This window comes from Brassica napus, unplaced genomic scaffold, assembly GCF_020379485.1.
Source record: "Brassica napus cultivar Da-Ae unplaced genomic scaffold, Da-Ae ScsIHWf_1302;HRSCAF=1859, whole genome shotgun sequence".
Taxonomy (NCBI): domain Eukaryota; kingdom Viridiplantae; phylum Streptophyta; class Magnoliopsida; order Brassicales; family Brassicaceae; genus Brassica; species Brassica napus.
Window position 1 is genome coordinate 14,107 of NW_026014717.1, and position 67,375 is coordinate 81,481.

The following is a 67,375-nucleotide window of genomic DNA, read 5'->3' on the forward strand; positions in this document are numbered from 1 at the left end:
AAATTATTTTTTTAAAAAATATACATAATTTATATATATAGATTAATCTTCCAAACTTAAACTATTATATTATATATGAATAATGTTTTTAAATAAAAATAATTTCTGATTTAAAAAAAATAAAAATAACAAATGGTTATTTTCAAATAATGGATTAATTTACATTATACTATCATTTAACAAGTATTAGATACGTTTTGATATATCATTATTTTTTATTTCCAGAAAAAAAAAATTGTTAAACATCAATATCATCTAGGTTAAGTATACTAACATCACAAATTCAAACATCACAAATTCAAACATCACAAAAAATATTTACATAAACATTATAATACAATAATTTAATCAAAAAAATACAATTCAAAAAAAAAATATTCAAAAGAATAGTTGTATACTTAATATTTGAAAATCAAAGATATATTTGCTAAAATTGTACTTACCCGGCCAAGGAGATCGACCATCTTTTTACGGATCGATCGATTGTTGAGCATGTGGTTGATCCGAAAATACTCTGCAATTTAATTAAATATCTAAAACATTTATTCCAACACTCAACAGATAGTTTTGCTAAATATAATAACTAGATAGCCAACAAAGTTACAAAAAAATATTTAAATAGTAAAAAATATGTTAATTTAACGTATTAAAATTTAAAAATAAATTTTAATTATGACATGCATCTTAACATTTATATAAATATATATCATAACCTAAATATAAATAATTTAACAACTTAAATTAGAAAAAATAAAAATCCCGGGCGTAACCCGGGTTAATCCCTAGTCTATACTATTAAAAGTGAGCTTTTGAGGCTCCATAAGACGTCCACATCAGCAGAAAAAACTTATTGTAAAAAATGACACGTGGCATTAACAAAAAATAAAAATAAAAATACATATAAAGAAAAATAAATAATAAGTAAATATATAATATAAGAAATAGAAATATCACATTAAACAATAATAGGTAATCTATACTAATAAAAAGAACCTTTTGAGGCTCCATAGAGCGTCCACATCAGCATAAAATCATTATTCGAAAAGAAGCCATGTGGCATCATTACTACTATTATTACCTTATTACATTAAATCACATTATTACCATTTAAATATATAAATATACAATATACGAAATATAAGTAAATATACATTTAAATATATAAATATATAATATGGGAAATATAAGTATATGTAAATTTAAATTTGTAAATATATAATATACAAAAAATAATAATAAGTAAGTACACAATTTAAAAAATGGAAATACTACATTAAACATTTATCTTAAAATGTAAAAATTAAATATATAATCTATACTAATAAAAGAGACCTTTTGAGGCTCCATAGAGCGTCCACATCAGCGAAAAAAAATTCTCCCGAAAAATGACACGTGGCATAAAATATAGTTTTACATTTTAATATTACTAATTTTTGAAAATTATAAATAATACGTAAACATACAGCATACAAAATAGATAAACTACATTAAACATATGTAAGATTACCTTTTTTCACTTAAAAAAAGACGGCTTATCTCTATAATGTAACATTACCTTTTTATAAAAAAAAAACAAAAAACATTATATAAAATTTCTAAAATAATATATATATGTAAACATACAACATAAAAAATAGAAATACTACACTAACCATATGTAAGATTACCATTTTATATTTTTTTTAAAAAAAAATAATATGTAAACAGACAACATAAAAAATGGAAAAACTACATTAAACATATGTAAGATTACCATTTTTCACTAAAAAAAGACGGCTTATCTCTATAATATAACATTACTATTTTGTAAAAAAAACATTATATATAATTTCGAAAATAATAAATAATATATAAACATACAACATAAAAAATAAAAATACTACATTAAACATATGTAAGATTACCATTTCACATTTAAAAATAACAATAATATGTAAACATACAACATGAAAAAAATGGAAAAACTACATTAAACATATGTAAAATTACCATTTTTCACTTAAAAAAAACGACGGCTTATCTCCACAATGTAACATTACCGTTTTATAAAAAAAAAAACAAAAAACATTATATATAATCTCGAAAATAATAAATATATGTAAACATACAACATAAAAAATAGAAATACTACATTAAACATATGAACAAAAAACATTATATATAATCTCGAAAATAATAAATATATGAAAACATACAACATAAAAAATGGAAATATTACACTAAACATATGTAAGATTACCATTTTACATTTTTATTTTTAAAAAATAATATGTAAACATACAACATGAAAAATGGAAAAACTACATTAAACATATGTAAGATTATCATTTTTCGATAAAAAAAAGACAGCATATTTCCATAATGTAACATTACTATTTTGTAAAAAAAAACATTATATATAATTTCGAAAATAATAAATAATATGTAAACATACAGCATAAAAAATGGAAATACTACATTAAAAATATGTAAGATTACCATTTTACATTTAAAATAACAATAATATGTAAACATACAACATAAAAAAATGGAAAAACTACATTAAACATACGTAAGATTACCATTTTTCACTAAAAACGGCTTATCTCCATAATGTAACATTACCATTTTATAAAAAAAGAAAAAAACATAAATATAACAATTTGACTATTTGTCCAAGTTCTTCTATTAAACATTGCCGTTTTACATTAAAAATGAAAAAAAACATTAAGATTTAAACATCTATCTTAAAATATAAAATATAGATATTAACTAAATATAAAGTATAAGAAAGAAAAATACTCAATATATAGAAAAATAAATAATAAGTAAATATTATAAATATATAAATACATGAATTATATATACAATAATAAGTAAATGCACAATTTTTAAAATATGGAAAGAGTACATTAAATATTAAACATCTATCTTAAAATGTAAAATATAGATATTAAGTAAATAAAAAGTATAAGAAAAAGAAAAAGAAATACACAACTTAAAAACAATGGAAAAAGTACGTTAATATTTAAACATCTATTTTAAAATGTAAAATATAGATATTACGCAAATAGAGAGTATAAGAAAAGGAAATACACAATTTAAAAAAAAATGGAAAAAGTACATTAGTATTTAAACAACTATATTAAAATGTAAATCTATCTTAAAATATAAAATTATTAGTAAATAGAAATTATAAGAAATAGAAATACACAATATAAAGAAAAATAAATAATACGTAAATATATAATATAAGTAAATACGCAATTTAAAAATAGAAAATTACATTAAGATTTAAAAATATATCTTAAAATTTAAAATATAGATATTACGTAAATAGAAAGTATAACAAATGGAAATATACAATTTAAAGAAAATGGAAAATGTCCATTAAGATTTAAACATCTATCTTAAAATGTAAAATAGAGATATTAAGTAAATAAAAAGTACAAGAAATGGAAATACATATACAGCAAAATAAATAATAAGTAAATAATGTAAATATATAATATATGAATTATATATATAATAATAAGTAAATACACAATTTTTTTTAAAGAATGGAAAAAGTTCATTAAGCATTAAACATCTATCTTAAAATGTAAACTATATAATATAAGTAAATACACAATTTAAAAAAAATGGAAAAAGTACATTAAGATTTAAATATCTATTTTAAAATATAAAATATAGATATTACGTAAATAAAAAATATAAGAAATGGATATAAACATTTTAAAAAATAGAAAAAGTACATTAAGATTTAAACATCTATCTTAACATGTACATCTATCTTAAAATGGTAGTAAATTATATAAAAATGGAAATACCACATTAAACAAAAAAAGTAAAAAAATATAGTTTTACATCAAGAAAGTCCATATAAAATTCATTATTCCATCACCATCAACCTCACACTATCAAGGAAAACTTCAAAGCACTCGAGCAAAAAAATGGTTCCACCATCAACTCTTGCCGTCCCAAAAACCTTTAATGACCTTGAAAGAGATTTTTTATAACAACGAACTTTTAGTTAGGTGGATTCATTGTTGGGAAACCCGCAACTTCCAAAAGCCAAACTTATTCATGGGAATTGAATTGCTTTTCATAGACTCAAAGATATTCTTACAAATTTAAATTAATCTAATCCATAATTTTATTGTTAATATTCATACTACCTCTTTCATGATCAAACCATTACAGTTAATAACCATTCAAGCGTTTATCCCGAAACATTTTTTTCCTCGCCGAATCAGGTATTAGTTCATGTTGGTTTACTATTATTTTTGGTTTATTAACCGGTTTAGGAAGGTCCTATTGTAAATATAATTTAAGTTGGTTTAGCATATATTATGCTTAAAATAACTTAAATTAAATAATAGTAATATTATGCTTAAAATATAATTTTAGAGAGTTTTCAAATATAGTTTACAGAACATTATAGGTGATAAATTTAATTTATTAAATTCGTTTATTACTTAAAGCTAAGTTTTTTTAAAAACATACTAAGTTATAAATATCAATGCTGGATTGGTGAGTATAACATGAAGACAAAAATATAAATATTTAATTTTCAAGATAAGAAATTCAGCTTTTATTCAGTTACTCAATATATAATATCTTAAATTATTTTTTTAAATATACATAATTTATATATATAGATTAATCTTCTAAACTTAAATTATTATATTATATATGAATAATGTTTTTAAATAAAAATAATTTCTGATTTAAAAAAAAATAAAAACAACAAATGGTTATTTTTAAATAATGGATGTAATTTACATTATACTATCATTTAACAAGTATTAGATACGTTTTGATATATCATTATTTTCTATTTCCAGAAAAAAATAAATTGTTAAACATCAATATCATCTAGGTTATGTATACTAACATCACAAATTTAAACATCACAAAACAATATTTACATAAACATTATAATACAATAATTTAATCAAAAAATACAATTCAAAAAAACAATATTCAAAATAATAGTTACATACTTAATATTTGAAAATCAAAGATATTTTTGCTAAAATTGTACTTACCTGGCCAAGGAGATCGGCCATCTTTTTACGGATCGATCGATTGTTGAGCATGTGGTCGATCCGAAAATACTTGGCAGTTTGATTAAATATCTAAAACATTTGTTCCAACACTCAACAGATAGTTTTGCTAAATATGATAACTAGATAGCCAACAAAATTACAAAAAAAAATTTAAATAGTAGAAAATATATTAATTTAACGTGTTAAAATTTAAAAATAAATTTTAATTATGACATGCATCTTAACATTTATATAAATATATATCATAACCTAAATATAAATAATTTAACAACTTAAATTAGAGAAAAATAAAAATCTCGGGCGTAGCCCGGGTTAATCCCTAGTCTATACTAATAAAAGGGACCTTTTGAGACTTCATAGAGCGTCCATATCAGCAAAAAAAATTCTTCCAAAATATGACATGTGGCATTATTATTTAAAAAATAGAAAACAAATCTATACTAATAAAAGGGACCTTTTGAGACTCAATAGAGCGTCCACATCAGCGAAAAAAATTCTCCCAAAATATGACATGTGGCATTATTATTTAAAAAATAGAAAATAAATCTATACTAATAAAAGGGATCTTTTGAGGCTCCGTAGAGCGTCCACATCAGCAAAAAAAACTTCTCTCGAAAGATGACACGTGGCATAAAATATAGTTTTTCATTTTAACATTACTAATTTTCGAAAATTATAAATAATATGTAAACATACAGCATAAAAAATGGAAAAACTATATCAAACATATGTAAAATTACCATTTTTTCACTTAAAAAAAAGACGGCTTATCTCCATAATGTAATATTACCGTTTTATAAAAAAAAAACAAAAAAACATTATATATAATTTCGAAAATAATAAATATATGTAAACATACAATATAAAAAATGGAAATACTACATTAAACATATGTAAGATTACCATTTTACATTTTTATTTTTTAAAAATAATATGTAAACATACAACATAAAAAATGGAAAAACTACATTAAACATATGTAAGATTACCATTTTTCACTAAAAAAAAAGACGGCTTATCTCCATAATGTAACATTACTATTTTGTAAAAAAAAAATTATATATAATTTCAAAAATAATAAATAATATGTAAACATACAACATAAAAACGGAAATACTACATTAAACATATGTAAGATTACCATTTTACATAAAAATAACAATAATATGTAAACATACAACATAAAAAAAATGGAAAAACTACATTAAACATATGTAAGATTATCATTTTTCACTAAAAAAACGGCTTATCTCCATAATGTAACATTACAATTTAAGATTACCATTTTTCACTAAAAAAATATATGTAAGATTACCATTTTTCACTAAAAAAACATTATATATAATTTCGAAAATAATAAATAAAATGCAAACATACAACATAAAAAATGGAAATACTACATTAAACATATGTAAGATTACCATTTTACATAAAAATAACAATAATATGTAAACATACAACATAAAAAATGGAAAAACTACATTAAACATATGTAAGATTACCATTTTTCACTAAAAAAGGGCTTATCTCCGTAATGTAACATTACAATTTTATAAAAAAAAAAAAAACATAAATATAACTATTTGACTATTTGTCCAGGTTCTTCTATTAAACATTGCCGTTTTACATTAAAAATGGAAAAAAAACATTAAGAGACCTTTAAATATAAACATTAAGTAAATACACAATATAAAAAATAGAAAAACTATACTAATAAAAAGAGACCTTTTGAGCCTCCATGGAGCGTCCACATCAGCTAAAAAAATTCTCTCAAATTATGACATGTGATATTATTATTTAAAAAATAAAAAATAAATAATAAGTAAATTTGCAATATAAGAAAAAAATATATAATAAGTAAATAAACAATATAAGAAATAGAAACATTGCATTAAACAATAATAAGTAAATATACAATATAAGAAAAAATAAATAATAAGTAAATATATAATATAATAAATAGAAATATTACATTAAACATCTATCATAATATTATCATTTGATATAAAAACCAAAAAAAATTAGAATAAGTAAATATACAATTGAGAAATGAAAAACTAAATTAAACATCTATAAAATAATAACTAAATACAAAATATAAGAAATCGAAATATTATACTAAACATTATCGTATTAAACATTATCTTATTAATAGAATAAGTAAATATAAAAGATAAGAAAAATAAATAATAAGTAAATATAGTATATAAGAAATAAAAATATAACATTAAATATATATCGTAATATTATCATTGATATAAAAATAAAAAATAAGAAAATATAAACATTAAGTAAATACACAATATAAAAAATAGAAAAACTATACTAATAAAAAGAGACCTTTTGAGCCTCCATAGAGCGTCCACATCAGCTAAAAAAATTCTCCCAAAATATGACATGTGGCATTATTATTTAAACAATAGAAAATAAATAATAAGTAAATTTGCAATATAAGAAAAAATATATAATAAGTAAATAAACAATATAAGAAATAGAAACATTGCATTAAACAATAATAAGTAAATATACAATACAATGAAAAATAAATAATAAGTAAATATAGAATATAATAAATAGAAATATTACATTAAACATCTATCATAATATTATCATTTGATATAAAAAAAAAAAAAATTAGAATAAGTAAATATACAATTGAGAAATGAAAAACTAAATTAAACATCTATAAAATAATAACTAAATACAAAATATAAGAAATCGAAATATTATACTAAACATTATCGTATTAAACATTATCTTATTAATAGAATAAGTAAATATAAAAGATAAAAAAAATAAATAATAAATAAATATAGTATATAAGAAATAAAAATATTACATTAAATATATATCTTAATATTATCATTGATATAAAAATAAAAAATAAGAAAAGATAAACATTAAGTAAATACACAATATAAAAAATGAAAAAACTAAATTAAACATATATCTGAAAAATGTAGAGTTAAATAAATAAATGTAAATTTACATTATAAAAATATTACACTAAACATCAATTATAATATTAAAATAAGTAAATATAAAATATAAGAAAAATAAATTATAAGTAAATATACTATATAAGAAATACAAGTATTATATTAAACATCTATCGTAATATTAGAATAAGTAAATATACAGTATAAGGAAAAATACAAAATAAGTAAATATACAATTTTAGAACTGGAAAAACTAAATTAAACCTCTATCTGGAAAATGTATAGTAAAATAAATAATTAGTAAATATAGACTATAAGACATAAAAAATATGGATCATCTTTTTTGGAGAGTTAATCCTAAAATGGAGGATCACCAATTTGCGTGGATATTATGGTATATTTGGAAAGGTCGAAACAACAAAGTTTTTAGCAATTTGGATGTTGATCCAAGAGATACGCTTAAACATATATCATAATATTATCATTTGATATAAAAGCAAGAAAATTAGAATAAGTAAATATACAATATATAAAATGGAAAAAGTAAATTAAACATATATATGAAAATGTATAGTTAAATAAATAATAAGTGAATATGCAATATAAAAATATTACACTAAACATTTATTATAATATTACAATAAGTAAATATAAAACATAAAAAATAATAAGTAAATATAAAATATAAGAAATAAAAAAAATACATTAAACATCTATCTGAAAAATATATTATAAAATAAATAACAAGTAAATATATAATATAAGAAATATAAATATTACTTTAAACATCTATCGTAATATTACAATTTGATATAAAAGAAAAATAATTAGATAAGTAAATATACAATATAAGAAATAGAAACACTACATTAAACATCTATCTGAAAAATGTATAGTTTTACATTTTTATTATTTCCAAATATTTTATAAGTAAATATACAATATAAGTAAAACAAGCATACAATATATGTAACAGAAACGTACAATATAAGAAATATAAATATCACATTAAACCTCTATCATAATACTATTATTTGGTATAAAAGGAAGAAAATTAAAATAAATAAATATACAATATAAAAAAAATAAAAAATAGGTAAAATATAATTAAAAAATTGAAAAACTAAATTAAACATCTCTCTGAAAAAAATGTTTAGTAAAATGAATAATAAGTAAATATACAATTTAACAAAAATATTATATTAAACATCTATAGTAATATTAGAATTAATAAATATACAATATAAGGAAAAATACACAATAAGTAAATATACAATATTATAACTGAAAAAAAACTAAATTAAAAATCAATCTGAAAAATGTATAGTAAAATAAATAATAATTAAGTATATTTATTTTGACAACATTAATTAAGTATAAGAAATAAAAATATTACATTAAGCATCTATCATAACATTAGAATAAAAAAAAGTAAATATATAATATAAGAAAAAATAAATACTAAGTAATTATACAATATAAGAAATAAAAACTAACATCAAACATCTATCTGAAAATGTATTTTTTTACATTTTTATTATTTACAAATACTTTTATAAGTAAATATATATACAATATATGAAGAAATAAATAGTAAGTAAATATGCAGTATAAGAGATAGAAATGTTACATATTATAATAAGTAAAAATATAAGAAAAAATAACTAATTAGTAAATATAGAATTGTGGGAACCGAAATTCGCACTGTCGATTTCCGTTTAAATAAGGAAACCAGGAAAAACCTAATTTCCCAGAGGTCCCGGATATCTGTTGATACCACACGCTATTATATCATCAGGGTAATGATCCATCAACCCGCTAGTTCGTTTTATGAGGCACAAACGGGAGAAGTTATCTTGGAAGCGGAAGAACTACTAAAACTTCGCGAAACCATCACAAGGGTTTATGTACAAAGAACGGGCAAACCTATATGGGTTGTATCCGAAGACATGGAAAAAATGAGCTAATCTAACAATAAAAATTAGATTAGCTCATTTAAAATAAAAAAAATATCAAAATATCTACATTGCAGAAATGAAAATAGTCTATTAAAGCTATCTTAACAATTCTAATAAGAAATTTACACAACTGTAATACGATTTTGGTTGAATACCATAATATCAAACAATTTCATTTTAAATTTTTTAAAAGAATTGTGGGAACCGAAATTCGCACTGTCGATTTCCGTTTAAATAAGGAAACCAGGAAAAACCTAATTTCCCAGAGGTTCCGGATATCTGCTAATACCACACGCCAAGCAATCAGAACACAATAATGCAACGATAAAGTATAAGAAATCGAAAAGAGAGCAAAGTAGATCTTATTCCGAATTCGCGTTTGAGCGTTACAACAAGGTAAGAGCCTGGGCTACGAGAGCTGTCGGCGAGATTCCTAGTTCTAAAACCCTAAGACGGCAATAACCTAGTTGAGCCGCAGCTCGAATAACAAAAACGAAAATATGCCTAATTGTTCCAAGTGCTAAGTTTGCTCTGAAAAAGTTCTCCCTTATGCCTCTCGCCTAGGACCCCTTATATACTGACTCCAAGGTCGGTTTACGCCTTTCCTCTTCTGCCCTTAAGCCACCATAGCATAAAAATGGAGATATTCCATTTTTTCCGATCTTCGTAATTATCTTCAAAATTTCGTATTTATCTGCGGAAACTTGACATTTATCTTCCCTTGTGGACCAAGCGTAAACCGACATGCGGTTTACGGGCTGTTGGTTAAGAAATCATAAGTTGGGCTTCGAGTCGTGTCTTAGGTCCCTTTGGGCCGTCTTTCGACTTGAAGCGTTTATTACGGTTTCTTTCGATAAAGAATGAACTTTCCGCCGGTTTTACGGTAAAGTTTGATTGATAACTTAAAAATGGCGGGGAACGTGAGATAGGTTCGCTACGGTATTCGGGAGATAGCATCGAAGGGTAGACGAGAATGCATGGACTGATGTCGTATCAACGTTTCGGAAGAGCTCGATCGCTATGTAGCGACCGAACTTTGGTTCGAACTCGGTCGCTACGTAGCGACCGAGCTCCGGCTCGAGCTCGGTCGCTATGTAGCGACCGAGCGGAATGGGCGTTTGGTCGTTATGTAGCGACTGAGCTTTGGCTCGAACTCGGTCGCTACGTAGCGACCGAGCGGAGCACGCGTTTGGTCGCTGCGTAACGATCTTTCTCGAGCTCTTGTTCGATGATTCGCGTTTCTTCCGCAAAGGTTTTTCGTAAAGAAGAATCTATTTCGAAAATATATTTGTCGAAGAATTTTTCTACGTTTTTTCTTCTTCGGGGATTTGGACGTTAACTTCGTCGTAACCGTTTTTGACCCCAACAAGAATAAAACATACGAATCCGGCGCGTAGCACCGGAATACCACTAGTATTAGTCTAATTCGAGAAATCTAACTTAGAGATATACTCATACATATCATTTCCCACCTTTTCCCTAAATCTTACTCTATTCACATTCAAATTCCGATTGCGGGTTTTATCTCCCACAATTTGGCTCTGTCTGTGGAGAAACAATAAAAAGCTACTCAAGAGTCTGTTCAAAGATCAGCCGGATTGAAATGGATCCCAAAACCAGTGAACCCAATTTGTTTGTTAATTACATAATTTGTTTGCTGATTAACTGATCTCATTTTTAAAAATATTTTAGGTCCAAAAATCACTTTTCGCATAAGAACCTAACATTTAGACCAAAGAATTTCAGGCCTATTATTTGGTTACAATGAAACTATGTCATCTCGGTTTTATATCATGATATAGCAATTTAAAAGTTAATTATGGTTATGAGAAGTTTACGTTCACGAGCCAATCCTATCTATCTTCAATATTTTTCTCATTTTCGTGTTGTTTTTTTCATTTTGGTTATTGCTCGATATAAATATTGAATTTTGAGTTTATTCTCATTTCGTTATTTTGTTTTGGCCTAAGATTTAGAAAATCTTTAAGATTTAAAATTATTAAAGAGATACATACCTAGGTTAAGATCCCCGCTATATGGAGAATAAATATTTTATATTTATTCTTTTTTTATGTTTTTGTATATTATGAAATAATAAAATAATAATTATATATTAAATAACTAAGAAATCAGTTACTATTATGTAACAAATTGGCGTGCACATATAAATCAAACGAACGCTTTTGTTTATTCACAATCATTTTAGGGTAAATAAATGAAAACAACACTACAAGAAATATGGGTTTTGATAGCAGTAAATGATAGCGTTTTTTGCCTTTCTGCTATGGTTGACATACCCCTTAGTTTTAGATAGCGTTTGTATATTTGGAAACGCTATGAAAAATGATATATTTGAAAACGCTATGATAGCATATTTTTAATAGCACAAAATTAAAAATGCTATGTTTGTCTGTTTAAATCCCTAAACCCTAAACATATTTTTAAACCCTAAAATCTAAACACTGACTTTAAACTCTAATATTCGAACATTAAATCTGAAATTTAACTTAAAATATTAAATATAAAATTAGAAGTTATTTCTTTTAAAAAAATTAATTGCAAATATCAATACCCTAAACCTTTAACCATAAACTCAACCTCTATTCTAAACTCATAACTTTACATCTAAACTCTAAATAAAAAAAATTAAACTTAAATCTAAATCTTAAAATAAATTCAAATTTTGTTTCAAACATTTAGCTTAAAATCTTAAATCAATACTCCAAACATTTAACCCTCAAATATATCATACTCCAAATTAATCATATACCCTGAACTCTAACAAAAATATTAAAACTCTAATATTTTATACTATTTAAATTTAAATTGCAAATTGCTTATAAAAGTAAAATCTAATCATCTTATTAATCACATTTATTTTGTCGATTTTGTTAATCTTATTTTTTTTTTACTTAAATTGCTTATAGAAAGTGAAATATAACCATTTTGTAATCTTATATCATTAGTTTTGTAAAATCAATATATAAATTTTAAATTTATATTTTTAAAAGTTTAGTCAGAAATATTAATCCCACAATTGTAATATTAACTAGATTATCAACCACAAAATAAAAATAACAATTAAATATACTAAACATTAAAGAAACATAGTACAACAAAGAAAAAAAACAAAGAGGAAAAACCTTGACCAATCGGAGGAGCCAATTCAGAATGGTGAGGATAACTAAAATATTAATCACAACCGTTGATATATCTTAAACTAACGGATATTATTATTCTTTTTCTCATTATCTCTTTATTCTTTTTGTTTCTCAAGACTCACCACCTTAGCGATTCCTCATAGATCTCAAACTAAATTATCAATCTTCTCACAATCCTCTGCAATCTCATCTCTTCATCTCTCATAACCTCTGGTCCTCTGCAATCTTCTTCTTTCTGGTGAAGCTCGTCACCTCCTCCTTTTGAAACCATCACTCGTTACCTCCTCCTTTTGAAACCATCACTCGTCACCATCACCACCACTGGTCACCACCACTGGTCACCACCAATGTCGTCTCGTCTGACACCACCACCACCACCAATGCTGATGTGCCGCAGTCCACGGATCATTACATGGAACCAGCTCAGCATGGAGTTCAGGAAGTTCTGAACATTTCAACCGAGGTTCATGTTTTTCACCATACCAGACTTGACTTGGATCATGCCAGACTTGAGAAAGATCATGCCAGACTTGAGAAAGATCATGCCAGACTTGACTTGGATCATGAGGTTTCACAAAATGATCGAGACTTCTCTCTTTTGGCTCGATTGCCTCATACTGCACGTACCCGCGACCGTACTGATGAACTGATCGACCCTTTTGATCAGTTCATGCACTTTTATCAGCCAAATCTCACTAAGGCAAGGATCTTTCACCTTTCTGAAGACATAGGACACACTTGGTCCAGTATGGTTCATGATCTGGACATGGTGGTTCATACGGACAGTCCCACATCCTTCGTTCTCCTTACCGCGGTTCATGCTTCAGGATACAACGAATCTGGACAGAAGCCAAACAGTCATCTTGTCTAGCCTTATCTCTTTATTTTCGTATAAAAGACTATATCTAGATCTAAATCTCCTTTTTCATTTAATTCCTAGATCTACAAAACACTATAAATATGTAGTCCATTTCATCAATAAAACCAGTTCAGTTTTGGTTGTTTATTTTGTTTCTTCTCTGAGTGAGAGAGAGAGTTCTTTAGCTAGTTCATTGGTGTGAACCGGCTTGTTGATTTGGTGGTCAACCAATTCATCTTTGTGTGTTGTTTGGTGGTTAGCCAACACATTCATTCTTTCTTTGGTGGTTAGCCTTAGATCGTGGGTATATCACGAGTCATTTCGCATCTCTTGACGATCCTTTCAATCTATCTCAGTTCCAGAAATGTCGTTTGCTTTCTCGGATCATATCCAACACCCAGCTAAAGTGATCCTCCAAAAGGGTTCTTCAGTTGGTATCAGAGCCACTTTGGCTGGTTTGTTTTCAATTCATCTTTTCATCTTCTCATCTCTCCACGATTTTATTTTCTTATTTCTTGTTGGATCCGGGCTGTTCATTTACTCCCTTGTGATCGCCAGTTATTAAAAAAAAAAGAGAGAAAAAAAAAATCTATCAAAAAAAAAAGAGTAAAAGTTTTGGCTTGAATCACTTCTGAAGAGAAATCCAGGGGAAGTGGTGGAAGAGAAACACTGCTGGCTGAAGAGAAACCCAACCTTAGGACAGTTAAGGCGGATCCATATCAAAATTCTCTTCATCTTTCTTTCTCTTTTCTTTTTCCCACAAAAGTTTGTTTTGAGTTTTGATTGCTGAATTTTGACTGCCTACCATCCTTTGAACCAGTGGAAAGAACTCTTAGTGATCACCTAAAAATCATGAGTTAAACACTTTGAGAGTGTGAGAATTTTTATTTGCTAACTCTTTTGTTAAGTGTTTTCAGGATGTTTGGACTTCTCAAGAAATCAAAACTACAACAAGACGTTTACTTTCTTTTTAAAACCGTGTTAGAAAAAGAGCAAATGATTTTTGGAAATAAGAATTTTTTTGCTTCCAATGGGTTTGATTTTGTGCAGTAACAAAGAAACCAAAGGAAGAGACAAAACAAGTTCGATGATGATGAGAAGTGGATCAGGAGTGGTGATTGTCCCTTCACCAAAGCCAAGAGAAGCAACCGTGATGTGTCTGATCAGAACGAGCTTCGGATTATGCCAGCTTGGAAAAGATGTTGCATAAGGCGATTCATGTTGTCCGGCAACTCAAAAAGAAGGGAAACACCAACACTTCTTCTGCACCAAAACAACAAAGTAATTCTTCTTCTCTTTCAAATTCTGATTTGAAAACTAATGTGTTGTCCTCTGATAAAAGCAAGGCTATGAAAACCACAAGCAAGACTCTTTCTACCAGGTGCTTCAAATGCCATAGGGTTGGTTATTATGCCAACAAGTGCCAAAAACAGAAATCGTTGGTGACTTTGGAGAAAATTGAAACCGAGCCAGAAAAGGAAGACCCTTTACCAATTTTCGATGACTATGCACATGAACCGAAGGAATGGTCAGGTGGAGAGCAAAACTGTGGTCATAAAGAAGGATCTTCTTCCATTCACAAACCGGACCGAACTCAAGGTGAGCAACGTTCTGATTATGGTTCTTTTGCTTATAATCGTTTTTCTTTTAATGTTTCAGATTTGAGGACAAATCTTTTTGAAGAGGAAGGGAATGATGTGCCGCAGTCCACAGATCATTACATGGAACCAGCTCAGCATGGAGTTCAGGACGTTCTGAACATTTCAACCGAGGTTCATGTTTTTCACCGTACCAGACTTGACTTGGATCATGCCAGACTTGAGAAAGATCATGCCAGACTTGAGAAAGATCAGGCCAGACTTGACTTGGATCATGAGGTTTCACAAAATGATTGAGACTTCTCTCTTTTGGCTCGATTGCCTCATACTGCACGTACCGGCGACCGTACTGATGGACTGATTGACCCTTTTGATCAGTTCATGCACTTTGATCATCCAAATCTCACTAAGGCAAGGATCTTTCACCTTTCTGAAGACATATGACACACTTGGTCCAATATGGTTCATGATCTGGACATGGTGGTTAATACGGACAGTCCCCCATCCGTCGTTCTCCTTACCGCGGTTCATGCTTCAGGATACAACGAATCTGGACATAAGCCGAACAGTCACCTTGTCTAGTCTTATCTCTTTATTTTCGTATTAAAGACTAGATCTAGATCTAGATCTACTTTTTCATTTAATTCCTAGATCTACAAAACACTATAAATATGTAGTCTATTTCATCAATAAAATCAGTTCAGTTTTGGTTGTTTATTTTGTTTCTTCTCTGAGTGAGAGAGAGAGTTCTTTAGCTAGTTCTTTAGCTAGTTCATTGGTGTGAACCGGCTTGTTGATTTGGTGGTCAGCCAATTCATCTTTGTGTGTTGTTTGGTGGTTAGCCAACACATTCATTCTTTCTTTGGTGGTTAGCCTTAGATCGTGGGTATATCAAGAGTCATTCCGCATCTCATGACGATCCTTTCAATCCATCTCAGTTCCAAAAAGTGCCGTTTGCCTTCTCGGATCATATCCAACACCCAGCTAAAGTGATCCTCCCTATCTTAGGGTTCTTCAAATGCCATCTGACACCTAGAGCTGGAAATTTTAGTTTTTACCCGCGGGTCCCGCTCCGTTTGACCCGCTGCGGGGTGGGTGCGGGTCGGCCATTTTGAAAAATTCAACATGCGGGTGCGGGTGCGGGTGCGGGTGCGGGTGCGGGTCGAGTCGATTCTACGCGGGGCGGATGCGGGTCGGTCGATTTTTAATCGCGGGTACCCGCTAACCCGCAAAAAAATAAAAAAAAATTCAAAAAATAATATATATTTTCGTAAAAAATATATAAAATACTATAAATTCAGAAAATAATATATAATTTAATTATTTTATTAGAAAAATAAGTATTATATAATTAAATTATAATTAAAATAATTATTTTATTATAATTTATATTATCTGCGGGTCCCGCGGGTTATCCCAAACTTGGGCTGGGCGGGTGCAGGTATTTGAATCTTTCTTTGCGGGTCATGCGGGTCGAAGTTTTGAGTGAAAAAAACGAGTAGATCCACGGGCGGGGTGGGCGGGGCGGGGCGGGCGGGGCGGGTTAACCCGCGAACCCAGCTCTACTGACACCACCACCACCACCACTCGTCACCACCATGGCCGTCCGACACCACCACCACCACCAATGCCTTCTGGCACCACCACCACCACCACTTTGATAACATTTCTAAACTAAGAAAGATTCTAACTTTATTGAAATGAAAGATAGCTCATTGAGCTTTATTGTGAAACTAGAGAAATGGAAAAGTTTTAGTTTTGTCACCAAGAACACAAGAAGTTAAATAGATATTTCATTAAGTGAAAGAGATGCTGCTACAATGACAGCTAAGGTTCCATTCATCAAAGCACATAACAACATATATATGAATCTAGAAACCCTAGTTACATGGATTACAAAAGCATCTAATGGATAATAAACTACGTTACCACCATCGCCGTCCGACACCATATACCTCTCTCTCTCTCTCTGATTTTGTTTTGATTTTTTGGTACAGGAAGGTGGGTCGTGAGCAGGGTTGGTGGTTGTCGTGAGCTTGAAGACAGGGGAAGTACGGCGTCGTAGTGTTGCTAGCTGCCTCTGCTCACCAGAGAGTGAAGACAAAGGAGATGACGAGACGTGATGCGCCAGATGATGATGACAAGACGTGATGCGGCGGTATGATGCTGGCGTGATGCGGCGGTTTAGATTTATATTTAGGTTTTTCTGCTTTGGTTTAGTTTAGATTTTTTTTTTTGCTTCGGTTTAGTGTAATACAACATTTTTGTGATTTATTAATAACATTATTATTATTATTTCTATTTCGTATAAAAGAATACTAAAAATAATTACGTTTATTTAATTGCAATTATAATATTAAAAATAATAATTAATATATGTATTTATAATTATTTAAATAATAACATAAATGAAATGTTATTAAAGAATATTTTATTGCATATAGAAAAACTCTATTGTATCTCGTAATACGATAGCAATGCGATAAACCGCTATCTAAAGTGTCTGATTTATTATAACGGGCGATAACATAGCGTTTGTTAAAACGCTATGGTATCTTTAGATAAATACACTAAGTTGATAATAATGAACAAAGTACACATTACTCCTATTCAACTTTCATGTAGGATAAATGTTACCCACTATGACAATTGTTTGTATAAAACAAATAAACTCATCACTATGAGATTGAAATAACTAAAATAAACATTGTGAGGCCAAATGTTTAACCATCTAATATATTAATTTAGAGTCCTATTTTTATCTACTTACAAATAGTCTAGGTTGGTCCATTACATTTAACTATCTTTCCTATTATTTCTATTTATACCTAATTTAATTATTATTAAATATATACACTAACCTAAAATTAAAGAACTAAATAACTAATCTATTTTTTAATAATGAATTGAATTTATGTTAACACTACTTTTAAGTAAATAATCAATTATATTTTATTTATTAATATAAAAGAATTATATATGCCTACTAATTCATATATACAGTTGTACTTTAATTCAAATGCAAAAAAACAAATTTTTTAAAACCCTCACCAAATACATAATAATATAATTTTTTATACATAAAGTATTAAAATTAGACATATACATATACATATATATATATATATATATATATATATATGTATTTGATAAAATAAATAGTGATAGTCGTTAATATTTAATGATATGTTGGAACATGTTATCATTGATATTTTTTATGAGTATAGTTTTACGGGTTATTCCAACACATATAAAATATTTATCAAATATAAAATTAATTGAATAAAACATAAAACATACTTAAAGTTATGCTTGAGCGTTCATGTACCCATTGCGATACGAATTGGGTTTTTGGAATTTTGATTCTAATTTATTTCACATCTTAGGTCTCATTCTGTTAAATTTGTAAGTACATAACAAGTTCAGATATAACACATAGGTTTTACTTCTAAATTGTATCACATCTAAAATCCATAAAGTAACAATATATTATTCCGATTTAGGTTATATGGGTTCGGATATTTCGAAGTTAAATCCAAAACTGAAAAGCAAAATGTAAGAAATAGGATTGGATATTTAAGGTACTCATTGAAGATTTAAATACTTATTTTTATATATAATTTCAAAATAAATATAGAATTGAATATTTGAAGTACATAGTTAAGTTTCATATATTTATATTTGCGATTGATTTAGAATTTTGGTCGGTTTTTGGGTTTTTTTTTTGGATTTTTTTGGTTTTTTGGGTTTTTCGTCCGAGTTCGGATATTTGATGTACCACACTATAAGACGTATTATGGGATTTCTTATATTTCGGATTGGGTAATGATCACGTTTTTTTGGGTTGAGTTTGGTTGGATTTTGGGTTACAGATTTTATGTCCAGACCTATTTTAAATGAAAAGAAAATGTGATTATATAAAAAATTTACCAAAAAAATATCCCGCGCTTTAGCGCGGGTTAAAATCTAGTAAATTTATTAAGGGGGGTGTATTGAACCAAAGGTTTTTTTGAACTTTGTATTGAACCAAAGGTTTTAGAAGCTTTTAGGGTGTTTTAATTTTTATGGGATTTAGGTGAGTTTTGAAGTTATTTGGGTGATTTTGATGAAATTTTAAAAAATACAATAAAAAATCTTAGGTGATTTGATAAGATATCTTGTATAGATTTTAATTTTGTTTAGGTGATTTGAAATAGTAAATACTAGTTTTGGTCAATATATTTTTCTTCTTACGGGTTTATCTACCTAATAACACTATGAATTATGCATAATGAAATCAAACTTGGCCATTAACCTTTGTCAAATTTCTTAAGCTAATGGATAGTATATACTCGTACAGATAGATGCATAGACAGACAAGGATTCATAAGAAAAAAAAACAATTTAGAAAAAAAAGTAAAATAAAATGACTGACACTGCACCGAGAGTTGAGAAGCACTTCCTCTGCTTCTTCTTATGCCCAAGTCTGCCTACATAGTTTCTGCTTTATTAGCTCTCCAATTATTAGTATTCACTCCACGAGCCCAACTAATCATCGAGTTCCACATTAATCGTGACATGTGCGCATGTTTCCGCATTCTCAATGTCTGAAAAGTTATGTTCGTTTTTACCAAACTAACTTGAGTACATGAGACTCCTCTGATCAAGGAGATGATGCTCAGGTTGTGGGATGACTTGTTGGTGTGAAGCACTTCCTCTGCTTCTTCTTATGCCCAAGTCTGTGTTAAATCATTCAACACACTGTAGGCAGAATGTGTTGACTTAATACAAGTACATCTCTCACCATTCTCAGCGACTCCTGAGTGTAAAGCATCAAACATTGGACCCAAAGACCTCTGATATTGCATGTTGTTGATCCTCAAATACCATATGAGTTGAAGCATTCTCCAATAGCTAGATTTCAGGATGTGAAGTGGTACCAGAGGTTGTGTTATTAAATTTTCCTCATCAACAACTCCAGAGGTTATACCATTTGTGAATCACTTGCTTCTTGCCTGTGCTCCTCCTGGATCGAGCCTTCCCTTGGAGAGATACCAGAGACAACTCATCCCCATGATCAATCAGTAGAACTGTTTCCTTCAGTAGTTTCTGAGTTCTCTCAGTCTTGTTGCTTGTCATAGCCAAAGGCAAGCTCGAAAATCATTTTATAGTCATCCACAAAGTAAACATCAAGACCTTCTGTCACATTATCCGCCAGCTCTTCAAAGTCTCTCCGGTTTCCCTCTAGAAATATTATAGTCTTCATTTGACTCCGTCTGGTCGCTATGTTTTTCTCCTTCACCTGAAATACAGTTTAAGAAACTTTCAGCAAGTTCTGTAATATGTCCAAAAAGCATTAACAGACTAGTTAGAGTAACTAACTTATCCCACCAATAGGAAGAATAAAGTTCATCAATTTATCACTAATTCAACTTATCTAAACCCCGTCAATATTTACATTGGGAGGAAAAAAAGAGAGAGACGCGAGGGAAAGATAAAGAACAAACTCACAAGACCTGGTTTTTGTCTATGAGCTTATGAGTTGAGAAGAAAGCATCTCAAAGTGATTCATTGCGTGGCAGCTCGAACCGATCAACAGTTCTACAACAAAAACGGTGGTGAAAGCTTCCTGAGAAGTGATAATACCGAGATCCATGAACTCGTTCTCACTCTCTTTGTCCCGTTCTCTACGAAGTGATGAAATCATCGTGCAGGTTTCACAGAATTTAGGTTAGAGAAACCTGTTACAGCAAGAGTCAGAGGTTTTTTTCTACGGCAAGGCAATATTTTTTTTTCTCTTTCAGTTCTCTCAAATAACATCTATAGAGATGTTATTCTATTGGGGTTGTTTTTAACTAAAAAATGAGGTAATGTATTCTCAAATCCTCTTTACAAAATTTATTTTCAAATACTGTTTATCTTTGGATAACACTAGATTTGATATAGTTTTTATAAATTGTCAATTGAATAACATGGAATTTTAAGTGATATTTAATAACTTTGTACAAACTCCACATTGAATAACAGGAGATTTGGAAAAAGAAAATTAAATCACTACTTGAATAACATGGGATTTTAATCAAATCTCACACTCTCCTAAAACTATTGGTTCAATAGACCCCCCTAAGAATCACTTTATATAAGAATAAATCTCAACCATTTTGCAAAATAAATACCCCACGCAAAACAATGACAAACAACTGAGCACAAAAAACAATTATTCAACGAATTATGGGTTCCAAACTTAAACGATCAACAACACAAAGATCCTTGAATGCCCGCAGAGTTTTTGGAATATATTAGCCGAACATTTCTTCTCCAATTCAAATTGTTCATACAAATCAATTTTACAGCATTATGTACTATAAATCAGTTTCAGAAGCATACAAATTAAACTCACTCATATCACATTTAATTGCTCCTCCAAATGACCTCATGCAATACTTTCTGGCCACAACATTTTTAAAAGGCAAACATCAATTCCAAATGAAAACCTAATGCACCAGCTTAAATTTTAGAAATTCAAATAACAAATAAGGTATGATCTTTGAAAACAAATTATAAGAATTGTTCAACGTTAAATGTTAACAAATAAATTTACAATATTATCTTAGAAAACAGATTACATTATTATATTCAATCTGAATTAAGTTTTAAATGTTTTATAAAATTAAAATACATTTTAATATGTCGACAAAAAATACATTTTAATATAAAATTTTATAGTAAACTTACCCGCCCGTAGGGCGGACCAACCCTTAGTAACAATATAAAATAAAGAAATTGAATCCACACAGCAAAAGTCACATTAAAGTTTACAAGAATAAGCTAAAGCTATAATAAAATTATTCATTTATTTGTTGTTAAGCAATAAGAAAATAAGTAATGAAATTAAGAAAAATATGTTAATATGCATTAATAGGCATAAGAAAATTAGAAGTCATGAATCCAATTGAATAATTTAAATCAGATTTTACTGAAGATGTTCTCAGACACGATTACGTAGACTTTAACAATAGTTATCGTTTTCTTAAGTTACTAGGTTAAGACTTGTGTCTTACGCGGGATAATTTTACGCGGGATAATTTTATATAATATATTTTTCTACATATTATTAAATAATAAATATATATATAATAATTAAAAGTTAGTAACTATTGCATTAAACTGGTGCGAACTTATAAATAAAATTTATTAATCCAAACAATATTTCTTTTATATGATAAGATATTTAATTAAATTTAAATGATATTAACATATATAGTATTTTTAATATTAATTTCTACTAAATGATTCTTTCTACTCGTATAGTATTTTTGATCAAACTTTATATTTCATTATGGGATTAACAGTTTTAGTAATTTATAAATTTTTAACAAAATTAAGCTGTTAATATGTGTTCAAAGCTTTTATCAAATAAATTTTTTTCAAAGTAAATTTCGAAATTAAATTATTTATATATTTTATATGGTGTATAGTATAATTTAAAATGATATATATATTAATCTTAATAATTATTAAATGAGACTTTTTACTTATACGATTTGTAATCATTTGTATCTTGTTATTAAAAAAATTTAAACTTTGGATCACGAAATTTGAATATAAGACTTTTAACAGTTTTAGTAATTTATAGTTGTCTTTAAAAATTCAAAATATAACATATACAGAAAAATCTAAATTTTTATTATACAGTTAATGTAGTTGTTTACTTTATTTTAATAGTTTAAAATTAAACAAATATGATAGAAGATAAACTATTTTTTATCAAATCTTTATTATACAAAATCATTAATTGTGATATATTATTTTAGCCTTATTTGGCAATTCTGTAACTTTTACTTAAGAAAATAATTAAGAACATTAATAATGAATTTATGTTTAGTTAAATATTATATATTTAGATGGGTCAACCTGTTTTTCAAAAGATTCTTATAATCGTTCTAGTGATGACATGTGGGTACAAAAAAATGTTATAATGCTTTTCAATTAATATACAAGGGATATATCGAGTACAATAGTATTCGGACTTTATATTATGCAAACAACAACAATATTTACTTAACATTGTATCCTTCATGTTAAGCAAACAAACAAAGGGCTTTGGGCTAATTTTAACAATTGAATAGTTTAAATCGTTGGAATTCATACCGGTTTATAATAATTTATAAATCAACCTATGAATTTAGTTTGACTAGAATCTCATGTCAATACTGAAACAAATCTAGATCTTAAGGTTTCGTATATACCTGGTTATTCGCAGCGGAAGATAAATAAATCAAGTCGAGATTACTAGCACTCCAAGCGTCGTGCCTCTACCGGTATCCACACGCACACAAACTAGATCGAAACGAGATGCTAGTACCGTCGAGATCAAATCTAAAAAAACCTTGACAAACTCCTTTGTCTCTCTTTTTGTTTATGTTTAGGGTTTTACGTTTCAAGCGGCTTGAACTCATTATTTAATTATGAGAGATCATTATCATTATATAATGACCTAGCTTTATTTTACGTGAAGGAGGTAATGTGGGCTGAGCCCATTAACACATCTATTCTCTTCTTAAGAGATGCACGTGTAATTCTCACATATATAATTATATCACATGTAATGTATATAGTAATCCCTTAAGAACATAACATATTATTAATCTAGTTTGCATAGGTGTGTGACCCTATAGGATCATATAATATTAGTAATGAATTCTCAATTCATAGATTATAAGCGGTTTTTAGCAAAACATTATAACCACCTAATATTATACGATCGTCAATCTCGACACTACGACTTTAACAAGAGTAAGTACAAATGATTTTAGGACAAATGATTTTAGGACATTCCCAACAATCTCCCACTTGTACTAGAATCATCTATTCTCATAATCCATTTGTCTCTATATCTCGATCTCAACATAAGGCAATAACTAGTGTCATCCTTATTAAGCTAGATCACGTTTATCGAACTCTGATTTATACTGATAAGACAAACGACTGACAATCACCTCGTTTGAGCACGACCATGCATTTTTCAGTATCAAATCTTCGATAGGCCCAATGATATATATCTCCCGTTATATGGGAGGGACAAATCCCATCTTGTTCCATCCATGTTCCTTAACAAACTTCATAAAACACCTAATCAATGCCTTTATAATCACCAGTTACGGCTGACGTTTGACAAGGTCAAAGTGAACTAATCCATAAATAAAGAATCATGACGAACTCAAGTCTAAGGATTATACTCTATAGTCGTAATGAGAAACTCTCATGACACTCATATAACAATCTTGTAGAGTTCTCATAGCGGGTCAGTCCGATCATGTGTTCTCTAACACATATCCATGTGATTGATTTCAATACCACATATTGAATGACTACATGAAACTTAGTCATCAATCACCTCACATACTAGCCATTCATGGTTATTAATGTCCCACGTTAACAACCTTGACTAGGGACCTCAACAATTTATAGCATCTTTCACTTATAGAGTTTCATGATCAAGTCACATATTTGATGACCTATAAGAATGATATAAATTATTTTGGGACATTTATTTAATTATCCAATAATCAAATAAATCTGAAACAATTTCATTTGTTTGAATACATAACTAAATGTATGTCAATATGAACATCATATCATAAACATAAAGCCTCCCACTAAAATCAACATCACATCTTAAGATACTTAAACTCATGGCTGCAGTATGACTCTCATACTTAGGCCATGGAAGAGGCTTGGTCAATGGATCAACAACATTTGCATCCATTGAGACTATACTATAGTGCGTTGCTTGGAACTCTTCCAACCCACCATTCACCATTAAGACAAAAGATGAAACCAACTCGTGATCGAAAATCTACTTTGTCATTTTTGAAAAATTGGCAACGCTGTAACCACTTACAACAAGCTCATAAATTCCTCCATAGACCAAGAACGTATCCTTAGTATTTCTCAAATACTTGAGGATATTCTTGACTGTTGTCCACTGACTTTCACCTGGATCAGATTGGTATCGACTCATCATGCTCAAAGCACATGCAACATCTGGACGAGTACAGATCATGGCATACATGATAGATCCTTTAGCAGAAGCATATGGGATTTTACTCATGCGCTCTCGCTCATCCTGTGTTGAAAGACACTGAGTCTTACTAAGAGTTATGCCGTGAGACATTGGCAAAAAGCCTTTCTTGGAATCATGCATCTTGAATCTATGTAAGACCTTATCGATATAAGTATCTTGACATAATCCAATAGTCTTATTTAATCTATCTCTATAGATTCTTATTCCAAGGATATATGTAGCTTTTTCCATGTCTTTCATTAGGAAACAACCTCAAAGTATGTCATCTACATACAACACCAAGGAAAACTGCGCTCCCACTAGTCTTCTTGTAAACGCAAGGTTCTTCTTTATCTCTAATGAAATCAAACTCTTTGATTGCCTCATTAAAACGAAGATTCCAAATCCGATATGCTTGCTTCAAGCAATATATTGGAGTCAGGGCTCATCATAGCATCCTCAAAGGACGTAGGTTCATCACTCTCTATTATCAATAGATCATGATGATCCGTCACCCAAACCTCATATCTATCAGGTTCGTGACGTGTACTTCGGACCTATGCACTTCAGGTTTCACAGGTATAGATTCTACGACTCTTCGTAAATCTAATTGATCATCTTCCTAAGATGATGAAACCATCTCATGTGTTTCTCGAACTTCTTCGAGTTGTACTTTACTCCCACTGTTCTTCTTAGAAAGAAATTCTCTCTAAAGAAAAACACCACTATGAGCAACAAACACTTTGTTCTCGGTGGGGTAGTAAAAGTAATAACTTTTGGTTTCTTTAGGACAACCAATGAAGTAGCATTCATCAGATTTAGGTCCAAGCTTATCAGTAAACATATGTTTGACATAAGCATTAGAACCTTAAATTTTCAGAAAAGACATATTTGGAACATTTCCAGTCCACATCTCATATGGTGTCTTCTCAACTGATTTTTATGGACATCTATTTAGCGTAAACGCAAATGTTTCTAGAGCGTATCTCCAAAAATATGGTGGAAGATCTGTATGACTCATCATAGACCGAACAATATCCAATAAAGTTCAGATTTCTCCTTTCGGACACACCATTCCACTGTGGTGTTCCTGGAGGAGTGAGTTGTGAAACAATTCCGCATTCTCTCAGATGATCATTAAATGCTTAACTCAAATATTCTCCACCTCGATCAAATCGAAGAGTTTTTATTTTCTTGTCAAGCTGATTTTGTACTTCATTCTGAAATTCTTTGAACTTTTTAAAAGATTCAGACTTATGTTTCATTAGATACACATAACCGTATCTACTGAAGTCGTCAGTAAATGTAATAAAGTACTGATAGTTTCCTCTAGCATTATATTCATTGGGCCGCATACATCAGTATGTACAAGTTCCAATAAGTCTTTGGCTCTTTCACTATGTCCAGTAAAATGAACCTTAGCCATTTTACCCAATAAATAAGATTCACATTTTCATATGATTCATAATCAAATGAGCTCAAAAGTCCATCACTATGAAGCTTTTGAATGCGTTTCTTATTTATTTGGCCCAAACGACAATGCCAAAGAAAATTTTGATTCGTGTCGTTAGACTTGAATCTTTTGGTACTGATATTATAGACAGGCACGCTTTGGTCTAAAATATAAAGTCCTTTCTCCAATGGACCGCTACCATAAAAGATATCATTACGATCAAAAGAACAACACTTGTTTTTTTTTATCGAAAACTGAAATCCTTCCAAATCCAAACAAGGAATGGAAATAATATTCCTACTTATAGCAGGTACATAGTAGCAATTCTTAAGTTCTAAAACCAAGCCTGAAGGTAAAGACAAGTGAAATGTTCTCACGGCTAATGCATCAACTCTTGCTCCATTTCCCACACGTAGGTCCACTTGTCCTTTCTTCAAAATTCTACTGTTGCGTAGGCCATTCATATTCGTACAAATAAGAGCACCACGGCCGGTATCCAATACCCATGAAGTTGAACCAGAAGTAGTAACATTTACTCCTATAACATAAATACCCTAGACAATGTTTCAAAAGTCTTTTTCTTTTTCAGATCTTCAAAGTAGGGTTTAAACTCTTGTTTGAGAACAATTCTCAAGTTTCGATACCATTGGAGGAAATTTGATCCATTGAATTTGTCCTTCTTAAGGACATATTACAATGAAAATGGGTTGTGAGGAGTTAACATTGCTTGAATAGAAGAATAGCGAATATTAATATGATGTTCATGAATTAGAGAAATCTCAACAGATAAGAAAACTCATATTATATTCAAAACAATTTCCTCAAATAAATATAATAATCCAAGATCCATGTTTCACTAAAATTCGAATGAGCTTTGGCTCATCGCCCAAATGTTTAGCTATTTAGGTAAGCAATACTTTGCTAATTATATCAAATATAATTCTTGGTTGTCAGACAACATCTTATGTCTTATCAAACCTATGTCTCTAAGCCCAAAACCGTTTTGATAGCCTAGTCAATTAAACCAGTCTTATATTCATATGGTAACCGTTACCATCTACCTCACTTATGTAATTGCACACACCTTGCTTTGGCAAGCCCATCTTACAACGAAACAAACTTTGATAGTTGATAAGATTGGGTAGACATCAAAAGTACTTGAAATTAATTGAGGAACAAATTTTAATTCAATTTGAACTTATATTTAAAATTATATCTAATATAAATATAAATCTAACTAATACATATCTTATATGTATTTTAATTGAATTATAAATAATTATATTAATTTAATCTAATTAAAATAATTAATTATTTATATATTTGATTTTAGAATTTAATCTTATTAAAATCTAATCAAACGACCAAACCAATTGGACCAAACGAATTGTATTAAACCAATCAAGCCAAACACTTGATTCAATCGGTTTCACATGCAAATTAATTATAGAACTAGATCTTGACCCGCACGACCGTGCGGGATTATTTATCAAGTTATTAATAATTTTTAAATTTTAAAATAACTAATTCTATTATTCATAATTTAACAAACATTTTCTTTATATTTATTTGCATAAATTTTATGAATAATTTAATGCATGGTGATATATGGAAATAAATTAATTATGTTTTGTGATTTATTTATATAATCTATCTTTCTTACTTAAAATTAAAGGAATTATTGTTTATTTTTCATTTGATTAATTATTTCGACCTAATTTAAAGATGTTTGGTATTAATTAATATTGTTAATAGCATTGATCTGTTTGGACTAATTATTTTAGTAAAATGGCAGTGTATAGTATTTAGTAGGCTAAATTAAAATTATTTCAATATGATAATTGGGCCACTTCTAATATCTACATTTTATTATTTTGTGTTTCTACTACACACGCAAGCCCACGTAAAAAAAATCTAAATACTAACAAACATATTTATAATGAACAACAAAACATCATTTAATTAAATATAAGTATTGCCTATTTTAAACTCGGACCCGCTTAATGATTCCGGCAGAAAGCAAAGTATAACTTATGAATTTAAGTGGGTCTAAATTTATAAGAGGAGGTGTATTAAATTTAAAAACTTACGAAACAATAGTTAGGTCCAATGTAATGTTTCTGTTTTAATAATATAGATCACTTTATGTATTACAATAATACACGATTACCTTATATTATACGATTCACATTGAATGAATATGCATATTATACTATTCAAAAATCAACGACCAAATATTACTATAATATATGTTGACTTTTAAATCAAATATGCAATCACCTTATGAACATATGCATGCGTAATCACTATTACACATATTCAAACTACACTACGAATCACATGCGTATGTAATTATTATTATATGCATGCGGTTAACGTATACGTTGGTATGTGGTAATCGTAATATACAATATCCAAATTAAGATATGGACCTTTCTAAAATACATGTATATCTAATATACCCTTATCTTTATTTTAGAAATTGATGAACATCTTCATCAACTTACGATTATCACAGGCTCGGTTGATTAACAATTTAAACAAGATCGAACAAAATTATTTATCTATATCAATATATAAATTAAATAAGATTCAATTTCAGTATTAAATAAGTAGGCTCTGATACCACTGTTGGAATTCATACCGGTTTATAACAATTTATAAATCAACCTATGAATTTAGTTTGCCTAGAATCTCATGTCAATACTGAAACAAATCTAGATCTTAAGGTTTCGTATATACCTGATTATTCACAGCAGAAGATAAATAAACCAAGTCGAGATTACTAGCACTCCAAGCGTCGTACCTCTACCGATATCCACACGAACACAAAATAGATCGAAATGGGATGCTAGTGCCGTCGAGATCAAATCTCAAAAAACCTTGACAAACTCCTTTGTCTCTCTTTTTGTTTATGTTTAGGGTTTTAAGTTTCAAGCGGCTTGAACTCATTATTTAATTATGAGAGATCATTATCATTATATAATGACCTAGCTTTACTTTACGTTAAGGAGGTAATGTGGGCTGAACCCATTAACACATCTAATCTCTTCGTAAGAGATGCACGTGTAATTCTCCATATTACATATATAATTATATCACATATAATGTATATTGTAATCCCTTAAGAACATAACATATTATTAATCTAGTTTGCTTAAGTGTGTGATCCTATATTAATAATATTAATAATGAATTCTCAATTCATAGATTATAAGCGGTTTCTAGCAAAACATTATAACCACCTAATATTATACGATTGTCAATCTCGACACAACGACTTTAACAAAAGTAAGTACAAATGATTTTAGGACATTCCCAACATAAATATCTTATTACACTACAAGAAAACAGCGGTATTCTGACGGACATTTCGACGGAAAATGAAATCCTCGGAATATACCGAGGAATTTCCGAGGAAATTCCGAGGAAACACAAAATTGGGGTTCCTCGGAATTTCCTCGGAATATACCGACGGAATTCCGAGGAAACCTCAGTCCGTCGGAATATTCCGAGGAAATTCCGAGGAACAATGTGTTCCTCGGAAAAAATCGATGAATTCCGAGGAAATATTATAGCCGTTGGAGAGCCGTTGGGGGATTTTACAAAATTCCGAGGAAATTCCGACGAAGTAGCCTTTTCCGTCGGAATTCCGTCGGAATTTCCTCGGTCTGTCGGCAGGATTTAAACTATAAATACAAGCACTCCTCTACCTCTTCATTCACTCCATATCTTCATCCTCTCTTACTCTATTTACACACGAATTTGATTCATAAAAAATATGTCTTCTTCAAATTATTTTCGTTCTTGGATCGATCGACCTCATTTGGATCAGAACACGAGATTGCTTACGGAAGAATACCAACGAGGTTATTAAAGAGTGGGTTGTTTGGACTCATCTATATTTGAGTGGGTTAGTTCACCGACTCATCTATATTTGAGTGGGTTAGTTCACCGAGATTGCTCATGGGGTTAGTTCACCGACAACCGGAAGAAAAAACAGGTATGTTAAGATGTCCTTGCTCTAATTGTAAAAATAGAAAGGTTATTAAAGAGTGGGTTGTTTGGACTCATCTATATTTGAGTGGGTTTACACGAAGTTACAAAATTTGGTGTCATCATGGGGAAACTGATTATGAACATGGTAGTACTAGCGAACCTCAGCCAGCGGTTAGATTAGAAGAACCAATTAGAACGGATGTAGATTATGGTGTAGGTACTGAGCAGATGGTAAATGATCATTTTAGAGGGGAAGATTTACCCAATGTAGAAGCTAGGAGATTTTATGATATGTTGGATGCTGGAAAGCAACCATTGTACGAAGGTTGCAGAGATGGTCATTCAGCTTTATCATCTGCTACAAGATTGATGGGCATTAAAACAGATTATAATTTGGCTGAAGACTGTGTGGATGCGATTGCTGATTTTGTAAAAGGTATTCTACCCGAGGATAATGTAGCTCCTGGTTCATACTACGAGGTTCAGAAACTCGTAGCTGGTCTTGGTTTATCGTATCAGGTAATAGATGTATGCAGCGACAACTGCATGATTTATTGGAGGGCGGATGAACAGCGGGTTACATGCAAATTTTGTGGAAAGCCTCGTTATAAAGATACGAGTGGAAGAGTTCCAGTGCCATATAAAAGGATGTGGTATTTACCTTTGATGGAAAGGTTGCAGAGGTTGTATCTGTCTGAACGCACAGCGCAACCAATGAGATGGCATGCGGAGCACTCAACAGATGGTGAGATCAGACATCCTTCAGATGCAAAAGCGTGGAAGCATTTCCAATCAAAGTATCCCGACTTTGCGTATGAGAGAAGAAATGTCTACCTTGGATTATGTACTGATGGTTTCAGTCCGTTTGGCAAGAGTGGAAGACAGTATTATCTATGGCCCGTCATTCTTACACCATACAACCTCCCCCCAAACTTGTGCTTGCGACGAGAGTTTTTGTTTCTCTCGATTCTCGTTCCCGGACCAGAGCATCCTAAGAGATCACTTGATGTGTTTCTTCAGCCACTAATATATGAGTTGCAACAACTATGGGCTCAAGGTGCTGAAACATACGATGTCTTGTGTAAAGAAAACTTTCAAATGCGGGCAGTACTAATGTGGACAATAAGTGATTTTCCAGCATATGGTATGTTGTCTGGATGGACAACGCATGGAAGGCTATCATGTCCATATTGTCAAGATAACACTGATGCTTTCCAACTAAAACACGGAAGGAAAACGTGTTGGTTTGACTGTCACAGGAGATTCCTACCACCTGATCATCCATATCGTAGGAGTAGGAATTTGTTTACGAAGAACAAGAGGGTGTTTGACAGTCCACCTCCGGAAATTTGTGGAAAGATTTGAAGATACAACTAAGAGATTTTGGTGCAGAAAGGACGCCAGAAGTCGGTGGACATGAGCGTTTTCCGGTAGATGCTGTTGGAGAACTACATAACTGGCACAAAAAAAGTATTTTCTGGGATCTGCCATACTGGGAGGATCATCTGCTAAGGCATAATTTAGATGTCATGCATATTGAGAAGAACTTTTTTGACAATCTCATGAACACGATCCTTAATGTTCAAGGTAAAACAAAGGATAATTTGAAGTCAAGACTGGATTTAGTCGATATATGTGCTCGTTCAGAACTTCATGTTGATGAGAATGGTAGGGCTCCTTTTCCCAAATACTGACTTGATGCAGCGGGAAAAGATGCGTTCTTTGATTGGATTTCAAACGATGTGGAATTTCCAGACGGTTACGCATCAAATTTGCGTAACTGTATCGACAGAAAGGAAGGAAAGTTTACTGGCTTGAAAAGCCACGATTGCCATGTAATGATGCAGCGCCTCCTTCCGTTCGCCTTCAAGGAACTATTACCACGAAATGTTCATGAAGCAATTGCAGGGATAAGTGGTTTCTTCTGCGATTTATGCACGAGATCAGTGACTCTTGAAGGTATTGAAAATTTGAAGACAAACATAGCCGTGATTCAGTGCAACCTTGAGAAGATATTTCCTCCCTCATTTTTTGATGTTATGGAGCATCTTGTTATTCACCTGGCAAGAGAATTGGAACTTGGTGTTCCTGTGCAGTATAGATGGATGTATCTGTATGAGCGGTATATGTTCCATTTGAAGAAGATGGTGAAAAATTTAAGTAGGGTGGAAGGTTCTATAGTCGCACAGATGATCAATGAAGAAACTTCAAACTTTGCCCAGTACTACTTTCCAGCAGAAGTTCAGACCAAAAACAGAAGACCTGCTTGGCATGATGATAGAGGCGAACGGGCAACATATCATGTTACGGTTCCAGACATTTTCACAGATGTTGGACGACTTAGCGGAAAACCAAAGGACCGTCGACTTACTGAGCAGGAGCGCAGTCATTTGCAAACATATTTGCTCACCAACTGCGAAGACGTTCTTCAATATGAGAGGTAAATAAATGAGCTTACAAATTTTTATTTTAACAAGTTGAAATTTAAATCTTAATTAATTACATTGTTGTCATCATATACAGGATTTTCATGGCAGAAAAGCGGTTCGAGTATAGATACGCCACAGAGGACGAACTAGAAGAAATGAAGCAGAGAGAATTTAGTGGATGGATGTTTACTTATGTGAGTGCTTTAAACAAATTAAAATATATTTTATCACATATTTATACTAATTCACATTTATTGATATAATATATATATATGTGCTATTAATAGGTGTCTGCTGGTTTGGCCAGAGGTGAAACATTTGACGATTGGATACGTGAGATGGTCGTTGGACCAAACTTTGTTGTGAAGTCATATCCGAGATTTTGTACTCGAGGATATGCATTCACAACTCAGAAGAGGAGACGTTCGAGTACGACTTATGATGCTGGCGTTTGTTCTGCATCAGGAGATGATGTATACTACGGACACATACATGAGATTTTGGAAATTAAGTATTTGGGCATGGTTGGATTGCGCTGTACTGTTTTCTATTGTGATTGGCACGACAACACCCCAGATCGAGGTGTGAGAACAGATGCATTTGGTGTTACATCAGTAAATTCGAGGCGAAAGCTGCAATATTATGATCCTTTCATTCTTGCTTCTCAGGCCGATCAGGTAATTAAATGTTAATTATTCAGAATGATTCATCATCATGTGTATTAATTTATAATTTTTCTAAATGTTACAGGTTTGTTATATCAAGTACCCCCGGGTAAGGAACAGAGATGATCCATGGGTTACTGTTACAAGACTCAACCCGAGAGGCAGAGTTCAGGGAAGTTCTGAGCTGGAAGACCCACTACAACCAAGCACATCCGACAACTTAAGTGCAGCAGAAGATTTAGCTGGAGTTGGCCTTGTAGTCGATTTAACCGACTTTGGAGAGGAAGCCGTCGTTCACGTAGAGGATGAACCAGTGATTGGAGAGTTTCATCAAGATCCAGATTCAGATTCATCTGGTGATGATGACTCGGAAACAAACTACCATTGAACTTATTATTATTTTTTTTAAGAAATACCGAGGAAATTCCGAGGAACACTTGATATAACCTCTTTCCTCGGATAATAGTTATTTGGTTTATCTAGCAAGGCAAAGCTGAATACGAATTAAAAACTACTCAGAACACAACCAAATAAAACGAAGAAACCATGTAAAAGAAATACGAACTCATATTTAAGAAACGCAAAAAAAAACTCAGTTCAAAATTAACAGAAAATAAGACCATAAAAGTTAGTAGAATAGAAAAGAAAATAAAATAGCGGTGATAGCTTCTACTCTGTCTCCTCCTCCATATGTTCCTGCATCGTTGGGTCTCTTGGACTTCTTTCTTACCCGTGTGGGGATGAGAGTTCTAAGGTTTAGATCCAAAAAGGTCGGGTTTTGCCTTATAATTCTGTTTTCCGAACACGCATCGATCGATGCATTTTTGTTCTATAACGCATCGATCGATCACAATCTTACGGCCCGGTCCATCTTAGTAATCGATCGATTTTTTTTGTTCAAAAACGCATCGATCGATGCGTTTTTAAAAAAACATACAAGATTTTCCGAGGGCATTCCGAGGAACAATTCAGATTCTCGATCGATCGATGGAATACTCTCATCGATCGATCACAATCTTACGGCCCGGTCCATCTTAGTAATCGATCGATTTGTTTTTGTTCAAAAACGCATCGATCGATGCGTTTTAAAAAAACATACAAGATTTTCCGAGTGCATTCCGAGGAACAATTCAGATTCTCGATCGATCGATGGGATACTCTCATCGATCGATCACAATCTTACGGGCCGGTCCATCTTAGTAATCGATCGATTTGTTTTTGTTCAAAAACGCATCGATCGATGCGTTTTTAAAAAACATACAAGATTTTCCGAGGGCATTCCGAGGAACAATTCAGATTCTCGATCGATCGATGGGATACTCTCATCGATCGATCACAGTCTTACGGGCCGGTCCATCTTAGTAATCGATCGATTTGTTTTTGTTCAAAAACGCATCGATCGATGCGTTTTTTTTTAAAAAAATTACGTTTTGAAACCCCAAACACTAGTTCGTCGAATTTCCTCGGAATATTCCGAGAAATTCCGAGGAAGAAGAGGTTTCCTCGGAGTTCCCTCGGAATAATCCGAGGAAATTCGAGGAAATAGGGTTTTAAAACTGAAAACAACGTTTTGCCATTTGAATAACACCTATATAACCCTTATTAAGTGTCTTACGTTCATTATGAAGTCAAAAATTTGTTCCTTACCGTATAATTAACACTTTTCCGATTGTATGAACGAAATCTCGCAACATAAGAGAAACACTTATACCTTTTATGAACGGTAAAGGGAATACTTTCAATTAGTTTTGAAATTTGTTATTTCATGGTTTATGCTCATGCATACAAAGAATCCTCAATGGTATGCATTACAATTGTATAAGAAATGAAATACGGCAAAAAAAATTGATGTTTTGAAACCCCAACACTAGTTCCTCGGTATTTCCCTCGGAATATTCCGAGGAAATTCCGACGGATTTTTACTATCTGTCGGAATTTCCTCGGAATATTTTCATTTTACCAGGCAAATATTTCGCGAAAATTGAAATTAGAATTCCGACGGAATTCCGACGGATAATGTCCGTCGGACCCTAGTTTTATAACCACGAGCCCCTTCTTCTTCCCCATTTCTCTCTTCTTCTCTGCGCGACTCCTCTCTTTCTCTCCGGCGATTTCCCCCTGAAATCCGACGATATCTCCGGCGATCTCCCTCTTCTCTTACACAAATCATGTAAGGACCCTATCCCACTCTCTTAGGTTCTATTTGTTAGGTTTTTGTGTAGTTTTGATAGATTTTTGTTAGGGTGATTGGTAAGATTGTGATTTGGTTGTATAATAGGTTTAGAATTGTGATTTGGTTGAATCATTTTTTTTGTTGCTTGATTTAGAATTTTTTTATACATTTTTTCATTTTTGTATTTATAAAATTGATTTTTGTATATAAATCGATTTTTGTATTTTACAAACCGATTTTCTATTAAATTCGATTTTTTGGATTTTACAAAAAAAATTTCTATATACTTCGATTTTTTGGATTTTACAAAAAAATTTCTATATAAATTCGATTTTTGGATTTTACAAAACATTTTAAATATCTATAAAACTTTTTTGTCATTAAATACTATATTTGGGGATTTAAAAATATTTTTCATATATATAAATCTTTTTCTGTGATTAAATATTTGGGATTTTTTTTTAATAAAAAAAATTATTTATATATTTCTGTATTTATTAAATATATTTTTTAATTTACAGGTCTCATGATGATCAGACCCGGCCTCGACAGCGTCGTGGTCGTGGTGGTACGGGGAGCCAGTCTCGGGATTCCAGCCATTTTCAGGATTCCCCTTCGCCCCACAGCTCCAACCATACATCTCCTCTGCTACACCCGCTCATGCTCCTCTCGCTCCCGCTGCTGCATCCGCTCCTGTTCCTCCGGTCCTCCGGGAGTGATGAGGGTTGCGGAGTTGGTTCAACAGCCGGTCGTGACCATCTTCCGTATCTCACTCCATATCCACATGGACGGGGTCAAACATGGTAATTAAACATTTTTTTTTCTTTAAATTTGGATTCATTATTAACCTTTGTTCTTTAATAAGGTTCAACCGATCCGGGAACGGGATCAGCGCATGGATCAACCGTATGATGTACTCGGCCCTCGACAGTGGACATCCGACTTTCACTCACTTCCCAACCGACAAGCAGGTTCTGTGGTTTCGTCAGTTTGCGGTAAGTATTCTAATTTTTTACTTATATTTTTAATCTTTAATATAAATTTTCTACTAATTGTGTTTTTTTTTCAGCAAGTTCAACTGGAATCCGATGAGACGCTCTTTATCTATCACCACTTCGTCCATAAAGTAATGGACAACTATGGAAGCAGATCCACGGTGGAAGAAGAAGTGGAAATCAATAGGTTCGATTTAATTTATAAACAATTTTTTTTAATTATTAAACTATTTTTTAATTTATTAAACTTTTCTTTTTTTTTTAATTAAAGGTCCCAAAGTCGATGAACGACACGGTCTGGAAGGAGTTGTGTGCGCATTGGGATAAGGAGAGACGAAAGAAACTTCTTCTTCTTCCACCAACTCCACCACCGCAGGAGCGACCGTAAAGGGAAGGGCATCTACAAGCATAACTTGGGTGCTCATCTATTGTCCCTCGCGAATCGCATGGTAAGTTCAACCGCTTTGTCTTCAATTATTTGAGTTTCAGAATTTAAATTTATTGTGCATTTCTTCTAATTTCTAATGTTTCTTTAATTTTATGTTTTTTTCAAGGCGGAAGAAATGATGCGATCCGTTTGATTATCTCGCCCTAATGAGGAGGGCGTATCCAACAGAAGACCGGCAATTGATGACGTTCTTGTGAGGGACGTGGTCGACCTGTTCCAAACTCAGTGGTAGACGAAGTGTCTCTCAGCTTCAAACCGAGGATGACGCTTCGACGGCTTCGACCAACTTTTCCCGGTTTCGAATCAACGAATCGTTGATCCGTAATTTCTTTTTTTTTAAAGTTCATTCATTATTTCTGGTTTAAATTTCTAATTTGGCTTTTTTTCTATTCAATCGGTTCCAAGAAGAAGGGACGTTTGAAGCGTTTACGATGTCGTGTTCGGTCTACTTCTTAAGTCTATTGTTTGATCATTCAAATTCTTGAAATTGATCAAGGCGATGATTGATCTGAGCACCAGTGGATTCTGCTCAGAAGGAGGGGTCCAGCATCAGACAAAGCATGTTCGGATGTTGAACTGAATGTTGAAAGATTTGTTGGAAGGGTACAAGGTGGATATGACCCGTAGTCATTTTTTAAACGGAATAGCTTTTTATCTTCAAAGTTTTTGATATTGATTTTGATAGATGATCATTTCGTTTATATCTTATTTCGAAGTTATCGGTGAAAAAGTAAGTTCATTTATATTTGAAGTTTATAATTATTTTAATATTGTATTTTTCTTTTTTTATTCACCAGAAAGGAACGAGGTTGTTATTGTTTTTTGGTGGTTGGGTTTTTCTCGTCGCACCCGGTCGGTTCCTCCTTCTTCTGCACCACCGTCCTTTGTTGATCCAGAAGTACTTACGGCTCTTTGAAGGACAAAGATGATCGTATATCTTTGTTGGAGACCCAGATGGCGGCTCAACAGGCGGGCTATGAGGCACAGAGGAGGCTGAACCAGCAAATGATGGAGATGATTCAGAGGATGTACCCGAACGAGGTGTTCCCAGACGTGCCAGACCCGTAGTTTTTTTTTTCCCCAATCTCGGAATGTTTTATTTTTATTTTGTGAAACTTTGAATATTAATTAATATGATTTCAATTTTACTTTTAATTTCATATTTTCGAATTTAATTTCAGAAATTTTATTTTTTCAAAAAATTAATATTTTTTACATTCCGAGGAAATTAATTATATTTTTCACTAGATCGATCGATGTGTTTTTGAACAAAAACGCATCGATCGATCCGTTTTTTTTTTTTAATATAGCGAGGGACATTTCCCTCGGAATTTTCCGAGGGACAACTCCCTCGGAAAATTCCGAGGAACGGATCCCTCGGAATATACCGAGGGAACAGTTCCTCGGAATAAACCGAGGAAAAAGTCCGTCGTATACTCCTATCGATCGATGTATATGTCCAAACACGCATCGATCGATGAACTTCCGAGGAATTATCCACGAAGTTCTCCCTCGGTATATTCCGAGGACTTTTCCGACAAATAAGGGATCCTCGGAATTTCCTCGGAAATTTATTTCCTCGGAATTCCGTTGGAAAATTCCGAGGGATTTCCGAGGAAAAAAGAAATTCCGAGGAATTATTTCCGACGACGTGTTTCGTCGGAATTTCGTCGGAATAACGATATTCCGACGAAATTCCGACGATTTTTTTCCCTCAGAATCCTTGATGTTTTCTTGTAGTGCATCCTTCAGGTGGTGAACTGCTAAATCCCGGCGATATTCCGGTGGGCACCTGGCTGAGAGGAAATTCTTCTCCAATCTCCTCCTCCAGTTGTCTGCGGCAATTGGGTCAGCTCCCCGCTAAACAGTTCCATTTGCATACTTTTCAGTTGCTTCATCATGTCCCAGTAGGATGGCACGGCTGGTTGATCCCCACTGGTACAGCCACGGGTGGTGCGAGCCCTTCTCCGGCGGCTGCACCGTTACCAGGAAGCCTACCCCCGTAAGCTTCTCGGTACCGTCGTAGTTCCTCCATGGCCGCAGCATCCATGGCGGCCTAGTCTTGGCCCGGTGCCTTGCCGTTCTCTTGGTTCAGTTCCACGTTATCCCCGGCTTGACTCTCGGTCTCATCGGTGGCCTGTGATGCGGCCCGTGCAGCACGTCTCGTGGCCCTCTGGGCCGTCGTGGTGGGTTGAGCTTGTCGGGCGTTTCTGGGAGGCATCCTGTCATAATGGTAATAGTTAGATAACTAGAATGCAGGTAGTGACTTAATACCTAGTCGAGAAGGGCATGGGTCAGCGGAGGAGTGCGATGGAAATAAACATAAAAGTTCCCCCCCCCCCCCCTTTTTTTGAAATTCTTTCCGCCAGCACCCATCCGGATAGGACCGGATAGGTTTAACCTGGCTCTGATACCAATTGTAACACCCATCTCTTATTACCACACTCGGGTATTTTGAGAACCAGCTTAAGGGCACACATGTCTAACTACCGACATATCCGTATGCCCTCTCATTGGTCCTTAACTAGATAAATAGAGTAACAACGTAACAAGGTTCATCAAATCCTTTTATTCCTCAAAATCTTGCAAAATGTATTCGACTCAAATCTTAAAGAAATGGTTCTTGAGAAAACAACTGAAACAATAAATAAATTCAAACTCCCAAACACCCCTGGCTGGCACCACTCCGTGCCTACTCCTGCGCGCCTCCTTGTCCGTACCTGAAAGGAGAGGGTGAGTATTTGGGAATACTCAGTGAGGACGGGTTCCAGGAACCCGTTAACTCATATCAAACACAAATAATTCAGCAAGCATCAGTTGCAAGCTAATAGGAACTAGCAAGCAACATTCACAAACACCTAGACTTAGGACCTACACAGCTCAAGCGGTTCCCTCCACCCCTTTTCTTGTTGCTTCCCTGTGAAGTCGCCTGCCCTGGTAGGCCCAACACCCGGTTCCTAGGGTGTGGACCGCCTTTGCAATGTATTACGACCCCTTCCCGCCAAGACTCGGCGTGACTCAATCTTACTGGCCCCTTTATTCTTAATCTGCCATTTTTACTGATGCTATGGCCCCGCATCTCCGCCATTTTTGAACGCTACGGCCGCCGCGTTTCTTTCCCCATCTTTCCCAATGGCTCTTATCTCAATCATTATCTTTTTCCCTAGTTCCACTAGGTTCTTTCATCAATCAATCACGACATGAAGTCTCATTCAATCATTCTTTTTAATCAAGTCATTATCACATTCAATCAACCCTAGTTCATACTAGTTACTTCCTAATACTATACTAGATTAGGAATCTTGATAAGAGTTCACAGACGGGTCCTCGCCTTAGTTCTTGGTGATTGCAGATCTGGTTCTAAGACGTGAAGGAGAGAGGGTCCTCCTCCGGATCTTACAGATCTGATCGGAGATGGTTACACGAGACGGAGTCGAGAAGGTGACGGCTCGGCACCTTGGATCGGCGGCTCGGGCTTCGCGGGTGGCGATCGGCGGCGGCGCTTCCTCGGCGGTTCGACGGCGGTGGCGCGAGACGGGAGGAGGTCAGCGGCAGGTCTAGTTCACAGGGCTTCGCTGTGTGTGGGTGTTGTGGCTCAGCTGCAGAGAGGCTCCTCCTTTTATAGGAAATGGGATTAGGGCTACTTAGGGTTTCCTTTTGTTGGACCTTTTGCACTTGAGCCTGGGCCGGGGTGTTACACAAAGAAACTCAGCGGTTTAAGTAACAGCGGGACAACGCATTCCAAGAACCATCTCATGCGTTGTCTCGAAAGAACCAATCACTACATGTCTCAGCTGCTAACTCCCAAGAGAAAGAAGAAGGAGAATCCAGCAACAGTTGCTACTATCAGTCTCAATGAGGGTCAGCCAAAGACGGTTACATTAGGCCTAAGTTTGATCAGGAGCAACATAGTGACGAGATTGTTGCTGCGTATGATTATATTGCATGGTTTTCCGCTACCTATGGTTGATCATGTTGCCTTCAAAGTGTTTTCAAGGAATCTTCAGCCATATGAACTTGTAGCTTATAGAACCATTAAGGAGACATGTATGAAGATTTACATTAAAGAGAAGAAGAGGGTGTCACATGCTTTGAGTAATTTATAGGGTAAGATCAACCTTTCCGTGGAGATGTGGTCATCCCGGGACAATGCTAACTACATGTGTTTGGCCTCTCACCATATCGATGAGGAGTGGAGGCTACAGAGGAATGTTGTCAACTTTATCACCTTGGATCCTTCTCGTATGGATGATATGCTCTTGGAAGTAATCATCAGGTGTTTTTAGGAGTGGAGTCTTTAATGCACATGCTTTATATTTGGAGTTTTTAGTTTAAATTGTCGTTATGCGTTCATTAATCAAATATTAGACATTGTTGCTCTGTTTTTAGGTACTATGCATCACCTTGGATCAATCTCCAGAGCAGGAAAACTACTCTAAACCTGTACTTTAGGTTGACAATACATATATCTTAGTGTGACTTTTCATTTCATGTAGACAATACATATATCTTTTGATTTTTTTCTTGATCAGAGCGACGAATCCATAACTTATTGTTTGGTTTTAACCTAATGCTTGCAGTTTTATAAATAATTTTCTACTTGCTATCACAATTAAAGTAGAAAAAATATTTAAAATAATAATGTTTTCATGATTTTTTTATATTTTAAATATTTTTTTAAAAATGTGAAATATACTTATGATATCTAAAAAAGTAAAATTTAATGTTACGATTGCAAAGGCTCATCAAAATTTAAGATGTTTATATATTTTAAATTCATTTATTTACCCGTCTATAGGGCGGATTGTCCCCTAGTAAGTATATACCGTTAACTGCAAAATTTAGTACTACTTGTCAACCGCAAATCATTACTGTTGAATGTCTTTAATTAGTCCGTTGAATGTCTTTAATTAGTCTCATTCATGAAGAGACGAACATTAAATTCATTATCATTCCTATAAAATAACAATGATTTATAAAATAACATGATTTAAAAAGAACAATTTTTTATTTTCATTCTTTTTCGTTCATTTTAGAGAATTATAAAATAAAATTGTTGTTTACCAAATTTGAAAAAAAAGAACAATCATTCATTTTTATTTATTTTTATTTTTAGGATGGCTACCAGTTAGATCTTTAGACTAATTCATTAGACTTAAACGATAAATTGATAATTTAAGACCTTTTAGGCTATAGCTTCCTCGGGTTTGTAAACTATAGCTTCCTCATGTTTGTAAACTGTAAACGTAAATCATTTGCATTTACAATATTCAAGACAAAACAAACCCAATGTGGTATTACAAGTCGCTTCATTCGAAACTTTTTACATTCAGAAAAAAAAAAAAAGAAACACAAAGAAGAAAGCCAATGTAATTGCACCGTGTAGAAGAAGTATATATTATTATGTACACTTTCCTTTGGCAAATCATTTACACAAACGATCCATCATATATTCACAGAGGAACAGGCTTCATATTACGGATTCTCATATACGTCAAAAACTGTGAAGGCAATTCTGCAAGAAGCGCTTGTACTACAGAGACCTGTCCATCTGCAAAGGAACAACACAAACTCATTAACACCCCCACCAACTCAAAGGAACTAACTAAGCCTTTGTCATACGGTTCTTGTGGGTTAAATTCAAGAATCAGAACAAAACTCACGTTGCACGTCTCGTAGTGCTACAAACTGAACGATATCACGTGACGCCACACGCCCGCTCGAGCTCTCCAGTCGTTCACCTCTGTCCGCGTCTAGTATCTACAAGACCACACCAAAACCAAACACACAGTTTACACAAAAATCATATATAGTTGTAAGAATCTTACTATGTCTTCTTCTTCCATAGACTTTTTACCTCCATCTCTTTGAAATCGGCTCCTCCAACTCCTACAATGAGCATTGATAACGGCAAATCCGATGCACTGACTAGTGCATCTTTTGTTTCTTGAAGGTCTGTTATTACACCATCCTGAACACAAGTTTTTTGGTTATAAACAAATGTTTGATTTTGTTCTGATGTTGGTTTATATTTATTTATAATACTCACTGTGATGATTAATAAGACGTAATATCTGCGTGAACCTTGAGCTAGAGACTGGCTGGCTATCATTGCAGCAGAATTTATCACCGGACCAAAAAGGGTAGGCCCTGCTAGAGAGACGTTGAAGAGCGCACTTGTGTATGAAGTCATGATTCCTTGAATCCCATCCACCTGAGAGATAGAAAGAAAATAATTAGATTTGTGAATACAAAAACATAAAAAATTCTAATAATATTTGATAAACGAGTTGAGTTTTGGTTTTACCTCAGAGTATGAACTGCTTCCATTGAGGTTAAAGCAATGTGAAACTGGAGAGTCAATTGGACGAGCTCCAAATCCCCAGGCAGGGAAACGTTTGTCTGAGTCATAAAACTGCAATACTTCTCCAACATCCACTATTGCCTGTTTCAATAATAATAAAAAAAAAAAGAATTGGTTCTAGTCAGAGTGACTGCTAGTTAAGAAAAAATGAAATAACATGATCAAGTCCTCACTCTCTGGTAAGCATTTAAATGTCCTGAAGGATCAATGTAGTGCAAAGAATCAGGGAGGCGTGGATTTCCATTTGAAGCTGCAAGGACAATAAGAGATATTTATATTAGTGTCCAAGAAGCTTAGTTTTTAATGATTATCTGCAGTGGTGGTGTAAGACCTTATTACCTGTGAAATCGACTGCTACCATGAAGCTTAGTTCAAACCCAGAGGCCAAGTATTCCAGGAATGTGTGCTGGACAGTCTCTGTAAACTTGTCCACAAAAAGCTGGCTCTTTAATACCTTTAAAAATAAGGAGAAATGTTATCAGATAAACTTGCATGAAAAATGCATTTAGCATGTTTTGGACCTTCATACCTTGCTTTGTCCAGCACCAGTAGTAGGCAAAGATAAGTTGATTCCTTGGCCAGTCAAATGAAGTTTCTCCAAGTCTGAAAGCGATTTTTGAACTTTTCTGGCCACCCAAAATAAACGAGTACTTATGTCAGTTAACAGATAAGAGTTACTCCGAAAAAGAAATAGTCTGAGCTCTAATCTTTACCCGATGAGACTGTGTTTTCCATTGGAATTAAAGTCTGAGCATTCTATTATCAGTGGGCTGTCCTGCAAGATTATAGGGAGAAAATTTGAGACATCTTATCTCAGACAGAGAAATAGACTTTCTATTACATATTCATGGATATAAGATTATTCTGATATACCTTACTCCCGGCTTGTTGAACACTTAGAAAGAGTGGTTTCCAGATAGGGTTAAGATTGTTCTTCAGGACTTCAGTTTTAGACACTGGGATTGGAGTTCCTTGCTCCACAATCTTTGATACCACCAAAAACGGATCCTAAACATGAGCAATAAAAATGTAATAAACGAGTTATATTTTATTTTATGTCTAAACTGTGTTATTTTAGGTAAAAAAAGGCTTAGGAGGAGAATGAATCCACAAACTCTTACACTTTTTGAGAAAAGATCTTTAGATTCCAAACTCGAACATCTGAATACAATCTCCGTCGTAATCTTAGAAGCAAGGGACTCCTCAGCATGGATAATAAGCTTCCCATGGTGATGCTGAGTCTGTGCAGCAACGCCTTCTTTACGCTTTAGCTCTAATGTAATCGTCTTAGTTGATTTTGTGATTATCTGCGTGGTTAAATAAGTAAATATTTAAAGTCCAACACATGCCAAAACTCAGGTCTATCAGACAAGTAAAAGGATAGCATTTAAATTAAAGCACTAGTTGATACCTCAGACAATACACATGTTGCCTCACCAAGAAATTGCTGTTGGTCAAGCTTAAGCATCTGAAAAGTAAATCTTCATCAGTAATGAATGAATGTTGAGACACAAGCATGTGGGTGGTGGTTGTGGTACCCACATTTTAAAGAGACAAAAAAGACTCATCAGGAAAATGGAGGAGACATAACAAGATGAGGTAGAATTAGTTACCTCCTCTTTTGAATTTTGATACTGAGTGTCAACATCATACACACGAAACCTGTGTAACAAACAAACAAACCAACAGAAGGTGTCAAACTACTTTGATCAAGTAAAGGTTTTTTTTTTCTTTTTAAATCTCTCTCAGCCACATATTTTGTTTAGAAGCAATCTTACAAGAATGTCTGGACAGTCTCGAAATGATAAGCGAGTGTAAATTTCTTAATCCATTTAGGAGCTAAGGAGTTCAAAACAACTTCGCTGCGGTACACTTCCGAAAGTGTCTCATCTTTTTCCTTTCTATAGACAACCACCATAGGATCACTCTGCAATAAAGAAAATTAATATAAATGTGATGCCATGGCAAATACTAAAATAGCTCCATCACTGATAAGACCTTTGGTTAAGATATCAAATGACATAGCTTTGAGGCCATTGCATAGATACACTGCCTTCAGGCAAAAACATCAAATTAAACAAAACTAGAGGAGCCATTACAACGAATTACCTTGGAAAGCACGTCACGGTCTCGCAAATTGGAAGCACAAAACGATAGCTGCAAGAACAAAAGACAAGACATTAACAATTATGAAACCCTCAGATAGAAACAGAACGATGAGATAAAATGATGTAAAGAGGGAACCTCGATATGAGAGAAGAGACCGTTGAAACCTCGAGACTTGAGATAGTAATCAACGGCGTCGTTCGTAGTGCCGCGAGCAGAGGAGATAGCAGCAGTTCCACCAACGCCAGCTATAGCCCCAGCTCCAGAGGAAACATCGGAGCAGCAGTTTCCCATAGAAACGGTTTGGATGAACAACACACAGACAACAGCTACACCTGTTTTTTTTTTTTTTTTCACAAAGAAGGAAGACAGAAATATTCAGACGCAGTAAAATGGGACCCCACTTATGCCAACGCGGCCTTTTATTTCGAATGACTGGCTCCCTCGTCTTCCCCTTTTAATACTTCTGTTTACACGAAACATCCTAGAAACTTTCAGCTACTTTCTCAGAAACTCTCTTTCTCATAAAGAGTCTTAGTCAATTGTCAAAAAAAAAAAAAACTTATTAACGTGTTTATTAATTTTAATCAAACGTCAAGTTTGAGTTACTAAAAGAAAAGATTAGTTTAGAGGATTCAGCTTTTGTTTATTTTTGATTAAGGGGTCATCATTAACATTTTTTATTTACCAGTCTTGGTGCTTTTATAAATTCAAGGTGCCAATGTCATGGCACATGCTAATTGGTTTGATCACAACATAATTTTATTCTGGGGAAATATGATAGCTCAATACTAGTTGATCTATATGATCTACCTTCCATTTTTTAGCAATATAATACTATTGCAAACATTCGTTGTCTGTTTACACCAATCGAATCATTATTTATTATGACACATCATAGGCTTGTGGTCAATAAACGATATTTCCTGAATAAGTGTAACTTTGACACTTTTAACATAGACTAAGAAAGTAGCGGAAATATATGTAAGTTGCTATTAACTACATCTTTTTAATCAATAGTATTTGAGATAAATAAAATTATTTATAAAATCAATGCAGTTTGTCATTAATTTTCAGCTGAAAATAACTATAATTTGCATTGGAATTGTAAAATGACACTTATTATGAAACAGAGAGAGTACTAAGTAGAACCGTTGATTTCCATCTAAAGTACATAATTAAGAAAACTATAATAGGCATTTTTCTTGACATTATTGGGTCAAGAAATTTTTTCAGTGTAATATCTATATTCTTTTCATTTTATGCCAACTGCAATTATCATTCTTCTACTGAATAATTTTGTACAGAAAATTATTATTTCACAGAAACTTTTGAGAAATTTTCAGACTACATTTAAAGCTGTTGCTTTTGAAAAATATTCAGACTAATTGTTTGGTGTAACTTGTAGTAAAAAACACGACAATTGCCATTAAAGTGACGGTAGGAAATAGTTAGGGACTTTCACGTTAGAATATTTTACATATTTGGATAATTACTCTGAAATCTTGGGACTTTTCACGTTATTTCATGACAATTCACCTAGGCAGATTTGAACTTGATTTTTCCCCATTTATGATCTGTGACACAACAGCAACAACAAAAAAGGCAGGACCAGACCCTAAGTACATAGTGTACCTAAGCAAATGTAAATACAATATGGGGAAAGAAAGATAGAGACAGACCTCTGAATCAAAATATTTTTCTTTAATTGGAGAAATAAGTTAGAAAGAAGGAAAATAATTCTTTTTAAAAAAGATAAGAGAAGACAAAGAGGAAAAGCAAGAGAACATGTCATGTGAATTACAATGCAAGTGCTCAGTCATCATATACATAGTGTGGGAGACTTTAAGACCCCCATAGATTAAACTCAAAACCAAAACAAAAAAAAAAACAAAAAAAAAAGCATTTCTTCTACCAACAGGTCTTCGGGTTAATCTTAGAGTCAGTAAGCATATTCTTAATAACAAATCCAAAATATCAAACATAAAGAAATGGTTTAGGAGAGCTTGTGATAAAAGAGTTTTAATATGTTTTTTTTTATTAATTTGTATCTCAGTCAGAATTGCACTTATGAGTAGGGATTCGAGCACAGAAATTAAAACCTTATATGGATAGCTTTTTTTTTCTAACTTACAGCAAAGGAGCTGGAGACTTTACCTCTTATGTCAGTTTTTCCTTCTTTTCCAGTGAGTTGCACTAGTTTGCGTCCACCACGCACAAGTTTCCCCAGATCCTGCAAAGACGTTTTCAGCATCAAACAGTTTCCCAACTGAATATAAAACCATGTTTTTCAACCGAGTTTGAAGATCCACTACGTACAGGGGCATGTGTTTTAAGATGTTTGATTAGGCTTTGTGGTTGTATCCTATGTCTGATGGTAATAAGACTGATTCACCGCATTCCGATCTGCGGTTGAGGAATATGCCTGGCTTGCAGCATGCCAATCAGTTGTCCGAGGCCAGGAGCCCCCTGATATAGAACCTTGCGTTAAAGCTTGCTGAGTGTATCAATCAGCTTGAGCATGTGATTCTGTTGTGAATCCAACTGTTTGAGCAAGTTCTTGCTTAAAACTTGTGGCCGCCTTTGTAATTCTCTGATAGATAGCAGACTTGAAAGGCAGGATATTTCTTGTCCAAAAGCTTGTGGTTGTATATCCTCCAACTTGCCACCATAAAGAAGTCTCTTCTCAAAGTCATAGAGGAAAAGCTTCATCCCTGGTTTGATTACTCTCAACAATGACTCTTCCTCCTCTTGGTATCCCAAAGACACGGTAACGGTAGCAATCAGGTTTTGTTCTCCCGTTACAGATAAAGATGTAACCAGGCAGCTCTTCATGTTCCTCTTGATCCCATTTTCTGATCCAATGGATGAGTTCCCACAAAGACCATTCCTTTTATACTTAGCACTAGTTTGCACAACATCGGAGAACTCCATCTCCATCTCCATAGCCTCTGCCACTGTATTTCAGAGTACAAGTAAGCTTCCTTTTTGTGACAAAGAGAAGCAAAACAATAACATATATATATATATATATATATAGGAAGACAATACAGGAGGAAGCAACGTAGAAAGAGGCAAGACTGGAACTGAAGTTTTAAAGCTTTAAGCGACTGATGTAAAATCAAATCTAAATGATAAAACCCTAATGTGGGTGCACTGAAAATGACGCGAGAGGAGCATAACATATTCGACTTACCTGAGAAGGTAAATATTCGATTTTGAAGCCCGACGACAGGGATTGGATACGAGGGCAACTGAATTCAGACAGCGATCAGCGCATTTGTCTGCTCTCTTTTTTTAATTCCAGATCATTAATTTCAGGTGTGAATCTGAAATCTGAAATTTGATTCTGCACAAGTTTGTTGTTGTTGTTCATGAAAGATGGTGTGACTTTCGCTCACGTGACAACCATGGATGAAACTAATGGGTCAGAACCTAATGGGCCTTGATGGATTAGCATCAGCCCACTTTGTGATTGCGCTGCAAGAGCAGAAACAAATAATAAATTTAGTTGGAACAAACAATCAATCAAGCCGAGACCAAAGTTGGTGGTGTAATCCGATCCTAGTCTTCTTGTGTTCGATTTCATCTCTTCCTGTGAATTTCAGGTAGGTTCGTTCGTGTGAATTCGTTGTCTTCTTAGCTTGTTAGGGTTCTGCTCTTGTTGTTACCTTGAGAACGCTGGTTCTTAGTTTCCTCTCAGCTTGTGTCAATCCAAGGATTTGCCATTGATTTGTGCCCACTTCTCCTATTGCCACTGAAAGTAGCTAGCTTCTTGTATTGAATTGTCAGTTTACTCTGTCTTTTCGGCTAAAACGGAATACTTTTAAAGCTTTTTCCCCCTTTCAGAGATATGTCTTCAAGGGAGAGGCTAGGTTCATCTAAGCATTATAGCCGAGGCATGTCAACTAGTGGTTCATCATCATCCCGGCACCACGAGACCATCTCTTCCGCTTCTGACCACCGGGTTTCCCATTCCGACGTTCTTGAAAACAAGATTGCAGCTCGAGCTGCTGAGATTGACCGTCTCTCTAGTGACAACCGCAAACTTGCTGCTAGCTACGTAGCTCTCAAGGAAGACCTATCCCTTGCTGACCGCGAAGTCCAGGGACTGAGAGCTCACATCGTCAAGACAGAGACAGACGGCGAGATTCAGATCCGAGGTGCACTCGAGAAGATTGCGAAACTTGAGGGTATTGTCAACAACAGGGATAACATCAGGAGGGAGCTGCAATCAGCTCACATTGAGGCTCATACATTAGCCAGAGAACGCGAGGAGCTAGCTGCACAGGTGAAGGCGGCAGTAAAGGAGTTGAAGAAGGTTTGCCTCGAGTCAGAGGGTCTAGAGTCTTCAGTTCAAGAGCTTGAGCGGTTGAAAGAAGAGCACCAGAGATTAAGGTAAAACGAAACGTCTTTTACTTGTCATCATCATCAGTTGGTCTAATCATTTTGGTTTCAATGGAACAGGGAAGAGTTTGATGCAGAGAAGAGCGGTAACGTAGAGAAACTTGAGCAATTGAAAGAGATGGAGAGTAACATAATCGGAGCAGTCAAAGCTATTGAGAAGCTGCGAAGTGAGATCGCAACCGCAAGGAGTAGAGCTTGAGACTCAAAAGAGGGTCTTTCTATTTAGCAAAAGAAACAAAACTGTGTTCCTAATTTTCGCAATATATATAACATGAGTTTATCTTTTTCACATCAACAGTCTCATAGAAAGGTCAAGCAACTAGATCGACTTCATCGCGTTGAGGGTAAACCACATCGAGCCTCATCAGTCATCATACTCTTGTACTGTTCAGGCACTGGTGCACCACCTCGCACACACAACTCCACAACCGCAGGAGCTTTCCCATAAAACCTCTGCAAGCTATTGTCAAGAGCAGAAGCATCTGGATCCCGAACATGCCACACATAGTTTGGACCGACCACATCATCAATAGAAGCTTCCTGCCACGCGTGCATTCCATCTTGTGGCTTTACACAACCTCACTTTGTGTCCCTTTGGACCCACCTGATCCACGCTTTGTATCTCTCCATCAGCTTCCTGAACCCTGAAACCATTTCAAACCATCGTTGAGATTCCTTCAAGCTCTTCTTCTCTTCGTCACGACAATCATCTTCTTGTAAAACTGTAGCCGTCGTAGGAAAATCATTGACGTCCTTCAATGCTGTTCACAGGTTTGGATCTTCTCTTCGATGGGAACTTCTCAATCTCAACCTACTCCTGCTTGTATGCATAACTCAAGAAGCGCAGAGATTTTAGGGACGGTAAACCTCTCGACGTAGTGGACAACTCTAGGTTTGACAGCACGGTCATAAAGGTGAACAAGACCCCACAAGATCTCATGACCTTCTTTGCCAATGTGAACCTCAAAGCAGAACCTGAGAACAAAAGAACCTTCATTGAACACTAACGTCTGTGATCATTTAAAGAAAACACATTACTATAACATAAACATGAAAAATCATAAACAAAGCACACATAGTTTCACAGGGTTATTGAGAAAGTAGTCCCCATATGATTCCACACTCTAAAAAGCTAATACGCATTGTATCTGCTCGGAGATGATACAGAAGAGTGAAGTAACCTGCAGCGATGAACCTCTGAATATGGTGATGAATGATTGTAGAGAGGCCGGAGAGTAACGAGGCGCGGCAACGGTGAACTCTGTGAGCCACGTGGACGAGTTCCGGCACGAGTAAGCCGTTATCCGGCGGATCTTCCAGAACTCGACAGGGCTGTGATTTCCTCTCCTCCTTGGCGCGCCGAATCAGCTCCTTCATCGGAAACTGTGAGATTTGCACAACCAGCTTTCTTCTCTGCATTTTTTTCCCAATAGAAGAAGAAGGGGTTTAAACCTTAAACCCTGAAGCTGTTTATGGTTTTATGCTAGGAGGACCCAATAGCCTAGCCTTTTAAAAAAGAGAAAGAGCCCATTATGAAGACAGAATCTATATATATGAAGCTGAAGAAGACATCTGCATATAAGCTTATGACTAGTTCTTGTGCTGAATTGTGATGCCCAGATCTTTGTTGATAAATATGTCATAGGTTGTTGGTAACCGGAAGAATGTGGTCAGATTCTGTGGAGACAGGCCAGAGATTCTGTTTTATGAAGCTGGTCGGTCTGTGATGGCCTAACCGCTAATATCATCAACATGGGATAAACCTAGCATTAAACTGCTGGGTAAACGGGCTTATTCATTTCCGCACTATGAAGCCAGAAAAAATACATACTCAAACAATATTAATGTGCCAAAACATTCCTAAACTAAATAAGAGTTTGAATTGCATATCTAAACTCATAATAAATAGGTAAAACATGCCGATAGCCGGTTATATGATGATTTAGACTATTTTTTTAAATTTTTTTGTAGTTTAGTCCCTATAATTCTATTTTTTGTTAATATGCCTTAAATAACTTAAATAATCAAATTTATCATAATTATAATTTTAATTTGAAAAGTACAATTTTATTTTTTTTTACCAGATTTTAATTAAATTTAAATAATAAATTTAATTATTTATTTAGATAGTTATCATATACAATATATTAATTAATTTTTTTTTTGATGACCCTGGTATCCGGAGCCTCGTTAGGATCCGACTAGCGCCAATGACCGTCCACCTGAGCTTAGCCGGGGAGCCCGCCGAGGCATCCAGGAGGGCTGGTGATCACCCCATTTAAATCCCACCAGTGACCACACGTTAGCAGGCTTATCCGTATTGGGTCCGAAGGTCCCTCAAGATAATCACCTCCCAGCGGCGTTCGAACCCATGACTTCCCAGGTTGAGTTTAACCACTGGACCACTAACACCCAATTAATTTAGTTATCAAAAGTATGTTATATACCTTATTAAAACATGAGAATTAATTATAAATAATCTTACTCATATGTAATATTTAGAAGAAATACCACTCAATTTATATTTATATTAAAAAAAATTTACAAATATAATCATTCAAATTTTAATCAACATAACTAAAAATACTCTTTAGAAATTTGATTTTACAGTAGAGATCTTTAATAATATTACCCTTACTTAATAAAAAGAAAAGAATGGCTAGTTAACCAAAAATAGTTTCGAACGCAGCATCTCAAGAAAACAAATATCGCACAAAACCACTAGACCATATTACATTATTTTTATTTTGCTACAAAACTAGTATGTAATATTAATAATACACAAAAAGTTTACAAAACTATTTCCCAATTAATTCTCGTATAATTACCAAATAATTGATTCGGCACTAGGTTAGGGTCAAGCGCATACATTATGCCTAGTGTAATTAACATTGGTTTTGATAACTACAAACAAAAATTACAAATTTTTAATTTTATTTATATTATATATATCACGCAAGCACATAATAAGATTTGCAACTAAAATAACCTAAGAAAATATAAAAAATATTTTATAAAATTTAAGAACTAGTGAGATTAAATCAGGCTTTAAATTATGATACTGTTTTTATGTTGTTTTCTATTTATTTAAATTTTTTGTATCAAATATTTTAATATGAAATAATAATAAAATAATATATTTATATTATTAAATCTATTTTATTTGATAAAAAAATATTTCTATTTTATATATCACCATATATTAAAATTTATTTCCAATTTTGAAATTATAAATAAGACCAATTTGATGATTTTAATTATTTGTGGTACTTTACAAACAAATAAAATGGCAAAAACTAAAAGATAATAATTTAAAAAAATAAATCAATATATTTTAAAATGGACTGACACGTGTCAGTTACGAAGCATGTTTTAGCTATTTATTATGAGTTTAGGTATGCAATTCAAATTCCTATTTAGTTTAGGAATGTTTTAATACGTTAATATTGTTTGGGTATGTATTTTCTCTGGTTTTATAGTGCGTGCATGAATAAGTCGTTCTTCACCGTCTCTCACTCACTTCTCTACAGTTTTTGACCGCTCAATGTCTCTTAAAAAAGAGTTGCATTGTGTTTCAATACATACAATCATGTTAAAACAAAAAGATTATGAAAATTTATATTATATCCAAAAAGGAAGCATTCATTAAAATCTCCAAAAAAGTTGCAACATGAAATGGCCACAAACAGCCAGCAAAGAAGTTGAATGTAATCCAAGGCTTGTTACATACTACATTGATAGCAAGAAGACAAAAATCCTTGAATAACCCCAAACAAAAACAAAAAAAAAGTAAAGAGAAACTCTTGAAGATTTCTCAGGGGATATTGATAATACAACAAAAACTGGTGAAGCAACCTGTGAAGGTTTGAGGTCAACAAAGTTTAATGATCTCTCCAAAAATATATCTTCACCGCAAAAACAGTTTTGTCAGGGTAAATTTAACACCCCCGATTTACAGAACTCTAGGGTGTGCTGATGATATGATTATAATAATATAAAACTTTTGTTATATCTTTAGCTCTTCATTTTTCCTTAACTTTCTTTTACCTCTCTGCTTGGTTTTTTTGCTCATTGGTTAGTTCTCCTTCAAGAAAGGATCGGTTCCATTAGGAGGTTCTTCTCTGTTTTCTGAAACGGAAGCGATGCTAAAGCCGTTGTGGTTATCAATGCTACTGCTTCGTGGCTTTCCTGGTCTTGATCGTATGTTGGTTCCCATTGGAAATGGTTCCTGCAAATAATAACAACAAAGGTGACAAATATGAAACAAATCAATCTCTTATTGAGTAACTGAGCATCACCACATCTTTGAACTTATGAGATCTCACTAAGAACCCATTTCAATATGTGCAACCAAAGGGAGAGCGAAATTGAGTAACTACTACGAAATGAAAACCTAACAAGATGATGTTATCTGATGTGTTACTAACATTCACCTGATCACCAGCATTTGGACCATCGGTGTGGAAAAGAATAGGCCGGCAACGTTTGTCTTCGTTCATTAAGCTTGAGTTCTGGAAATGGGCAATAAGTGCTACTTTTCCTTGGATTCGAGCATATGTCAGAGTTGCCACCTTCTCGCTGTTAAACTTTTCCCACTTTTTTCCATTAAAAGCCTGCAAGTGTTTTTAAAACTTTTAACCAATGCTCTTCAAGAGAAAAAGCCAAAAAAATATATAAAAGGCAGACTGTACCTTATAAAATGGTACAATCTTTTCAGGTTCAATAAGGTTGATGAAAGCGTATCCCACATTGCATTTGTTCTGAAACGAGAAGGTAAAATTAGGTTAGTGAAAAAACACTGATACTGCAAATACCAAAGCCCATTTTCTGCATAAGACTATTATATAAAAGGTTAGGACGGACGCCTGCTTGCCTTGAAGTCAATTGGCAAATAAAGGAAATCATACGTTCCTTTACAATGCTCGTCAATGGCGGAGAGAAGCATCTTAGAAGTATACCTAAACCATAGCAGCATTTAAAAGAGTTCAGAATTGAAAAGGAATACAGCAAACAACCTACGAAGCTAACAAAAGATATGTGTAACAAGGAATGAAGGAGAGACACTGAATCCACTTACTTATTTGGAATGTTTTTAAGCATCAGTGTTGTCCTGACATCATCCCCACGTAATATACGGTCAACATCAAGCTCAAACAGTTTCTTGTCAGCATGACTAGAGCTAGACTCGCTTCTACGGTGTGAGAGATTCCTGTATCGTTCATTAGGCGAGTCAAACGAACCCGCCATTGAAACCATTGGGTTCCTCCCGGGGAAGAGATGAGACAACTGTTGGGGAGATCGCAGTACAGCATTTTGGGAATTTATATCCATGCGATTCCCAGCAACATGGGAAAAGGACTTATGAGAACCAATTTCCATTGGATGTGAGGGTGAAGAGCCAGGAAACCCCATGCTACCATGAGAACCTATGTGGAAGCCAGGCGATTCTAGAGATTCAGCTACATAGGCTTGTCTTCTATCCCAGAAAGGCGAGTTTAATACCGGCGCAGATCCAATGTGGTGGTGCACAGGGGAAGATGCCATATTCACCATAACAGGAGGTGCTCTAGAGAATACGGTAACAGGTGGGCGCTGACTAGTAATGCTGTTGAGGTGAGACGGCGAGCTAGGCCACATCATGCCACCTGAAGGATTTTGTTGCTGAGTATTAGAATTGCTCCATAAATTAAGGTTAGGGCGGCGGGAGTTTTGGTTCATGGGAGACCCTATGCCTACAGTCAAAAGACCACAACAACTAAAAGTGAGAAAAAAAAAACAATATTATGTATGACAGTAGAAGAAATACTTCCCACAATCTTCCAAAATTAAAATTTTAATAGCACTCAGTAATTGTGCAATTCTGTTGACATACACAACGAATGTTTCAGCCACTTTCAAATTCAATTTCAAACCCAGCACAGTGATCTGTCTATATGACTGCAATTAAGAACATAATACTAATAATATTTTCCCAGGATGACAAGTTTTACACCAAGAATGCTTTAAAAAAAGTTGTCTACAGAAACAGTACCTAGAATTTTCATCGCTGTAGCACATTTCAGATTCCACTAAAATTGTAAGGACCATCCTAATAGTGTGCTACGGCAGACATTCTTCTTAAACTCACAATTGTCAACTACATATCATCATTATTCTTCGACAAATTTATCAAAACAGTAGCAATTTAGAGATAAAGAGCTTACCCCCTCCGTTAAAGCCATCCACTCCACGAACATTATGTATCATAAAGGCATCATTTGCTTTCGAGCCATCACTAACGACTTCAGAAAATGCTGTCGAGGACTTATATGGACTACCATTTGTAAAGTTGTCGAGGTACTCTGAAAAAGAATGAGGATGAAGGTTTGGCATGCTTTGGATCCCCATATTTGAATTGTCGAGAGGGTGGACATGCTCCTGAATTCCGGGCTTGCTGGCTGAGATGACGTTTGCCAAAGGTGGAAATCCAATAGGAATGCTGAGACTCCTATGACGTTCAATGAAGGAGTTCACAGGTGATCCAACAGAACTATGACTAATCCCCATAGGTCCACCATCAATGGAGGTTGAAGGAATTATTCCTGGGAAATGTCTCCCTGACACAGGGATATTTAACGGCAGTGGTTTGAGTATCAAGATGACAAATCATTCAATAAAAAAAAGAATTACAAATGCTGAATGCAAAAGCATACCCATGTGCCCAGATGATGTATTAGTAAAAGACATTTTAGGTAGAAACCCTTCAGCATCATGTGCAACAAACTGTGACATGTACCTGAAATAAAGAAAAAAGAATGGGTGAACCCCATACATCTACACAACTGGCATCCTCGTAAATACTTAACAGCAAAGCACATGTTCAAATCATTTTGATTTAGGATTTTGTATTCATTCACAGCCCACAAAGGAATATAAACCAGGGAGAAAAAAACAACCAGTCACCCACCTTTGACTCTCTGGATAGGTTAACGCAAGTTTAAGCTGCTTCCCAGCAACCTCGAGTCCATTCAGGCCACCAAGAGCAGCCTCTGCCACTCGGATGTCAAAGAATTCTAAGTATATCTGTGGGTTATCGTGCATGGTTCTACGAATCTGCAAACCACAGAAACATCATTAGAATCTACCTCAGAAGAGTAGCTAAACGGAGAATCTCAATATATCAACCTCTTTGATTTCTCCATACGATTTGACCATTCGATTGAGTTCTTCATTTGAAATAGACGAATCAATATTAGTAATCAACAGGGCTCCTTTACTGGCGTCTTTTCCTGAAGGAATTTCCTGGTACCAAGAAAATTATAAGATAGATACAAATCAACATAAGTCACAAGTACTGTCCACATAGCAAAGACAATATCTTTCATAAGAACAGGGAATCATACCTTGGGGATAGAATAACGAATATCAAGTTTCGTTCCTCTTAACAGCTTATTGTGGAGCGCTCTCGCCGCATTTTGAGCAGCCCTTATATCATAGTAGGATACCATGATAAAACCACGATTATTGCAAGCTGTATGAAGAGCCTGGATGTCTCCAAATTGCTGAACAAGTAAAAGTATTCTCAGTACGAAGTAATCAATTCCAGATTATATAAACAATCTGTGGGGGGGAAACGCTGCTGGAATAAGGTACCTCAAAAAGGACCTTCAGCTCATAGTCTTCGACATTGCTACTGATATTTCCGGCCAAAATTGTTCTGGATGGAATTTCCACTCGATGATGTTCGCCAACAGAATTATTGCGGCCTCTCTCTCCGTTTCTGGGGCCCATAGGAGGAAAAACATCTCCATCTAGCTCCATGCCACCAACACTGCTGAAAAGGTCAAAATCATCTAGATCATCTCCATTGGCACGAGATTTACGCCCAACGTCACCCATCACTTCTGCAAAGAGGTCATCCTCATCTGGCAGAAGATTTCCAATAGTTTGCGCCTCAATTTCTTCTAAAGATTCAGAGGGTTCTTCCTCACGGTGGGTAACAACTGTGTTCGCAGACATAGGAGATAGCATATTACTTCTCTGTAACCGTACTGCAAAAACCAAGAATTTGGAGACGCATTCAAGTAGTTAAAGTACAGTAAGTTAAAGGAGAAAGAAACAAACTTTCACGATCGTCTATGATGTACTAAATTAACAAACGGCGTTTCTTTACCGTAGAGGATTAAACAAAATCAACATAATAAGTAACAATTCATAAAAGTGAACCAGAAGCTTACGTTTTCTACTAAATGTATCAGACAGTGAGCTGGAAAATAAACTACTTTCCCACTGGCTACCATTTGTGGTGTTTCTTGCGCTAGGGCTAACAGAGGGGTGCACCTCAGACAAGCTAGATTCTGGCTTCAGCTGGTGACTTTCAGGTGTCCAGGAACTCTTTGGCAGATTTGAAAATCTTTCACGACCACCTTGGTTTTCAGGCATCAGGTCTGTTTTCAGAAACCCAAATTGCCTCTGCCAAACAAAAGAACAAGTATACTTGAGAAACAAAAAGAAAACAGTTTTAAACATCATAGAAAATAGTGGCAGATAATGTGACAAAGATGGTGCTACAGAGTTAAAACCCCATGAAACAATTAAGAAAAAAAAAAAAAAAGTTACCTCTGAACTAATACGAGTATCTTCACGAAAGTGGGAAGGTGTTGATACACCTCTCTGTTCCATTATATCAGACGGCATCATGCAGATGACAGCAAAATTTGGAATAATAAAACAAAATCTCTTTTGTAGCTTTTTAGTCTTTTTCAACGGACCATATCACTTCCCCTGAAAGATGAACAACCAGTTTTAGATTCAAAGCCATTAAGTCTCCAAAAGAAACAAAATCCACTTTTCATTGCAAAGAAGGATCTTGCCAGAAAAGGGCCCAATTGTTCACGTATCAGCTAGTAGATCAAGCAAAATAACTCAAAGGAACACAAAAAAAAAGAAAAAAAAAACATAAGAATTCAATTAGAACTAAGCAAAATCCAAGTATGAAACAAAGTCAGCAACTTTACGCACTCTGAGAAGAAGTTCAATACGAGAAAAATCATCTTAAACCTCTCTCCTTTTAAAGCGGAGTAGAAACACCTGGAAGACAAAGATTAGGTATTTCAAAAAGCCATAAGAGACTACTACAATTTCGCCTAATTCATGATCCTTGTTCAGCTCATTATATGCAAACAGGGAACCAACTCCTACCTAATTCACAAACTTGGGCACCGAGTTTAACTTAATTTAAGAAAATAAACCTAAATTACTCACCAGCAAAGAAAAAATAAATACAAAGAGCTTACCTAATTACAAACAAACACAATTACGCTTCCTCCCAAACATATTTTCCACTAAATTAAATTAAATTAAAAAAAAAAAAGAACCTTGTGAAGAATGGATCTCGTGAAATTCATTACCTTCAAAAAATATAAGCGATGTTCGACACAGAAGAAAGAGAGAGAGAGAGAGAGAATAATTCGCCTTCTCTTTTATCTTCCTCCTTTCCTTTTTGTTTCCTTCTATCCAATCACATCCATCGCAGAATATTTAATTCACACAGATCAATTAAAATAATCAAAAAAAAAAGTGAATCGGTGTTTCTAATTTTTTTTCTTTTTTTTCGAATTTCCTCTCCTCTCACGACGCGTTGTTTCCAACGAATAATCTATGCGACCGGCGGTAATTATAATAGTTCCGGCGAGACTCTTCCCGTCGACGTGCGGTTCCGGTAGTCTCTCCTAGAGAGAGAAATGGAGAGGAGAGAAAGAGTTTTTTTTTTTTTTGTTTTTTTCGGTTAGTTGGTTTAGACTAAAAAAAGAATGAGAGGAAAAAAACAAAATAGAGTTGAGGAGAACACTCTGCTGTGTTGGATGTATCGTGGATCTAGTGGTTTGGTACGATATTAAATCTGGACCGTAGGATTATAATTAAAACTGAAAAAAAAATTACGGTCTCGCACGAGAGTCTCGACGGCAGTGAGCAGTCGACGAGCGCGGTTTTATAACTTACGAGCAGAGCAGCCTATTGAACATGTGGACTATTTGATTTTTTTGCTTTTCAAAGTGTGATTTGTTTTTAATATACAAACTATTTATTATAATGTTCAAATGAAGTTAGGAAATCACACTTTACTATTATACTAGGGGTTTGCCGGTTTTCTAATATTATTTAGTCATTTTGATACATAACTTAACTATATGGTTTGGTTGTTAACACGGAGTTTATGTTGTTTTATAAATTTAGAAAAAAAAATTCATGGTATCTTAGAAAAAAGTTATAAACTTTTATCGAAGACATGAAGATATATATTAATTTGATTATCCTTTCAGCATAATTGATGTTAAGATGATTGCAAAGAAATAAAAGTCTTAAAAAAACATGATAATTTATTAAAAATATACTTAAGAATATTTTTTACTTTTGTATTAAAATGTTGAAAGACTGTACTAATTAGATATATTTTTATATTTAAAAAAAAAATACACATCACACATGGATAATGGACAGCTACATCTCATTTATCATCAAGAGGAATGCATTAGAATTGATAGAAAAATATAACGCATATTTTGCTTCCTTAACCGGGGAAAACTTAGTTTTTACAAAACATTGATGATTAATGATCTAATATGATGTATATTTTGTGTATACCATTCGCAGAACATGTGATTTTCACATAAAGTCGTACTTCAGTCTGATCATATACATATTAATTAACTGTGTTTCATTTATGCACTGAATGAGAAATTTTTGTCTGAGATATTTTATTTATTTGATATTTTAAAGCATTTTAGACTGAGATGAATTGTCTGCCTGAAATTGTATTATTATTATTTCTTGTTTGTTTTTGTTTTATTTTATTATTTCATTTTATTATATTTGTATAATATAAAATTTTAAAATTTATTTTATGGAATTTTCTCAAAAGTAATAAAGTTTGTTTTAAAAGTGTAATAGTTGAATTGTTTATTATTTGACTGTAGTTATTATTTTTATTATGATATAGGCTTCAATTATAAATTTAGATTTCATCATACAACAAAAACTTAAATGATACAAGCTTCATTTATAAATTAAGTTGTGTATAGTTTTTACACATAATATCAACAATGAGAAATGATATTAAACATACCTAAAATCTTAAATTTCATTTATTTTGCATTATCATTTGAAATTAGATGAAATTCTTTTTTTGTCATTCTCAGACTTAACCAGTTTTTTATTTAAAGCCAGTGACTATCTTTTCTCCCCCTCTCGTATTTTTATATCAAGATTTGCTTACAATATTTTTTGAAACATATGAGTTTTATTTGGTTACAAATTTTTTTTGTGACATTCACAGATGCTCCAAAACATATAACAAACCATAATACATTGTGTAATCTTACAGTGACGAGAAGTAATCTTATAATGGATATTCATAGTTTGGCTTTTATGGTGATTTTTGGTCATCTGCACTTGTGTTGGCGCATATTTGATTGTTGGAAAATTTGCAACAATCATCACCTGATTTCAGCTATGGGTCTGTCTTTAGATTAAAACTTTATACTGCCTTACATAAAAAGAATCACGATTAATTAGACATCACATTACAATTGTATAAGTAAATCTCCTACTCAACAAAGCCAGGTAATCAACACCATTAGCATATTTGAGCAATAATTCTTATCCACACCGAGAGCACAAAATTATTGCATCTGAAAGCTTCAAATCTACTTGCATAAATAGACACGAAGCATTTACAAAATATGGAAATTTCTCAGAACTTTCAAAGCGAAAACATATAATTGAAAATCTGATCTGTGAATTTTAAATCAAGATTCAGTATCAAGAAGTGAATACACACAAAGGAAAATGAAGAACTACCCTATCTAATTGACACAGAGGTGAATACTACGGTCAATGCAAAGCTCGTACATCTAACCGCTATCCAAAAGCATTTTCGTGAGAATACATAATGGTGTGAAGGGCATATGGTACCTGGCGTACATTTCCCATAAGATTCTTGTTAGTGACTCACATAATCACTTACATGATCAACTGAAAACCAAAATCAGCATTACAGAATCTGGAAAATATAATATTTTGTATACCATGTGGGAACTGCTGCACATACTCGAGTTGCCAAAACCCTCTTTCAAACCTTCTTCATGTAAACAAAAGTAAAGATCAAAAAGCATTCTCTCAAAAACCAGAAAGTGAGACAAAGCAAAAAAACATTGAGAGCTATTTAAAGTGTACCTTGAATTGAGGTAGAGAGCCAAGAATATGAACAAAACCTTTCTAAGAGTAAAGATTCTTCCCTTTTCAAAAAATAGAATCAGCTCAGAATGAAATGAGCAAAAAAATTCAGAAGAAAGTGAGTGTACCCCCAATGCTCTCCAATATATTGACCACATCATATATAAGCCAACGTTCAACTCTTGCAACAACCACACAATTTTCTTAGTTTTGGAATCCAAATAAGGTTTAGATATATTTACTGAGAATTATGAATCTCACCTAATTTGACCGCGGCATCATCCATGCCAAACAAATTAACATCATCTCAGTTATATAGTCTCGGGAAACTGGATCGTACATACACACAAAAGACAATAAAAGTTACACAGAAACTCAATTTGGTGGAAAAAAAAAATATATATATATATATAGAGGCAGGGAGAGATATATGTAAATACTTGGACAGAGAACGCCTAGAGATTTGTCCTTGCCGCTTAAGAACGTGGGAGCGAGAGCATCCACATCTTGAGACACAATCCTAGCCTCCCAAAACCTCAAAAGATAGACCTCCGCCGTGTTTGAACAGCGACCGGCTTCTAAGTCAGCAAGAAAGGTGAAGGAATTAGCCATTGTTGGAGCTGGTAATTAGCAGAGATTATAGTGATAGATTTCGTAGATACGACGTTCTTGATCAGCACTGTAAACATGCAAATTTATAGGAGACCTTCCACCGGTTACATATGAAAGGCAGAGCTCGAATTAATGATACAGAGTGGGGCGACTGGGATGAAGATGTTAATGGTCGGATTAAAGCAGGAAATTAATGGGAACCGAAGGCGTTACAGGAAGTCAATCGGAGGCAGCTTCATAAGGATGAAAAGGGACAATTTACTTATTTACGGTGAGTTTATTGTTGTGCTCAGACACATACACACATGGGCCTGGACAAACAACCTGATATAAGCTCAAATAAAAGAATCAGTCTTGGTATAGTTGAGAACAAAAAGTTAGTTTCGTGAATTTTTTTGGTTTGACACGTGGCGCAAAACTCCCCTAGGTGCTTGATGACGTGGACAGCCTAATAACACAGATACTTCAATTTTATAGTTATAGATGAATGAAAACACTAATAAAAGTTGTTAGTTTATATTGATATACAGTGCCTCTATAAATTAATAATTTTATTATATTGATAATTCTATAAGTGCAATTCTTGATTAAGTTTTTAATCACTGCGGATGTTGAACTCAAAAGGAGCAATTTTAAAAAGAAAAGTTGATAAGTAAGTTTTTCTAGCTACACTCTTTGTTGAAAAAATACAAAACAAAGTGTGAAACTATATACTACGAGAAATTATGTATTTAGCCACGAAAAATATTGTGGCTATCGACTAATTTTCGTGGCTATTTAACACTTAGCCACAAATCGCCACAAAAGCGGATGAGATATCCGTAAGTATTCGTAAATATCCGTAAATATCTATTTATTTTTCGGATATCCGTTTTTCCGGATATCCTTATTTTTCCGAAGCAAAACAAATCGAAAAATTAGATATTCGTAACATACGAAGCAAATCACAAATACCTTCAAAAATCCGGATATCCGATCCGTGTCCAGCCCTAGATATCTCGCAAGTCTCATCTTTCAAATTACTAGTTAAACAAAAGTTTATACTATTTATGTGTTATGATGTGTATAAATGCATTGCTTAAAGATTCACGAAGTGTTTTGTATTGGGATCTCCGTCGAACATTTTTATCATTCGATTTCGTAGAATACAATATTTGTATATCATTCTGAAAATGTCAAATAGAGTATTTCCCCTCCCCCCCCCCTAATTGCATATGTATTTTATAAGATAGTAGTGGTCCACTATCTTATAGTATAACGAGTAGATGATTCACATTAATACAGTATATGACTTGAACCGAGCTAAGCTGAGCTGACTGGTGGACGAAACTGAGAGTCGCGTGAGAGAGAGGGTCACTGTCCCATATTTTAAATGCTGCTAGGCGCTGTGTAGAGGATTAGAAAAGCATTTATTTTTGAAGATGCTCTTCTCAACGAATCCACGTGTCAGTATTTCGTTAGTTTACACAGCAAAAGATGAACTAGCAAATCTTACCTCAGGATGTGATCATCTACCCCACTAACCATCTTAAATCTTTGTGCACCTTTTTCATATGAACCGTTGGATTCACCGATCCACTTGAGGTTAACTGTATCTAACCGGCGTTGAATTACAACCAAGACCAGACTGTCTTCCAGCTTTTAGATCAACAAGCGAGATTTGATTTGATTTTTTTTTATCAACAACGAGATTTGATTAGAGTTAGTATTTTTGTCCCAAAAAAAAATTAGAATTACTCTGTTTGTTTCATAATACTACAATTCATTCCAAACTCTCTCTCTAGATCCTCTGACCTCTTTCTAGAAAAAACCCAATTATGAAATCGTGTTCTCCGACCGACAATGTGGTTTCTCTTTGCCACCGTCAATAAGGGAGGGTCCCTGTTTTTCTTTGTTTTGTTTCTCGGCGTATCTTTTTTGCTTAAGATCAAAGTTGCCCTATTGGTTTCCTAGATCTAGATCCGCAGATTTGGTTAGAGAAATTTAGAGCTTTGTCGGTGTTGGTTTGATGGGTTTCGAGTCATCGGATATGTTGAGTCTCGTTGTGTGCTCTGTCTCTCTGCTTCCCTCGGTTGGACCTATGGTTTCTCGGATTCTAGTGGAAGGCTTGTCTTTTGGTCTGCATGTGTGTTAATGGTCCCTTCTTCTAGAGGATCTTTTGAGATTTCGAAGGATGTGCTTATCCTTGATCTTGTTTGCAACGGGTCAGCTTATGGTGGTCTTTGGTTCTTCCGGCTCGTTTTCAAGGATTTGGGACTTCGGTCTTTTAGCACTTGGTGTGGAGGTTTGAATGATAAATGTTGGTTCTTCTTCCTCTTGGGTTTCTTCTCTGCAATTTCTCGTGGCTCGTCAGATGTTCGTCGTCGGAGCAGTATAAAGAGATGCGGTAGTTCCCTGAATAAAGTTCGCCAGTGGGTGTGCGCTTATCCCTTTCTTTAAGTCTTGATTTTTCTCTCTAGTTTGATTGTGATTTGATGTTATGATCTAGTCTTTCTCATCAGTGTCTTCTTTGATCCTTGTTCATTATTTTATGGTTTTGTTTCCTGAGAATTTCTTCAATTCTGCCGGCTTTAGATTTCAGAGGAATGATTATGTCATGCTGGCTTTAGACTCTAGGGGTTGTCATCATGTTATTCGCTAGCTTTGTGTTCTACTTTGTATATCTACTTTGTTCGTAATCAATGAAATCCTTTAGTGTTTAAAAAAAATATGTTTTAGAAGATTTTTGTTGTTTCAAAATATATTATGTTTTGATATTTTTATGTTATTTTAATTTTACTGAAAAATGTGTAACCAATTAGATGCTTCAGTCATTTCTGTAATTAATCGAATGATTTTAAAATTATATTTTTAAAACTATTTTTTAAAGAAAAGTAAATTTCTTAATATTTGTGTAATAAAACAAAACATATGTATTGTAAGGACTAAGAGCATCTGCATTAGTAAATTATATGGGGGTTCACACATATTCCCAAAAAGAAAAAAATATTAAAATAATGTACAGTGATGAACATGCCTCTCCTCAGTTCTCCTCAGTGAACATGCGTCATGCGAGTTCATCACTATTTTGCGGGTCCCACGACACGTGGCGGTCCGCGATTGATTCGATTATTTATTTTTTATTTTTTAAATCAAACAAAAAAGTTAATAATAAAAATTATAAACTTGAATCTCAAGAGAGGGTTCACTAATGCAGATACTCTAAGGAGCAGCATTTAATAAAATCCTCTTTTGTTATAGACTTCGCAGTGTCACGCTGGTCTCACATGCCTACGTTCTTGGAAGTTTGGAATAATTTAGCTACAGTTACCAATATTAAATATTGTTAACATCTAAAGATATTCAAAACTTGTGTATGAAATCATTGGTAAGAGATAATTAATTTATTTTATGGAATCCTACTATGTTACTATATTTCAGTTATTTCAAGTACATATAATGGTTATAACTTATAAGTCCCAACAATTCAGTGTTTCATATATTTTTAGTTGGTACCAATACATGCTAGTATTGATTAAAGAACCACACGCAATTCAAATCAGCAACACACTAGTTTGGGTTTTCACGAATGAGAAAACAGTATGAATTCTATATTATCATTGAATTTCAACCTCAGCTTGAAAGATCAAAAAACTAATAGTAACTTTTAAAAATTTGTATAAAGGCTTCACGTGCTAAATCTTGAAGAACACATTGGACAGAAAAGCAAGACAGATGCAAGTTGATAATAAACAAAAAAAAAAAAAAAAAAAAGACAGATGCAAGAACCAATGGAATTATGGCACCTTATATAAACCTTTTATACCATTGAATAAGTTCACTAAAATATTTATTATAATGATTTTTGAATTATTTGGTTGTTAATATGGTCCACCCGGTCCTTTATATTATAGATTTTTA

The 67,375-nt window shown here is 33.4% G+C and overlaps 3 protein-coding genes and 1 pseudogene across 8 annotated transcripts; 1 reads left to right on the top strand and 3 right to left on the bottom strand.

Annotated features, from left to right (window-relative positions):
- Window positions 1-43,014: 43,014 nt before the first annotated feature.
- On the bottom strand, window positions 43,015-49,591 carry LOC125596829 (protein BONZAI 1-like). Of its 3 annotated transcripts, XM_048771853.1 has the most exons (19): window positions 49,440-49,591; window positions 48,563-49,200; window positions 48,401-48,476; window positions 46,382-46,578; window positions 46,247-46,294; window positions 45,916-46,064; window positions 45,751-45,799; window positions 45,549-45,605; window positions 45,259-45,444; window positions 45,011-45,145; window positions 44,851-44,912; window positions 44,667-44,763; window positions 44,477-44,591; window positions 44,311-44,387; window positions 44,081-44,218; window positions 43,823-43,987; window positions 43,631-43,744; window positions 43,437-43,533; window positions 43,015-43,324 (listed from the first exon to the last, which is right to left on the bottom strand). In XM_048771853.1, exons 4-19 carry the CDS (start codon window positions 46,535-46,537, stop codon window positions 43,227-43,229), a joined length of 1,743 nt encoding a protein of 580 aa, XP_048627810.1. In that variant the 5' UTR covers window positions 46,538-46,578; window positions 48,401-48,476; window positions 48,563-49,200; window positions 49,440-49,591; the 3' UTR covers window positions 43,015-43,226. The 3 variants fall into 3 exon arrangements, with proteins under 3 accessions (XP_048627810.1, XP_048627809.1, XP_048627808.1); XM_048771852.1 differs by lacking the exons at window positions 48,563-49,200; window positions 49,440-49,591 and having other exon boundaries at window positions 44,477-44,582; window positions 48,401-48,497; XM_048771851.1 differs by lacking the exons at window positions 48,563-49,200; window positions 49,440-49,591 and having other exon boundaries at window positions 48,401-48,497.
- Window positions 49,592-49,712: 121 nt separating this feature from the next.
- On the top strand, window positions 49,713-50,939 carry LOC106421960 (protein FLX-like 4). Of its 2 annotated transcripts, none has more exons than XM_013862796.3 (3): window positions 49,713-49,851; window positions 50,093-50,641; window positions 50,711-50,939. In XM_013862796.3, the coding sequence occupies exons 2-3, from the start codon at window positions 50,097-50,099 to the stop codon at window positions 50,847-50,849; spliced, it is 684 nt and encodes a 227-aa protein (XP_013718250.2). In that variant the 5' UTR covers window positions 49,713-49,851; window positions 50,093-50,096; the 3' UTR covers window positions 50,850-50,939. The 2 variants fall into 2 exon arrangements, with proteins under 2 accessions (XP_013718250.2, XP_048627811.1); XM_048771854.1 differs by having other exon boundaries at window positions 49,744-49,851; window positions 50,076-50,641.
- Window positions 50,850-53,713, bottom strand: LOC125596830 (annotated as a pseudogene).
- Window positions 53,714-54,256: 543 nt separating this feature from the next.
- Window positions 54,257-60,427, bottom strand: LOC125575205 (protein MEI2-like 1). Of its 3 annotated transcripts, XM_048771849.1 has the most exons (15): window positions 60,040-60,427; window positions 59,651-59,719; window positions 59,249-59,413; window positions 58,867-59,101; window positions 58,283-58,680; window positions 58,033-58,191; window positions 57,815-57,931; window positions 57,597-57,742; window positions 57,343-57,425; window positions 56,854-57,246; window positions 55,728-56,382; window positions 55,524-55,608; window positions 55,342-55,410; window positions 55,084-55,263; window positions 54,257-54,878 (listed from the first exon to the last, which is right to left on the bottom strand). In XM_048771849.1, exons 3-15 carry the CDS (start codon window positions 59,327-59,329, stop codon window positions 54,726-54,728), a joined length of 2,754 nt encoding a protein of 917 aa, XP_048627806.1. In that variant the 5' UTR covers window positions 59,330-59,413; window positions 59,651-59,719; window positions 60,040-60,427; the 3' UTR covers window positions 54,257-54,725. The 3 variants fall into 3 exon arrangements, with proteins under 3 accessions (XP_048627806.1, XP_048627807.1, XP_048627805.1); XM_048771850.1 differs by lacking the exon at window positions 59,651-59,719 and having other exon boundaries at window positions 55,728-56,295; XM_048771848.1 differs by lacking the exon at window positions 59,651-59,719.
- Window positions 60,428-67,375: the final 6,948 nt, after the last annotated feature.

What these genes read in the sequence shown, in the direction of transcription:
- LOC125596829 (XM_048771851.1), bottom strand. Translation starts at nt 48,497, where the DNA reads ATGCTGAAAACGTCTTTGCAGGATCTGGGGAAACTTGTGCGTGGTGGA. An exon ending in AAGATCTTTTCTCAAAAAGT is followed by an intron (nt 45,146 to 45,258) that starts GTAAGAGTTTGT and finishes GCTCATGTTTAG; the next exon opens with GATCCGTTTTTGGTGGTATC. An exon ending in ATTTAAATGCTTACCAGAGA is followed by an intron (nt 44,219 to 44,310) that starts GTGAGGACTTGA and finishes TTATTGAAACAG; the next exon opens with GCAATAGTGGATGTTGGAGA.
- LOC106421960 (XM_013862796.3), top strand. Translation starts at nt 50,097, where the DNA reads ATGTCTTCAAGGGAGAGGCTAGGTTCATCTAAGCATTATAGCCGAGGC. An exon ending in GAAGAGCACCAGAGATTAAG is followed by an intron (nt 50,642 to 50,710) that starts GTAAAACGAAAC and finishes TCAATGGAACAG; the next exon opens with GGAAGAGTTTGATGCAGAGA.
- LOC125575205 (XM_048771848.1), bottom strand. Translation starts at nt 59,329, where the DNA reads ATGATGCCGTCTGATATAATGGAACAGAGAGGTGTATCAACACCTTCC. An exon ending in AGCTGAAGGTCCTTTTTGAG is followed by an intron (nt 58,192 to 58,282) that starts GTACCTTATTCC and finishes TTACTTGTTCAG; the next exon opens with CAATTTGGAGACATCCAGGC. An exon ending in CGTATGGAGAAATCAAAGAG is followed by an intron (nt 57,743 to 57,814) that starts GTTGATATATTG and finishes TGTGGTTTGCAG; the next exon opens with ATTCGTAGAACCATGCACGA.